The 72,089-nt window shown below is 40.7% G+C and overlaps 2 protein-coding genes and 1 long non-coding RNA gene across 3 annotated transcripts; all 3 read left to right on the top strand.

The window, feature by feature from the left end:
- The first annotated feature begins 27,946 nt into the window (after positions 1-27,946).
- Positions 27,947-29,264, top strand: LOC140556796 (uncharacterized). Its single transcript, XR_011979762.1, has 3 exons — positions 27,947-28,332; positions 28,598-28,724; positions 29,107-29,264. It is a non-coding gene; the product is annotated as an uncharacterized lncRNA (long non-coding RNA).
- A 2,637-nt stretch (positions 29,265-31,901) lies between these two features.
- scrt2 (scratch family zinc finger 2) lies at positions 31,902-40,109 on the top strand. Its single transcript, XM_072680865.1, has 2 exons — positions 31,902-32,845; positions 37,885-40,109. The coding sequence occupies exons 1-2, from the start codon at positions 32,650-32,652 to the stop codon at positions 38,670-38,672; spliced, it is 984 nt and encodes a 327-aa protein (XP_072536966.1). The 5' UTR covers positions 31,902-32,649; the 3' UTR covers positions 38,673-40,109.
- A 22,223-nt stretch (positions 40,110-62,332) lies between these two features.
- On the top strand, positions 62,333-63,753 carry srxn1 (sulfiredoxin 1 homolog (S. cerevisiae)). Its single transcript, XM_072680864.1, has 2 exons — positions 62,333-62,578; positions 62,905-63,753. Exons 1-2 carry the CDS (start codon positions 62,342-62,344, stop codon positions 63,112-63,114), a joined length of 447 nt encoding a protein of 148 aa, XP_072536965.1. The 5' UTR covers positions 62,333-62,341; the 3' UTR covers positions 63,115-63,753.
- Positions 63,754-72,089: the final 8,336 nt, after the last annotated feature.

Genomic DNA, 72,089 nt, shown 5'->3' with positions numbered 1-72,089 from the left:
AGAAATGGCATCTTGCATTCTGCCTAATCCATAAAAAGCATACGCTATGAAAAACCTCATCTAGCTATGCATTTGTGCCTTGACATTGGAGTCAGACCACCAGAAAGCATCCTGTGACACTGAATTAGCATAGAATTGAATCCTTGATTGCAGAATTCTTGATTGCAGTCTAAATGGGTGCTGAATGTTATGCCCTTAAAAGAGCAGCTTTTAACCAAGTGGCCCATCAACTGGTCCATCAACTGCCCCTCCAGTCAAACACAAAGACACCTGTGTTCAGTACCCCCCCCCCCCCCCCCCCTTCATTGCTCCTCCAATACCCTTTTAAAATATTGAGCAGGTACTTAAGTGCTATTTGGCTGAGAGCGGGTCACACTGAAGGGTTCTTCAAGCTCTAAAGACGCCTTCAAGAGACTGAATCAGGAAGCCACTGAGCTGACTGGGACCAAAACTGCTGCTATGAATTATTAACATGATAATAAAACTTTGATGTCATTTTCTCGCAATCGCAGACATAAATATACTCACAAAAGAGGAAGAGAGGAAAGGATTGTCACTTTTGTTGGAAAACTAAGGAAATCAAAACCTTTTTGATATAGTTATGATTTCACTTCACATATTTGATTACCTGAAGAATTCTACAATCAAAGGTGTCATGGGAATAATGTGTTGTCGTCAAAATTACAATCTGATGAAATACTTAATCTTTATTTATGAATTTTTTATGCTGAAAGAAAAGGCTGTAGTTATGGTTTGTGGGCCATTGTTTCTGCCGTTTATTCGGTTCACTGAGGAAAGTGAAAACTGAATAAATAGATGATGGATGATGGTTTTAACTGCAGTTAAAATAAGAAATCCTGTTGTTCTCTAAACAAGTTAGATTTTTTGGGCAAAAAATATATTACAATATTTTAAGACATTAGAATGATATTTTTTTTACATTTACATATATTTTGTAACATTACTTTAATCAGTAACATTTTACATCAGTAAAATTCCTAAAAACTGCTATCATGATATGATTAAATATGGTCATATTGCCCACCTTTAGTGGTAACATTAGATCTGATCTTAATATCTTTAGCTGCCACCTTCTCAATGCCACTATTGGTCTACATGTACCCGCATCTACATCAACCATTGGTCAAAATGCTTCCCACCACAGCTAAATGAACAAAAAATGTCTAATTGCAAATGTAAATAAACCAAAATCAGTTTGACTTTTTAATTTTATTGATGCATTTGTTATAGTTATAGAAAAGGGTGTTTGTTTGTGTTATGAGTAAAGGTTTATGTATTATTGTTCATTAACATTGTTGCCTGATTTTAGAGATATTAAACTCACGCCTACCCTCATACCTACACACTTCCACAGTCCTACAACTTAGGCCGACTTGAAGCCCCCCTATCAAAACAACCTCCCACCCAAAATGGACGATCGTGTGTCCCCAGTGTCCTCTTTTTTAAAAAAACAAAATATGGTCACCCTACCTACTAGAACCCTTTTTGCTGAGTGTGGATGTTAAAAAGATACACTTACACACTGTTGGACTGTTTTGCTATAGTATGCTTACTTAAATGATCTTTAGTTCAGTGTTAGTGGATGTGATTTTAGCTGCAAAACTGCCTGACAAACAAAACAACTATATGTAAGCAAGTTCTTCACATATTACACGCTTTTTTTGTTTTTAGGTAATCGGCCAGAGCCCCTATCTAAAAGGTGAAACAAATGTGCCAATGTTTTGTGTGCCCGACAGACACTTCAGCATGTTGAACTTCATAGACAGGGGCCACTATGATCCATGTACTGTTTAGCAATTCCATTTTAATTAGAAAAACTGAAATTAAAAAACCCAAAACAAATGTTTCTTTGATTAGCATTTCAAAAGCAAGGCATGAGGAACAGAAAAGCAAGTAATTTTTAGAAATACCAAAAAGAGCACAGACCCAGCTGCCCTTCACACTGTGTGAAACCTTCAGAACGAGTGGAACAAAAGAAACTAACTTCATTGTTTTATGTCACATTAAGATATTAAAAACACTGTCTTTCTGCACTGAAGTTGCCTTTCTTTGGACATACAACATTTTTTCTCACAACAGCAGTGGATTTGAGCTTTGTTCATATATGCTTGTTATCTCTATCTGCAGATCTATGTGTATCTGAGGGGGTTTGTAAATGGTTGGTTGGAATGAATGAATTTGGGAAATACTTTTAATTGGTAAAGAAAGTTTTACCATTTAAAAGGCTCTTCACACTTGCCCATCTTATTTACAAAAAGGGTTCTTTAGACAACTATTAAATAAAAGCTTTTTTGCATGTGTTCCTCCAAACATCACTCCAAAGAATCTTGTCTTTTTATCACACACATTTTATTAATTTGTCAAATTTGTCGACCCCTTTTGTCTGTCAATTACACATCCATTTGTAACTCCCATTAGCACCAGCAATGCTCCCGACACTAGGAAGGCAAGGACTTAACACGTCTCCTCTGCTACATGTGAAGCCTGCCACCGACTCTTTTTTGATGAGGCATTGCTGGGCAGCCGACGTGGCGGGTCCCCAGCTCCACCACACTAGCTAACAGATGCTTGTGCCAGCCCAAATCGCTTTAGAGTGATGAGGGAAGAGAGCAGCATCCATTTACTCAGAAAGAGCTTGGCCAATTGTGCTCTCCCAGACTCTGGCCACTGACTGCAAAGCAGTGACCCCCAGGCCATAGTGGTTGTGCAATAGACCGCTGAGGCACTCAGAGCCCACAGCACACATATTTTTAAGAGGGTAGGCTAAAGACTGGTGCAGTGGTACCGCAATAGTCATCTATAACATGTGTACATGTATGATTTGACGAGTTTGGACCATGCCATCAGAATATGATAATATGGAAGGACACTGTAAGAGAGGGGAAAATTCAGGCTGTAGTTTCGGTGGCTTCTGGGCAGACCCCCGCTTGGATAAGTGGAGCTAGAACTAAGAGATTTAAGTTAAAAGGAGGTGACGGGGTGGTGATGGGTTGCGAAAACTTTGGTGTGAACATGTGAACAAGATACAGATGGAATTTATAGGATGTTAGATTAGCACGTTCCTCCTCTTAAAATTCTGTATTTTCATAACTCCACTTTTTATGACTTATGTTAATTTCTATTATTTTATTTTTAGTCATGATGGTTTTGAGCGATAGGCTTTATCTTTAGCACAAAAAAATTCAGACAATATGAACACAGTAGTATGGCTGATGACATAGCATTTAAATGCAGTGTGCATTGACTTGGGCTGGTGTGCATTATTTACATCATAGATCATGAGAGATTGGACAAAATTAAGTAAATTGCAATGAGAAGTGAATATCAGTCGATTAGGATCCTGTCTGATTCCACTCGTGCTCCTCATACCCTGCATTTTCCTAATTATGTTACTAATGAAAAGTCCATGTCCTAGAATACGGTCTTAAATCCACTTCTATTAAACAGCTTTTTAACACCAGTGTAGTGAGATTTACAGTATATGAATTGTAATAAAAATCTTGAGTAAAGGCCTGTGGATTACAGAGAATACCAGAGCTGAGTCAAAAGGATGAAGTAACACACACCCACCCACACACATACACAAAGAGAGAGAGATTTATTTGGTGTGAAGGAGAGAATACATGGGTTTGCCTACCATTAGTGCCTTCGTATCTATCGTCTCTCCAAACAACAGCGGAGCTCAGACAGCTTTCACAGCAACAAGCACCGGGCCATTATCTTCTCCCAGTGAAGTGGTCTCGTTATAGCAGGTGTGTGAGTGTGAGAGAGAGGGAGAGGCACAGCGAGGGTGAGCATACATATTCTTAAGTGCTACTTCTATTTTTTTGACCTGAAATCATTGGCTGGGTTTTCTTGGCGTGACGTTTGGCTTGTGGTTACACTTATGCAAACATTGGAAAGCTCATTTGTGTTTCAGGTGTAGTTCCCTTTCCCATGGAGAAGAGATTTTTTTTGATTGACAGTGAAGAAAGCCAAGTTCCACTGCCAAGTAATCTGCCCATGCAATGTCCTTAAATCTGTGTTTTTGTGGCAATTATTTTAGGATTGGACAAATGCCATTCAACTAATGAGCAATGCGCTTTAGTCAAAATACAGGAATTTGGATCATGATATTCATAATAAAGTATATTTATTTTTATATGATAGAACCATTTGTTATGCTGTATTTCAGACCATGCAGAAACCGTCTCACAGTCTCTTAAGAGTTTCCGAAGAGCTCAGACTTCTCTCAGATGGTTTACAATGTCATTTTAACATACACTATCAAAAATAAATGTATGCTAACTCTTGACTCTTTGAGTGAGACCATAGAAGAATCACTTAAGAAACCATGTGTATAGTAGAGATGTGAAGATGAGAAGTTTTGAAGGTCTGTACCAGTGTACCATTTACAAACATGGTTCTCCTATGGCATTGTTTAAAAAATCATTTGAAGCACCGATATAAGCAAGCTGATCTCCGAATGAAATAGTCCGCAGTGTCTCGAACAAAAGACTACAGATGACCCCCTCTTCAGTTTAGATGTAGATTAAAGGCAATCACATTATATTTTTGTAGTTTTTCCTTGGTTACAGGAACATTGGGTTTAACAAGTCGACTCCCTGTTGTGAGTCAACCCACAACAGAGACAGCATGATCATGTGATAATGCAAGAGTGACCAATGCAATACCCAGCCAGCATAGAGTCACGCTCAGCATCTTAGAAAATGGTAACTTGCTCTTACAGCCTTCAACACTGAGCCCAGCCAGTCAACCATTTTTACAAACTATAACACCCATTATGTAAACCCAATCAAAGGTAGCCTGTGGGTAACGACTACATGCTGACAGTGAATAAAAAGGGGTAGGTATACATCCAGTATGCAAACAGATGATGCCAAAAGTTAACAGGAAGGGAATTTTTACTTCTACACACTCAAACCCACTGTATATTATCGAAATAGTACAGCCAAAAAATGTTGGCTATTCTATAAATCTTATGAAATACTTTTGTTATACAATAGAAAAGCTATGAAAAATTAATGTTTTGGCTGGTATCTGTATGCTATGTTTGCTGTCATAATTTGACAGTTGTTCACTGTGAAATTGAAGGACATTTGTCACAGTGTAACAGTTGGATTTAGACCCTGGAGCTGAAAAGTTTAGAGTAAATTTTGTCATTGAAACGCATTGGGATGGACAGAGCTACACATCATACTGCAACCAGCCAGCAGAGGTGCTAGACCTGTGGTTGCTTCGCTATTGAGAAACATAGCACTGTTCATGCTTTCTACAGGAAATGGTCTCACCGGACCCCCTAGAATGGATTTAAACATTAGCACTAGTAGAGGATTACATGTAAAACTAGTAGAGAAATTGTATATATATACATTTAGTGGGTACTAGATAGCAAATAAAAAGGATATAACTTTCACAACAAGCCACCCTGACACTCAGTAAAGCTGGAGCAACCTTCCTTTAAGGAGCAGTTCCTTTAAAAGAATGCATTTGATTAGATTAGACTCATCTATCAGAACAAGTGAGATGTGTTTTTATTTTTGTATTTTTGTTAAATGCTTTTACCTTTGGCTATGCTATACCCAAAACAGTATATAAGTGTGTGTGAGTGTGTAAACGAAAGAGAGAGAAATGAGAGAGCATGACTGTGATTGATTGAGGATGCTGCTTTTCATTTCTGTTTGATGGTGGCTGATGAACTGTGATACCCTCCGCTCCCTTCAAATTTAGATTTGTCCCAGCATCTGTGACATGGGACCTCATGTACCCCTGAGATACTCTCCCAGAACACGTACCCACACACCCACCCACACGCCCAAACAAAGACGGAGCAAGCGCAGGGACTGCTCTGATTGATGAGGGGGTGAATGAGACAGAGGGAGAGATAGAGAGAATCCCTTTATCAGGGTGGAAAATGAGTGGATTAAAATGTAGTTGTATGGCCCCCTCTGGCTAATGCATAATGCAGCAGGCAGGAGCACTATCTGCAGCCACCAGAAAACCCAGGGTGTCACCCCAACACACACAAACACACACAGATGCACCAAGCTGTTGAATGGGGAGACAACTGATGCACTGATACGATGTCTGAAAAATGATGTTGAACACAATTCTCACACTATCCTTTATTTATTATGCACAGTTCACCCAGTTCCTAATTTGAAAAGACACTTTTAAGGGGATACACTCTGGAAGATGTCAAATAAAAATTACACACTGAAATATGTTTCAGAAAGGAAAATGAGAGTTTCACGCAGACCCACAGTGGGGTACCATTTCTAAATAGCTGAGAGTGCCTTAACTTTGACTTCCTTGCAACAGTTTTGTTCACTGTGAGGAGAAAATGTGAGTAGGCAGAACTTGTATGTGAATTAGCTAGCTAGTGTAATAAATAATTGACCCTATACATGTATAAATCGTTGCTTAAATATATAACATAAGCTGTCTAACTTTAGCTGATTAACTTAGTAGCACTACCTCGATAGCCATTAGTTGGTGGCCAATATCGGCCACTTCCGCTCTCTCTTTTTTGCTGAAATTCGTTTGACTGAGATTCAAAGAACGTATAGTTCCGCCTTAGAGAGACATTTAAACTTTATTCTTCAAAAAATCACATCTGAAAACAATATCTAAGCATCGCTAACGACGTTACAATCTTGCACATCTAGGGTGGAAAGGCGCACTACATGGAAGTGTCTTATATTGGGGTCGGCCACTGTTTGGGGACTAACCGCTACCTCTGGTACCCCCCATGGTCACTTAGCCTTTTATATGGCACTATGCTAAAACTAATTTGACTTCCAGCGTTTCCACTTTTAGTAAACATACAAAGTGCTTGATATTTACTATCTCAAGATAACTGCTTAGGTTTCTCTGTGCAAAATGTCGTTAAATGAACCTAAAGCTTTCACATGCATGCTATTTGGCTAACAAGATAACATTAGTTTGCTGCTAGCTGGTAAAACATAGGGTAAGACATGTTTAGACCAGTAGCCATGTAAATCTGAATTAATGGTATAACAACCGTGTTCACAGTTAAGCACACTACTGACAGCTCTACTTCTTCAGAGATTTCAGCTGATGTGGAGGTAAGCAGTAAGGGAAAGTGAAGTAGTAAAGATGAAAATATAGGACGTACATTGATGTATATATATATATATATATATATATATATATATATATATATATATATATATATATATATATATATGATGCCTATTGTATGCTTCTTTTAACAATTGGCAGTTTTTGAGGTTCACCTACCTTGTACTGGTATTCTGCATATAGCAGATACACCTGCCATATATGCACACTTTGTAGGTACTGACTGTAGTGCAACTATTATTGTACTGTTTATCAGCCCTGTTACGTTGTCCACCAGTGGAAAATGACCATGAAAGACCATCACTTAGTAGATATCATCTGGGTGGGCCTTTCTCAGTGATCATCCACATAAATTCAGTGCATCAGTGTATTGAAGCAGCGTTCAGTCTGAAATTTGGCTATTTGGATAGATGTGAGATGAGAGCAATACAAGTAGAAGTAAGACTAGGGGAAGGGTAGAGAGGAGTGAGGAGAAATGTGGAGAAAAGGGCGAGAAGGACTGTAGAGGAGGGTAATTATGTGGAAATGAGTGATCTCCCAGCATGCCTTTCTCCCTCAGCGAGGCAGACAGGAGCCATTTGTCATCCGGACCAAAATGGCGTCTCTGGAGCCTACTTTAGAGAGCGAGAGATTGGGGAGGAGTGACACTCATTCATTCTCTCATTCCTTCTCTTTATCTAACTCGCATTCTTTCACATGCGGTTATTATCTCTCTCCGTCTTGCTTTCGAACTGTACTCTGTGTTTCCGCTGCTACCTCTTCAAAACTAACACAGTCAGGCTCACGCAGAGAAGCTGCTTTGGTTTATTAGGTGTAAATTTGTGTGCATGCACAAATGCACAGGTCATTGGTGGGGTGTGTGCTGTGGAGCATGGTTGTGGCAGCTGAGTGCTGGCAGGTGTTTCAGCTACTGCGTGTGTGTGGGGATGTGTATGTGTTTGAGCATGTATTTTGATCCTTTTGGGGACTAAATAGTGTCATGATGGTAGGAAACCATGAACATTTCTAAGATATTCAGAAACATATTTAAACATATTTGGAACCAAAAAGGTACCGAAACGCCTGGTTACTAAGGTTATGGTGAATACAGCGTTATTCAACTGTAGTGGTGGCTGTTGTTGTGGCTTTACTGCTGTTGGTGTCAAACAACAATATATTAAATGGTGAATGAATGATATGTATTGGTAAAGGTCAATAGATCCAAGATAATATTTTATTAAACTAGCAGCATCTCTGTTGCCACACCAACATATGTTATGTAACATTATGTAAGGTTTCCTTTGGTGTAATTTTACAAAAATAAGATTTTAAAAATTAGGTTATTTATATAGGCTGAGCAATGCCACAGAAGAACCATTTATGTTCCTTTAAGAACCATTTCTGTAAAAAAGATTTGAGTGAAGAATCTTTAAATTGGTAAAGAACATTTACATAAACTTACTTACACCTTTGGACCCCTTAACACTCCAAGGTAATTTGGTAATAGAGGTTTGTAATAACACTTTGCTACAAGTCTGTCTTGTAAAATGGTTGATTGCTTGGCCTTAGTGTTGCAGGTTATAAGAATACGTTGCTATATCTTTATGTTGGTTGTCCGCTACCACATGATTATTCTGCTCATGTTTAACAGACTTATATTACTCTGAAAGAATAAAGCTAGGTCTAAAAATACAACATTATAGTAGAGTCAACTGCAAACATTCAATTAAAATGTTGGGTAAGTTGATCTAACCCACAATGTTTGGACTAGATTTTATAGTACAATATAGAGTTTAAGTAAAAATAACTTGGATTTGAATTTATAGGTACATTTAAGTATTTTAAATGGCAAGTACCCATGGTTTGTCTGTTAAACCTACACATGTGGGAATTACCTCTAATGATTATAACATATATACTTTAACTAAAAATGCTTTCATTTTGCTTTTAAATGTGTAGTACTATGGTTTTTATTTAAAATTTGTTTTTAACTACATTTAAACAAGTATAATTACTATTTTTTATATTTATAGTAATATTAATAATATTAATAGTCTTTGTAATGAAACAGGCATGATTCAGAGTCCTTTAAGTCCTCACAGTGTTAACATTGACATTTCAGGCATTTGGCTGATGCTCTTATCCAGAGTAACTTACATTTGCAGCATGTTACACAGGCAGGCCAACACAGCTTTTGGAGTCTGATAGCTCATAGACTCTTAATGGTTAGTCCAGCACAGTGATGGCGGTGTTGTTATCCACTAGTCTATGTCACAACAACAAAATCCATCACAACAAAAATGAAATACCATCATATCATCCAGCTCTAAAGGCAAACTGTTTTGATATTGAAATCTAATACTGCCCAGTGCTATCTGCAGAACTACAGGAATCAGTGGACATACCCTACAAAGATAGTTTTACAAGCCTTTATGTGTGTGTATGTGTAAGTGTGTGGGTGAGATACTGACTGCACTTAAGCTCCACTGGCAGCTTGCATCGCTCGCTTCACGCATGTTAACAGTAGCGTTTTTACCCAAACAAGCTGAGACCCGCAAAAGCAGGTCAGACAGTAGGGTCACAGAGGGTCTCACTCTCTCTTTTATTCTCTCTCCCTCTCTCTCTTTCTCTCTCTCTCTCTTTCACACACACACACACACACACACACGTGTGCAGTTGTTATGTGTGCAGTGTAGTGTAAACAGGCGCTGCGGACGCTCTCCCGGCCTCCTAATGGGTATTAGATTGAAGCTGATCTGAGATCTATTGGCTGGATTTATGGTGAAAAGGTTAGCGCTCTCTCTGCCCGCAGGATTCTGGTCTCTTCTCTTTCCTTTACTGTCTCTGCAGCCCCTTAAGCACGCGCTGAACTTTCAGATAAAAATGTCTGTTTAATGTGTCCTCAGAAGCAGAGCGGGGGATGGAAGGAGGACAGAGTCGACTGCACTCGTCTTTCTGCATCCCTCTCTCTCCCCGAGGCGACAGACATGGATAACTCTCAGGGGCCAATAGAAGTCACCGGTAGAGAGAGACAGAGCGAGTGAGAGTGTGTGCGAGAGAGAGGACGAGCGTAGTAGAGACTAAGAAGTGTTTTGACAAGTGTCATTTCTGCTTCATTAATGAATGAATAACACTAAGCCAGTGATTCTCCTGTCTGCTTCTACTCTGCCAATGCGAGCTCGTAATGAGTAAAGCATTATTCTCTTTAGTCACTGCTGCCAGCGGTCCTTTGTTGTGTATGAGAGTGCATTTGTTAGGGTGTTGTTTTTTTAAAGGAATACACCAGTTGTTCTTTTTTTAACATAGTCTCTGTTTGATGCATTTGTATTGTTCCCTTAATTACCACAGACAGTTACACATTGTCATGTCACTCATCTGGGCTTAGAAAACAACAGAAAACCTGTTGACATGAACACGTATAATACTAATCATTGGGCTGTTGCTGAATTTTTATAGAAAATAAATGTCAAACTACAGGTAGCACGCTGTAATTAACGTAAGGTGGTGGAAGCCAGGTTGGGATCTGAGGGCCAAAGTCTGGCACAGTTTGCCGATTTCTCTGCTCTAACCCCCCTGGGTGCGTCCTAATTGCATACTACACACCAATACTATAGAGTACACTATATGCCAGAATGTTTGTGGACACCCATTCTAACGAATGCATTCAACTACCTGCACCCAGTGCCATGCGTGGGTTAGAGGGGTATAAAGCCCCCTAGCATTGAGCTATGGAGCAGTGAAACTGTGTTCTCTGGAATGATGGTTGGTACTCCCGTCAACACGTTTGGGATGATTTGAAGAGTTGGGGATGAGATGGAGTGGTGGTCATCTGACCTCACTAATGTTCTTGTTCTCTGAATGCCGTCCAATCCACACAGCAATGCTTCTAAATTCAGTACAAAGCTCTCTTCCCTGAAGAGTAGATACAGTTAATCCAACAATTACAGGATACACTCTTAGAAGAAATGAATGAGCAGGTGCCTCAAACTTTTTGTCCATGTTATGTACATCACTGTCAGGCAGTTTTTCACATTTGACCAGGCATGATGACCAGGCAGGTATGTTAGGATAACTCAAAGTTTTAATATTTCAAATAAATATTTTGAGTTAATCCCAAAGGTTTTAACTGAAGGTAAATTACCTTGCACTCCTCAACCATCTTTTATTAATCAGTCAGCAACACTGACAGTATAAAATCTGTGGTAATGCAAGAGAAAGCATCATACACTCATGGCACTGAGTAAATAACTAGCTCTCATAACCTACAATACTAAGGCCAAACAATCAAGCATTCAAAAAACTAACAAGTATACCTAAGAGAAGGTAGCCTGTGGAGAATGACTACACACTGATGGTGAGTAATGGGGGAAAGACACAGCCTGTATGCAAATAGTTGGTGCCAGGAGCCAATTGGACAGATGTGAGTTTTACTCATCAAGGTTGCACTGCCCACAAGGCAGACCCTAAAGGCCACCATATTTCATTGAAACAGCTCTGTCAATATAACTCAGCTGAATAAATTCACCGTAACCTCAAAATATGCCAAAAAAGCCTTAACATGTGTATTTCAACTATTCATTTGTGAGCTTTAATATTTACATTAGGTTAGCTTAATTGTTTCATAAAAAAGCCTCGGTGAGAGCATAGCCATGCTATAGCACCTCTGGAGCAGAGAGCAGGTTGGTAGTCTTGCTCAAGGGCCCAACACTGACAGCATTGCAGACTTGGGTATGGAACTCACAACACTAAGATCAATAACCCAGCACTCTGATGACTAAGACACCACTTACCCATGTGTGGTTATGAGGCATGGTTAGAAAATAAATTAACAAATGCCTTGGTATGCTATTCAGCTCAATTGTGAACTCTTCTATACTGTTCTATATATGTGTATCTATATATATGGGATATTTTTTCACATTAGTTATTATATTAGTATATTAGTTATATTAGCTGTTGCTAGTTTAGGCAGTACTTACCATTTGTTGGTGCAATTACTGAGTTTAGTAATCAAATATTTTGAATGTAGCAAAGCCGGTGCATCCCAGTCCTGCTCTGTTAGTTTGTAAGCAAATGACGAAGAGAGGGAGAGAGAGAGAGAGAGAGAGAGAGAGAGAGAGAGAGATTCAGTGTGAGCGGAGGCTTTTATGTCTGTTATGGAGTATGACTCAGAGCCAGATCTTGCTGATGGTGTGCCAACTGTACCTCAACACTGAGCCAACATTTGTCACACGTTTAGCATTCATGCCAGCTGCATCATCTGCACACACACACACACTAACACTCACACACACATACACATTCATACAAGTGCATAAGGCTGCACAAGCGCAAAGAGCACAGAAAAATATATGAACAGTTCTTGTCCTTTAAATGCCAACTTCAAGCTGTCCCTAACACCATAACTGTACAGTGTGTTGTACTATTGTATTGATAGCAGCATGTTAGCCTGTGGTTGGGACATTGTAAAGCACAGCTTTTGTTTGGAATATTGTATTTTTAATATGTATTAAATTATATGGACAAAAGTATTGGGACACCTGCTCATTCATTATTTCTACTGAATTCAAAGGTTTTAGAAGATAGTTCATACTGCTTTTGTTGTAATAACTGTCTCTACTGTCCAGGAAATGCTTTGGATCACTGCTGTGAGGATTTGATTGCATTCAGCGACAAGAGCGTTAGTGAGGTCAGGATATTAGATGATCACCACTGCACCTCATTGCTAACCACCTAGCTTATCCCAAAGGTATGTAATGAAGTACCATCATTCCAGAGAACACAGTTCCACTGCTCCACAGCGCAATGCTGGGGGGTTTTATGCTCCTCTAGCCCACACCTGGCATTAGGCAGGCATGGTTTAAGTAGGTTTAGGCAAGCACACAGTAAACACACAGGACTGGCAAGGACCAGTAGATGAAATATAAGCTTTGATTGTATGTGATTGTCTTTGATTGTAGCTATATTGTGGCTGGCCTTGTGGCTCCAGTGCAGAACTAAAGAGGCAAAGTTCGGCTGATGGGCTACATTTGGGATAAGTGGGGAATTCTGTGCGTTAGATTTTTGACAGAACTATCACTTTAAAGGTCACGCTGCATTTCACCAGCACGTGTTTGAAATGGCACGTTACTGATACGCGAACAGCGTTATAAATGCGCCATTCCCGAAAACACATGAGGCCCGGCAAAGTGCAGAGGCTGCAGGACTGTGGAATGGAAATCATCTATTCCAGTAAATAAACAACGTGGCGCTACAGAGAGTCACACACTGGAAGAAACACGCGGGTTGATTCTCAGAGGAGCTCAGAGCCACACACTTATTCAGGCCAGTGCACACACACTTTAGCCTGCCTCTCTCCTCTCCCTCGCTCTCCTTCTCTCTCTCTCTCTCTCTCTCTCTCTCTCAGACACAGGTCATGTGACGTTCCACTCCACTGTTCCCTTTGTTTGACACGACCAGGGTCACTCCTTTATTTATCTACACACACAGACACACACGTTTACTCCTGTCCTCCACTTGTTTGTCTGCCGTGGATTGAATGTGTATTCATTCTGACTGAGAACCTGTTCCCTCCTTCTCTGTCAGTCCACACCTGTTCGTATCATGAGCTGTGCAGAAAGCAGCTAGCTAAGCAGAGTTGCTGCACGTGTGACTATTTTGGGTTCATCCTCAGCTTCCATTAAGTGCTGAGGTAGCCTGTTTTTGGCAGCAGGCTACCACAGTGGACCGGGGTGGGGTCAAATACAGAGTTTTGCCTGTCTGAACAGGTATTAGACATTTTAGACATTATGTATTTTACACTATGTGGACAAATGTATTGGGACACCTGTTCATTTATTGTTTCCTCTGGAATCAATTGTCTTAAAAAAAGATTTATGCTGCTTTTGTTGGAGTAACTCTGTCTCTGGTGACGGTAAGCTGTCCAGGGACAGATGCTATACTGTACTACACTATACTATACTGTCCTAGATACTATTTTAGAGCATTGCTGTGAGGATTTGATTGCATTTAGCAACAAGAGCAGCTTGTGAGACCAGGATGTTGGGTGTTCACCACTCCACCTCGTCCCGAACTCATCCCAAAATGATTAGATGGAGCACCATCATTCCAGAGGTGGCCAATGCATTTACATATGTCTCAGCTTTCACTACAGCTAGCAGGGCTAGTTTTAGGCTTTTGGACTTGGCCCGTTGTACAGCTCTGTTTTGGTGATGCAAGATTCGCTTTTAAAAGGTTTAAAAAGGTTCACAATATGTCAGTTCCATGTACCAATCTATCATTATTCATTATTCTACAGAAAGCTAAAGTTCTTCACAAGTTTTACACAGTACTGAAGAAGAGTGTCTTCTTTGGCACTAAACAATAAAGTAGGCACATTATATGTGGTGCTATGTACACATATTTTTAAAAAGAGACATATAGAACCATCTGCTGATCTGATTTGAAGTGTGAAAGTAGACAGTTGTGGAACAGCTGTGCTCTCACTTTTACTTGAGCCTACAAGCCTGCAGGTTTCATGTTTCACTGTAAAGTCATTCCAAACTGCAGACACCTAGACTGCTCTGTTACCTCTTAAAAATGTTCTTCAGTGCTCCAGGCTGTGCATAAGTGTCTATTAGACAGTGGCGCAGTAGTACAAATATAGGAGTCATATGGCTTAGCATAGGCTTAAAGTAGCCAACACCTGATCCATTAAAATAAATCTGGAATGTCTCTGATCCACTGAATTGCATTGGGACATCCCTAATTGGAGGGTGTGTCTTTAGTTTACTTTATTATCCCACATTTACCCCCCCCCCCCTCCCCTAAAATGACCCGTCTGCTCTAAACAAGGGTTTATTCTGTTTTCTTCTCTGGGGCCTTTTTGAAAATCCCATAGAAAAAAGGCAAATACTTAAACTCAAATTGATATTCGCATTTTTGTCACAAACAAAAATAAAGTGTTTAAATCTTAATATTTCTACAGTATATGCAATTTAATACTGATATTGTGTATAATTAGACTGGAAACCTCACCAAAATACCATGTGAAAATCAGCAAGCTTTTGTATATGTTTTGGGTACATAGATTTATCAGTAGTAGCCTATAGCTTGAGCAGATGATGGTGTTATATGTAGTGTATAGTGGTAATAATATAATATTTCTAACCTAATAGATATTTGCAGTATATTATTCTTTATTTAATATTGTTCCCTTTGTTAGAATATTGAATAAAACAATACTTTCAGAGTCTTAAACCTAATATGAATCCTTTCCCTGACCTAGACTCTGTCTGGCCCAAGAAAGACACCTAGAATAGGAACAAAAAGCCACTCTGGCTCATTAGTATGGAAGTCCTGCTTCTGTAATTATCTCTGACTGAAATTAGCTGATACTCAGACACATCAACACACACACACACACACACACACATACACACATTAAGGGATGGAGGGTCTTCCAGGTTCCACCCTTTCATCAGTATCACACCCCCGACCTCGGCTTCCCCCCAAGCCCCCCAAAGCTCTGCACCACACCACCACCAGCGACACCCCAACCACACACACACACACACACACACACACACACACACACACACACACTACCAGCAGTGTGAGCAGCTACTGTTATAATAAGCCAAAAACGTATGCTCTCAATATAAATGCAAATGGTGACAGGTCCCAAGGTGAAGCCACCCAGGCGGGGCCCTCTGTCTCGAGTATGTGTGTGTGCGCGGATGTTTGTGTGTGTGTCTGTCTGCGTGCATGCATGCACATACTCATGTTTTGTTTTGCTTATTTGCATGAAATGGAAGAACATTATGATGAAAATGCAGGAAAGTGTTTGTGAGAATTAAAATTTCATTGTGACACAAGCTGATATGCAGATACACAGGTTTCATAACAACATTTCTTCACCTCTGAGAAGAATTTTAGGCCCAAAGAGAGAACACACACATTCTCACTGCACTATTCAACCCACATGACCTGGGACCGGATTCTCAAAAGTAAAATTCTTTTTTTCCTTAACTTTATACTTATATAATATTAAGATAATGTGTTAAAAATGTGTAAAAATATATATATTTCTAATTGTTTGTTAACTTTTCTCTTAAAATAATTCTAAAAACATTTCGTATACTTACAATTTTGTATGCTTAAAGAGTAAAAATGTACTTTTAATGTAACTTTACGATCACATCCCACTTAGTCTTAGGCTGTACGAGTTCAGGGACTGAATTCACAAATGCAAAATTCAGAAAAACTTCAGAAGAATCTAGAAGAATTAAGAAGAAAGAATAAAAACAAAAATATATATCTCTTAAAACTTTCTAAAAGACTATATTCTGAAGATTTTTTTGGTGTAGCCCATTTGTAACATAGCTTTCTATACTGCATTTATGACTTAAACGATGCAGGATAACATTTGTAAATTTCCCTTATTCAGTCTGTTTCATGCAATGGAGAGAAAAATAGAGCAAACACTGAATCAGACTAAGCGTTCAATCAAAATCAAAATCAAAAATAGAGATGATGGCTGAGGACATGGCCAACAGGAAAAAATATTCCTTGGAGAATAAGAGAATAGGAATCATTTTTTGCTCTGATTTAACAAGATGAAAAGTGGGCCACAGCCCTCATTCATTAATATCGGTTTCCTTACATTAGTTTCTCAGAAAGGTCCTCACAAAAAGTCTGCATCAGATTCATGATGTGTTTCTTAACCACAGAATTGTTTACAGCTCTGCTCTTATAACGATGAATACCATTGTCCTCATAAATTAAACATCTCCCAAATAAGAAAACACTAGTGAACGTCAGATTCTTTGAGAAAAAATGTTTTTGGGTAAAGTTTTGGGTAAGTAAGAACTTACGAAGAAATTTCGGTTGGTGCATAAGGCCCTTTTGAACTTCTTAGTGTTTATCTTAAGATTCTTCAGACGTTTTCTTGGAAAAGCTTTTGTGAAAATGTAATATAAGATTATATGATTTTTTTTATTTACAACGTATAGAGACGCATGGTTTTAATATGACAGTGGTGATTTCTTAGTAGGATTTTCTAAAGTAACAACTATAAAGCATGAGTGTGTCCTTGTGTGACCTTTAGTTATTTTGCATGTGTGTTGAAAATGAAGGCTGAGCATGGAGCTGAGAATTAGAACGGCATTTTTGCTCACTATTTTTTCTCTTCTGATGTAATCTTACACTCCCCTCTCAGTCTCCGTTTCAATGGTGAGCCGAGCACATTTTGTTCCAAACACTTTCCGTACCTGATACTAGCTGTGAGAGACTGCAAAACCTTGATTGTGTGTGTGTGTGTGTGTGTGTGTGTGTGTGTGTATCTGTATGTGGGTGTATATGTGAGCGGAGGTGTGTTGAACCCTGCTTGCCCTCAAGGCTGATCTTTTCTCTCTGTAGCTGGTGTTGCATGCATGGATATAACACAGAAATATACTGCCATTATTATCCCACATTTACCCCCCCCCCCCTCCCCTAAAATGACCCGTCTGCTCTCTTAGTAGAAACAAGGCTTGTTTGATGATTAATTAACCCAATTAATAAAGAAAAAGACCTGTGACAGCATCGTTTAGAGATAACTGGAGACAAGGTACAAAGATGACCAATGTAATTATCATTAAATTACCATTTTAAAGAGGACTAACTAATGGGATCTACTTTGGAGGATGGCCTCGTTGGGAAGAGGTCTGACCATATTAAAATGTTAATCTGGAGGGTTAGGCTTGTGTACCAGCAAATACATTCCTAAAAGTAAAAGTGCCAGAAATAGTTTTTTGGGGCAGAGCCATAGAAGAGACACCTTTTAATATTCAAATTCTTTAAAGAGCTATGTTGTTAATGATGCATATATGAATATGAAGAAGCCTTTTAAAATCTCAGGTTCACTAAAGCCACTATCCATATACAGAGTACTCAATCCTGCTAAAGTACCATTTAACCAACATATGCTATATGGACAAAAGTATCGGGACATCTGCTCCAGTTTTGGAGTAACAGTCTCTAATGTCATGGGAAGATTTCTGCTAGATTTTAAAATATTGCTGAGAGGATTTGGTTGCATTCAGTGTCAAGAGTATTGTCCCCAGTAAAGTATTGGATGGAGCACCGTCATTCAACAGTTCCACTACTTCATTACATTACATTAACATTTTATATTCAAGAACTGTTTTGTTTCCAATACATTACTGTGAGAAAACACCTTACCAAACTTAAAAAAATTAAAAAATCTTATTGACCAATTGCACTGAATATTTTCCAGGCTTATTGTTTCTTTCCTTAACCAATTAACATTCACTACATAAGACGTAGTAAAGCAAGTGAGACAGTTCTCAAAACTTGCTCTTACAACTTTTAACACTGAGGCAAAGCAGTCAACCAGTATATAAAATATAAGCATCTACCTGAGAGAAGGTCACCTGTTGGGAATGACTACACACTGGCGGTAAGTAAAGGGGGTGGGGAAATGCTCAATAAGCAAACACATAATGACAGGAGCCCATGAGAAAGTAAACCTACTGTATAACAGCTGATCCAGTTCCATGGACTGTGGACATCAGTGCAGTTTCCGTGCACAAAAATGCAAAAATTACAGTCATATAAGTATTTAACAATAGATTAATGTATTTTTCTAAAAAAGAGACATGAAAATAAGTCTTCTGGCTGATATATGTATTTACAGTATTTCACTGTTACAGAAACTGTATTCAACCTTTTTAGAGTTTACAGTCTTATTTACAGTATTTCACTGTTACAGAAACTGTATTCAACCTTTTTAGAGTTTACAGTCTATTACTGTCATGGTTGAACAGTTTTCCATCGTAAAATGTAAGGATTTTTTTTACAGTGCACAACTCAATGCTGGGGGTGGGGGCTTTATACCCCTCTAGCCCATACCTGGCATTAGCCATGGTGCCAATAGGTTCATGTTCATGTTTATCTGCTCCAGAGTTTTCTGTTATATTGGTGATACGTCTCTATAGAAACAAGACAAGCAGTGTGTGTGTGCGTTTGCACATCCGTGTCAGCAATAGGTGCAACGTAAAGTAGTTAAATGCATTCATTAGAAGGGGTGTCCACAAACATTTGGACATATTGACATATTTTAGAAGTCAAAAATCTTCCCCCGTTGTAAAGATTGTTTTTTCCCCTAGATCTGCAAGTACCAAGTCCTGTTTAAGAACCTTTCTTTTTAAGACTATAAGTTTTTTGCTCTGGGGAGAATATTAGGGTTAATTGGGTGTGCTGTAGTAAGCGCTTTGGAAGAGTACAAAACCCATCAGTGTTTGATGGGGTGCTAGTGTTTAGCTGAGGCAGAAAATCTGATAAATCTGTAGCCACTTTGAGCAATGCTGATGTATTCTCCTGATTTCAGCTTCTCACCAGTAATGTTCTGTAGAAATTCATGCAATTTCAACTTGCTCATTACTGCTGCCCTACACCGATATTGCTGGAATACACACATAAAAATTGTTCTATCTTTCTAATCTTTTAGAAAGATAGAGTCTATAAGGCTGTCAGTTGGTTAGATGTTTTGCACTGAAATAAATGTATGACTTTTTTAAAGTCAAATACTTGATTAGTGGATTTCCACTAAATATCTGATTAGCCATAACATTAAACTCCACAAGACATAGACAGCATTAACTTTTTCAGCCATTTGTTCTGCAGGAGCTCTTCTGTGGAATTGGATAAGAAGGGCTAGCCTTTGCTTCCCATATGCATCAAAGAGACTTGGGCACCCATGAGTCTGTTGCCGGTTCAGTGATTGTCCTTCCTTGGACCACTTCGGGTGGGTACTGACAACTGCATACCAGGTGGAAACACCCTACAAGTCATCATAATTTGGATATTATCAAAGTGGCTCAGATTCCTACGCTGGCCCATTTTTCCTGCTTCCAATACATCAGCTTCAAGAACTGACTGTTCACTTACTGCCTACTCTGTATATCCCTCTCCGTGATTAATGTTATTCACTTCACGTCACAGCACAGCAGTGGTTTTAATGTTACAGCTGATAATTTGATATAATAGATTTTAGTCACATTAAAATGATACATTCGAGTAAGTTCAGTGCGTAACTTTTTCAGTGTGGTTCAGTGTAGCTGTAGACCCCTGCTTGGATGATGACAGTGGTGGTTCATGCTTTATTACTTTTAAACACAGGCCTCTAGTCATTGTTATCTATGAACAATGCCATGGATTCTCCTCTGCGGGCTCACTGTGTAATCTAAGAATTTATCCAACTGCTGCTGCCAGCTTCGACTTAAAGTGTACTGCGAAGCATTGTACCTGACACATGCATCACGCTAACTTTTTCCTATCAGAAAAAGAGAATGTCAGAAAGAAAAAAAAGAGAAGAAAACAGATGGAAATAATTAAGGTATTTAAGGAGTCTTCCTGCCTAGAAGGTGCTGCACTGAGGGGGTTTGAAGGAAGGATGGTGTTATTTGAGGGGTGAGAGGAGTTTTTAGCGAGAGTGTTATTGGAAAGTGGGCGAGAGAGCTATAGTGGAGACCTTATTAGCATAAATTATCAGTCCTCCACCATCAGCTCCTTGCAGCCTTTCACACTTAATTGGGCCTCTCAGTGCTGGGCTGCCTGAGTGGGTAACAAAAGCCCCGCTCTCGCTCACCAAGCGGCAAGCTGTGCTCAGACAAATAGGGCATGAGTGATCTGACGCACGCTAACATGCTCACGTGCTGATCTGGCAACCACAGCAGCGCATAACGCATCCTTTCTCTCATCCAGCAGCTCTGCAATGAAAGAGCGAGAGATCGAATGAGGAGAAGAGAAATTTACGGATGGCATGAGGCCTTTGTCAGCATTTCATTTGAGGTTGTTCAGAGCAATTTAGGTGAAGCAGCACCGTAAATGTTGTTTTAAGGAGAATAATAGAATACCAGCCCAAGGGTTGTGGGTAATCTGTGTTAGAAAATGTTTAGAATAACATTAGGTCTAACACACAAGCTTGTTTAAGACAAAAGCATCTCTTGACTGTTGTCAGTGTCTTGTGACACAGGTTATTGTGAGCAGGGCAAGTGGCAAAGTCAGAGGGTGGCCAAGGTAGCCTGGTTGCCCCCTTCACTTTTTTTTTTTTTTTACAGTTTAGGCAATTAAGACACTGCATGTAAATCTTTATCTTTTTTAACAGCTTTAAATATATGAACATTTGATCTTCATATGAACAATATTGATAGATGGAGGTAATATAACTGTTAATATTACTGAGGAAATGTCTAAATAACTCTAAATAATAAGAAATGTGTGATTTTCTTATTAGGAAAAGTTAGTACACCCTCGTTTTTATTACTACACTGTAAGAACATTCTGTCAAATTGACAGTAAAATACCAGCAGTTGTGGTTTCCAGAATTTCACTGTAAAATAAACATCACAGTGTATAATACATTACCATAAGCTTTTTTGGTAACCTTACAAATGTATATTCAATAACTATTTTGCTTACAGTGCCTCATTGTTAAAACAAATCCATAAAAAACTATAAACAAAGTCTCACTAACCTAAACCTTACTACCTGCCACAAATTGACAATTTTATTTTGCCTGTTTTCCCCAGCACAGAAAATGGTAACTTGTTCTGACAGCTTGCAAAACTGAGGTCAAGCAATTAGCCATTATGTACAACATAACTGTACACCCAAGAGAATATAGCCTAGGAGGAACAACTACACACTGATGGTGAGTAAAGAGAGTGGGGACACACCCAATGCAAATAGATGATGCCAGGAGCCAATGGGAAAGAAGTTACAATGTTTAAAATGTTACTCAAACCCACTGTATATTATTCAACCAGCACAGCTGACTTAATTCCATGCACCAACTTTTGAGAAATTATTAAATCCAATATCAACATCATTTAAGTGTAATGTACTTTTCACACACATAAAAAAAAATACAAAACACAGTGTTTAAAATGCCTAAAATTAGAATCAGGCACATCAAATCAGCTGCTGATGGTTAGAACAGCATTAAATGGGATATTGGAGGAGCCTGTTTAAACCTCAGACCTTTAGTTTGGCTTGAACTTAATTGTTAAAGTAAGCCACTTCACCATGGAGAGAACTTTCTGAGGCCTTTACAAGTGAAATAACTGCCAGTGTGGCCAGGCCAGGCCATCCTAGAAAGATTAGCTCAAGAGCAGAATGCAGGATGCATATGTCTCCAACAATCCTAATATGTCATCATGGGATCCACGAGTGACTCTCGCCATGTCAAAGTGCATCATCTACCATCAGGAAGAGACTTATAAGACAATGGAATGTGCACAAGGAGGGAATGCTTACAGTAAAATAAAATCAGGACAAAAATAAAGGCATTTCTTCAGTTGTATGTGTTTGGTTATAGTACGCCCCTTTCTCAGTATTGTTTAAATAAAGATTAAATGTCCTTGTGTTTAAATATATTAAACAAGACAAGGGTTTTTAAGGGGCATCCTACATTTGTTAACAACTGTATGTAACTGGCTGACTAGAATGCTTCCACTTGCTCATCTGGGTGAAAGGAGCTATGCAGGCGATATAATGTATAACTGTAACTTGTCATGATATTTTCTGTTCTGAACTGTTCTCCTCTATTCACGTTGCTGTAGAATACAGGGAGAATCCTTGGGTATTCCCAGCCAGCAAAAGCGCTGTGAATTATACATTCTCTTAATGGCATCTCCGGCATCATTTCGAAAGCCATGTGTGTAATATGTGTGTGTGCAGACCTGTGTGCTTTGACCTATGCATCCTTATGACTGATTAATCATACTACCTCTTTCTGAGACAGGGGGAGATCCAGGATTGCTAAAATATGTATTTTACCACCAGTGAAACTGCTTGTGCTTAAGGTTCAAAATATAAAGGGTTCTTGTGTTCACCTTCTGTTTGGAGGCCAAATGTTGGATCGTTTTTTCTTTTCTTTTGAAAAGGCCAGAACCCTTTCACATGATCAATATTATGTGAAATATTACAAGTATACGCACAGAGGAAGTTTTACTCTTCAAAGCCCTGCTGCCCAGACATAAGACAAGCCCCAAATCATCAGGGAACAATGAAATTAGTTGAGGGCATGCCCATGCCAGAACACACCTTGTGTTGAATAAACCATTGTTATTCATGACTTGTCAGTCAGTATTACATTATTGCAGGATCCTATAGATAAAATCCTAAACAGATAAGTAGACAGCGTCTTCAACAGATGTTACGTTGAGAACAGATGCTGCATATTTTCCCTTTTCCCATAAAGGCGCTGTTCGGGGGATACAAGTTTTTCTTATTGTGACAGTGATGGAATGCTTATTGGACAAATTCTGAGTTTCTCTCCAACACTGGCTGCTGCTTTTTCTGAGGCTGTCTGAAATGTTATGACCCTGCTATCCAGTTGATATGAACAACAAAAAAAAGATTATTAAACCATTTCCCTTTGCCGTCTTGCAGAAGCAAAGCCCTTTCTTTGCAGAAAGGGGAAGTGGCACGAGCCGCGTCCTCACCTGCCCCCCATGGCCCTCAGCAGCATCAGCACACGCAGCTGAAGCTGCCGCAGAGTCGGCGCACTGGAAACTAGGCCAGCTGCAGCTCTGTGGCCTGGCTTCATCAATATGGATGAAGAGAAGAAGCAACAAGCTAAGCCTACCTTTATCTGCCCAACTCAAGGAGAGAGAGTGTGCACGCACGAGAGTGAGAGAGATAGAAAGCGTCCACATTAATATTCTTGGATGGCGTGCTTTCTGCGGCTAGACTTTTTTGGAAATTCAATGTTCAGCATTAATCCCATGATCCTGTGTAACATTATGCAGACAGCTAATGCTGAATTGACATATGTAATCAGCTTTCTCCCAGACGTCTGGTCCTAAGTGCTTCAGGGAGACGCCGGTACCTGAAGTTCCTTAGCACAAAAAAGAAGAGAGTGAGAGAACGGGGGCTGGGATTGAGCGCTCGCAATAATTTGTTTGCTCTCTGCTTCAATCGACTGAAACCCTGTGACCTGTGCTAAGGATGGATCTGGTTTCTTATGCAAATGGAAATCAATTATGTCTCTGTAAACGGGGAGAGGCAAGAAGTACCTCTTAATGTGTGTGTGTGTATGTGTGCGAGACAGGAGACAGAGGTAGAGGGAGACCGAGAGGGGGTTACGAGAGGAGCTAAGAAAATATGCCGGCTATGCTTTTAACAAGCCTCGGAATGTCTGTGGGAAATAAACGATAAAGTGAATGTTTACACTTTAAGAGGAGATTATTAAATATAAGTAGGGAAGTTCCGGTGGACTTCAGAGACCTCCAAGCACTCGCTAACAAGGCCGATAATTAAAGGATGCAGCATTACCGACACAATACAAGATACCTTTCATCTTTTTTTCTGCAGAGCCTCAGACGTGCTACAGAAATACATAAATGCAGCGGCACTCTGCGAAGCATTAAATTTCTCGGGGCTTCGTGCATTTCTGCCACATTGGAGTAAATTTAGGCCTTTGCATCTTTATGCATGAGGGTGCAGAAAAATAACACCCAGGCTTTTCCTTATGACAAACACATTTTAAAGAGGAATTATGGAGGATATGGAGTAGGACAGTGAGATAGAAGGGGAGAGAGAATGAGAGAGAGAGAGAGAGAGGAAAAGCCATATCCCCCGGTGGGTTTTGAGTTTCCCCTCCGAGCCGGATGAAGAGAATCTTCCGGAAGAGTGAAACCACAGTAGCGGCAGAGGGGTAAAGTGAACCAGGCACCTGGAGAGATAGATAGAGGGGAAAAAGAGACGGAGAGGGGAAGAACAGGAGAAGAAGCACAACCCCCTCCTTCTCCCCCTCTCACCACATATAAGCTCCATTCGGGCAGTTAAAGTGATCCATAAGCCCATCTGTGGATGAGTGAGATCCAGAGATAGACCTGATCACTGATCACACTGCCTCTACAAACACCCCCCCCCAACACACACACACACAAACCTCCACCATCAATCTGTGGATGCAACCCAAGCTCCTAAAGACAAAACAGCAGGCCGATCCATTGCCTGAGGAGCAGTGAGGGGAGGGTAACCATGGTAACTCCTGTCCCGGGGCAGTGACCAGATGCTTGAGTGAAAGACAAGGATTTTTATCCCTTTTATTTGTGAAAGGGTCCTGAGGGGGGGGGGGGGGGGGGGGGGACTTAGCAAGCGCAACCTGTAACATTTCACTTGTTGATAACTGACCACGGGAATAAACTCTGTGGTCTTTAAGCTTTATCAATACTATAATTATTCACTACACTAGCCTCACTTTAATATATGCCTGGCAAGTGGTGGGGCCTGCTGTAATAGTGAACATTAGGACTTTTTAGTGGACACTGACAGTGATATATATATATATAGATATATAATAATAAATAATTTAGAGACACAATATGAAGGGTTGGAAGAAATAACCTCTTAGCAACCTTATAATCTCTTAGCAACCTATCTAATCTTCTTTCTGCTCCTCTGTCCTGTGTGTTTGGTTTTGTAATCTCTATGTAAAGCGACCTTGGGTATTAGAAATGCACTATGTAATTGCAACTTATTATTATTATCATTATCATTATTGTTATTGAATAAAATGAACCTTCTGTAAATGGGCTGTGATTAGCTGGCAATTTACATGAGAATGATAATGCAACAACTGGGCCTGATTGATTTTAGTGCACATTATACGAACTAGACAATATATATATATATATACATATATATATATATATATACACTTTTTTTTGGGAGGGGCTTCCACATCTATCTTTCTCTAGGATAGTTGCATAGTGTTGCATTGCATAGCAGATCAAATTTAGTCTTGTTATCTAGCAGGATTGTCTTATTCTATTGGTTGCTAATGTCCTGAAACAAGCGTTATGTAAAGTTATTTACATTATATAACCACAATTATCTGTCAGTACCATAAAAATGATTTAAAACCAGTAAAACATTTTGAATTAGGTTACAATGTTTCATAATATACTTACAGCAGTTATAGCTTATAATCAGAAATATTAGGTATATTAACTAGGTGCTTACCAAGATATTTAACTTTGTTTGGTATTAGAAAATGAATAATAATTATTATTGTTTGAGCATCAAAATAATTGATGAATGACAGTTTCTTTAACAACAAAATCAATTTATCTGTAACATTCATTCATTCATTTATTAATCATCCTATCTCTGTCCTGGTCAGAGTTCTGTTGGAGTCAGAATCACTGGATGCAAGGCAGAACTATCCTCTCTACAGGGCGCCAGTTCATCGCAAGGTACTACACACACTCATGCGCTTACACACCTGCACCTAAAGGGCATTTTAGCATAGCCAGTTCACCAAGCATGTGTTTTTTTTAGGAGAGTACCTGGAGGAAACCTACACAGACACGTGGAGAACACACACTAAAGCACATAAACAGTTTGAGCCAATGAATGTGCTGCCTAATGCATTGTAGTCAAAACCCTTGAACAGATGCTTGAGCTTCAAGAGGCCCTACAGTAGAGTCCCAATGTGTTTTCCCTTCTTTTCCTTTTTTCCTTTGGCTATTTATTCTTCATGCTTGCATATAATTGAAATGAAAGAAAGAATGTGTCTGTGTGTGTGTGTGCTTGTGTGAATGCTCTGTTGCGCCCTATTCACAGCTAGATCATCAAAAGAGTTGGTTCACAGCGGGGTGAAATTCAGGTCAGAACACACCACCTGAGTTCAGTGCAGCAGCAGATCATGGTGTCCCTGTGTCACACCACTGAAAAGGACGCTTCCACCTCTTTGCTTTTAATATCGCTACTGCAGGTGCATTTTACAGCGTGCAGCTTCTAGTGCATGAGTCACCCTGGAATTGAACACAGTGACCTTTCTAACCGAAATGACACATACACACAAAAGATGAAAAGCGATTCTATAGGACGCTGGCACTCCATTACGTTCTTCCCGATTGGTTTTCAAATGTAGGTGCAGGGTTGCCATGTGTTTTTGCCACTTTAAATATTACTCTTTCAGGTTGGAGCAAAATCTGCCCAAACCTTTCATTTTAAGACAAGTGGTAATGCAGAGTGGGCTTGGATATGTCCAAAACTACATACTGCCATACAAAATAGTTTATCTTAGTAGTACATCACCATTAGTTATTATTGTGCCATGGAAGCCCTTTCCTGTCAAAGTTGGATGTTCTTGGCCATGCTGACTTACAAAAGCCACCATACAGGCCACAGTCAGACTTATGAGACTAGTGTACACCTAACTGCCATTTGTGCGGAAGTCAGAGGGCAGTATTGAATCAAAGCAAATCCAGAATCAATTCTAACTGTGTTCAAGTGGGATTCTCCACTTCATCTAAAATCTTCAATAATCAATGTGATCTCATCAGCAACACATTACAGACTTCCAGATAGTAAAATGAGCTGTTTTGGACACATTTAGACAATACTGAGAGGGAAGGAAAGACATGGAAAAAGACATAAGAAGACGTAAGATGTAAGAAGGAATTTTAGACCAGTTGTAGCGCATTTCTATTTATTATGAAATGTTGACACATCATAAAGAGCGGTTTGCAATTTATGTATTTCATATTTTAAGTTGTATCAGTGTTGTAAATTGTAAGTATGTGACTTTGGGAAGGGTGAAAATGCCCAGATGTGGTTTTACAAGCTTTTTTACAACCCTGTTATTTTACACACTGATTTTCCGTTTATGGTGAAAAAAAAAGTAAAGCTCTGCTTTTATTGGCTGGGTTACGGCACCATGACAGATCACAGTAGCCGTGTAGCATAGTCTATAACAAAATGATTTTTTTGTAACTATTCCCATGTTTTACAACATAGTTTACTATCTGATGTGCAGTTAACTAGCTGATGAGAGTGTAGGCATGTATTTATATAGAAATATATACATTACATATGCTGTGTATATTTGAAATCTATATACCCACCATAAATGTACATCAGTATGCATATGAGAGAGAGAGAGAGAGAGAGAGATGAAGAGAGAGGGAGAAGCAATAGAAAAGGAGAAAAGGGTGCTCCAATCACTTAATTAAGTGCAGAATCTCCCAACAAGAGCCGACTGAATTTAGGGCTGTCTCTTCTTTGCTTTGCGTGTGAGCACAAAGGGCCAGCGGCCATTCAGGCACAAAAGAGGCAATGATGGAGCAGATGCCGACATCATCCCATTAAATGAAGCCAACCATTCAGAGAGAAAGAATGAGGATCACAGTCACTCTACACCCTACACCAGCAACCTGCTAAAAAGAGGTTTTTACTCACACTTACACCTACACACACACACACACACACACACACACACACACACACACAAGAGCAAGACCCTCCTCATTAGCCCTCATGCTGCTCATGAAGATTTAGCTCATTAAATAAGCCCTCTGTTAATTACTGTTTACAAGTTTGGGAGCTCTGGCCTTTTACTTCATTGAGGTTTGAGAAGGTTAAGGCCGTAAAGGCCGTTCAGACTAGTCTACCATGCAGATGCGAAACTCAATAAATCATCTGTTGCTGCTAGGTTGTGTTCCAGATCCACCAGTGGAGCTCAGCTCGGCACAGCAGGAGGTATGTGGGCTTGTCGGCTGGGAATGAGCCTACAGCGAAGCTGACTGCTCCGGCAACACTGCAGACTTGTCAAATGGACGGTAACTAATGGAAGAACAGAGAGAGAGCTGAAGCTTTGCTGTTAGTTATTGTCGTTCTGTCTCCGTTCAAGCAAAGACAAATTCAGTGCATCATCACATTACCCTGTCAAAGCCTTTAAAGCAGGGGAAGATTTGAAGAAGAGTAAGGTACGCGTAAAAAGAATGACATAGTCTCGTGCCCCGAATGTGAAGATATTGTTGTTCATGGTGGTGACAGCTTTATTGAGACTCTATGCTATGAGACTGTGAGTTTTATAGAGACTATATGCTCGTAACTGCTGGTCCGTGGCCAAACAGAGCTAAAATCACAGCATCTACCCCACTGAATCAGCTCTGCTCGAGTTCAGTATTAAGTCTCAATCTTCTATCCCTTCGCTTTCAGAATCTGAAGTGGCACCTCTTCTCCGCTCCCCCTCTCTGCACACCGCATTCGCAGTATCTTCATCATATCCGTCACTCTTGATTTGCCTAGCTTCTTCGCTCTTCTTTCCATGCGCCTCTGTTTTCCTTTATGCGTGAGCGCTGGCTGATTTCGCAGATTGATGAGCCCCCCGTGTCGGAGCGGGCCACTTTGGCAGATTGACGTCAGCGGTGTCTTGCTCTTCTAAGAAGCCAATCAGGGCTTGTTAGAGGCCATTAGGTGGAGACGGGCGGGCCTGACACCCACTTTCACATACAGTGTAGGTCAAGACAGTCTTGCCATAACAGTCATTAGTTATGGCTATGCACGTGTGCCACATAATACACCACAGTGGTCTGGAAGGTTGGGACACCTGTTGGGTTCCAAACCATGTCCGTGCCTTCAGCATGCTCTTTAAATCTGAGCTGAGGAGAAAAGCTCAGGTGTGTATGTCTGATGTGATCATTAAGCGCTCCGCAGTGGCATATCCAGGTCGGCCCTTGTTCTGCTGAGTCTTAGATGCATGTGGTTTCTCAATGATGGCAGTGTTCTTCTTCCTCATAGGAAGGGAACACTGTGTGCTTGGTGTGATGCACATACTATAACTGTAACTGTGACACCAGTAGAGTGAACTTTGCCTGAAGAGTGACCTTGACTTATAAGAGTATATGTGTAGTGCACGTTTGAGGATTTTACCAGTTTTTAAGAAAATTAAAACATTTAAAAAGTCCAACCGGCACGACTCACATTGCTGTGAGCTACCATACAAATAATATCAGGTCAGTGGTGGTGCTATGGTGGTTTCTTCCGTTGAGGGATGAGCTAGAGGGGGTTGATACATTGTGCAGCAGCAGATGGGCTACAGTCAGTAATTGTAAACCTTCACCTGTAAAAGTGCACCTATATGGTAGGTGTAACCAGCAAAGTGGCCAGTGAGTGTAAATTGCACAGATGAAATGCTGATCCTATAATTTAGACCTATAGCTGTTTGAAAATAAACTGCAAATTAAGCACTTTATATCTGTTTATCAATTTAAAGCAAAAGTTTAGTTTAAATAGACAAAATCAATATTTTAAAGCTTCAAATCAAAAGCATATCAAATTAACCCCAAAAAATTACAAATCAGGCCAACTTCAAATGATAGAGTAATGGATTAACTCCACAATCTGTAACTCTAACAAAAAATGTGCAGCCAAAATTGAAATATAGATATGAAACAGATGTTTAGTCCGTGTCTCCTCCTTTTTTTTATTGACATCTATATGTTAGGACTCCCCCATCACTGGGCCTTCTTATTCTCGTACTGCTGACCATGGAGGACTGTGGTTTTGACGTGACTTGAATTTCCTGTCTTTTGACAAGCAGGTAGTTAGACAGTTGCACCACCATAGAGCTGTCTGTGTTTGAGAAAAAATGGAAAGATAAATTTGCTCAGAAATGTTTTTTTTTATGTAGCGTAATTTCACAGCTAGTCTAGCTGTCTGCTCCTCAAGTGTGAGGAGATCAGAAGTTTAAATCCCAGCATGGGTTTCAGCACTCCATTGTCAAAAAAACCCTGTCATGTGATAGGGGACGTTCTAGACTATACTGTAAAAAGTGGTTCAGCCTTTCAATCTAAACAATTGCTTAATAATAACTAGGAACTGCATTTATTCAACTCAAATAAGTACTTACAATCAGAGGCTCCACTTAAACTGTATTGTTGACTGAGATGCAAAACTGAATATTGTGAGTTAAAGAAAATTTATGACTAACTAAACTGAATTAACTCCAAAAAACAGTGTTTACAGTGTTAAATTTCATTTGTCAGACTGTTCCTTTAAATATCTCAACAGTACAAGGTGTACTAATTATGTCTTATAAATATTGCCTGTAAAAAGAAAACTGCACAGCTTCTTACCAGTTTAGGGATTTCCTTTGCGCCCTTTATGAGAAGGCCGAACCAATGTGCGCTCATAAAACATGTGCAACATTTCCATGTGAATGTAATCGGAGCTCACATCCTTCAACTCCTATGGCAAATTCCTCTTCAATTAGCATATGTAGGGTCTAATTTTACATGCTGTCAGGACGATAAAGATTAAAATTAATTAATTCTGTAATTAATTGGCTACGCATAGTAGGGCAGACATCTTGAGGGCACGGTAGGGTAGAGAGGGGAAGGTACTCTGGTTTAGAGGGTTAGTAGCAGCGGCGTGTTTCAGCGATGGAGCCAGTGTATATGTACATGTGAGTGTGTGTGTGTGTGTGCAGTCTGAGGAATGGGGAGTGTTTAAATGTTGAAATCGTTATCTCTCCCTCTCTCTCTCTCTCTCTCTCTCTCTCTTTCTGTGTCTGGCTGTGTGTGTGTACAAATCGCGTGGGCAGCCTCGGCTGCTCGGTGGGAGAGATGTCAGGGTATTCTGAGGATACGGCGATGAGGAGGAGGAGGCTGGAAGGCAGTGAGAGGATGCACAGCTTGTAAGAAGTGGCCGACATAAACTGTGTCACTTCATTGGAAAACAATAGAGGACAGGACACGGACCACCCCCCCCCCTCCACCCCTCCACCCCTCCACCCCTCAAGCCACATGGCTTTATTGTCTGTCTCTCTCTCTCTCTTACTCTCCTCCCAGCCAAGTGAATGAGTTGGGGGGTGGGTGGGTGGGGGGGTTGGGGTGAAAGGAGGAGGTGGGATGAGTGTCAGAGGGGGGTCTGCCCTCAACCCCCCCCCCAACACCACCCCAGTCTGCATGTGTATGTGTGTATGTGTGTGTGAATGCACAGACGGTTCGGTAGTAATTTGATGTGTGTCCCAGGGGACGTTTGATGGATTAAAGCTAAGCAGCTCCATTGCTGTGTACCACCTGATCTCTCTCCCACTGCCGCCCCATATAAGCCTGCCTGACTGCTGATCTCAGCTAGTCTCTCAGTCTCCCTCTCTCTTCCTCTCTCTCTCTCTCTCTCTCTCTCTCTCTCTCTCCCACTCTCTCACCTCTCTCTGTCTCTCCACTCTCTCTCTCTCTCTCTTTCTTTCTGTCTCTCTGCCTCTCTTTTTCTTTCTCCTAGCGGCCCCCACTGCAGCCCGGGAGCTATCCAGTGCTGAACGCGTGTATTTTTCTTTTTTTTTCATTTTTTTGTTCTCCACGACCAAGGAGAGAGAGAGAGAGAGAGAGTGAGCGTGTACATGTGTGTGTGTGTGCATCGTACAGTAGCGGCGCACACACACACAGCATCGCATCGCATCATCCTCCGTCGCCTCTCCTCCTCTTCTCTCGCCTTGCTCTCCATCTCCTTTATCTCCATCCCCAGCTTCTGTTCGTCCCTCCTGCTTTCTCTTCTTTTTTTCTTTTCTTCTTTGCTGGGAGGTCAGGCCCTTTATTAAGTTGACCGTACGGATTTACGCTCCAGCTGCTGCTGCTGCTGCTTGTTTTCTCTTCTACTCCAGGAATCTGATTTTTTTTCTTTTTGGTCACATTTTCTTGCTTTCCGCTCGACGCCCATGCGTAGTGCTTCTCGCGTGTGTGTGCTGACCGTGCGTGAATCATGCCCCGCTCCTTTTTGGTGAAGAAGATCAAGCTGGATGATTTCTCCTCGTCTCCCGTGGTGGCATCTAACCATCATCATCATCATCACCACCACCACAGCCATCATCACCATCATCACCTGGACGACTCCTTCACTTTCACCCGCTCCATCACAGACTCCGTAACCAGCTTGGGCGTCCGGCTCAGCGAGAATGGTAAGTGTGTGTTTTGTATGCGTGTGTGTGTGTGTGTGTGTGTGTGTGTGTGTGTGTGTGTGTATTCATGCATGCGTGCGTTAGCCTCCATGGCCGTCTGAGAGAGCGCTTTATACAACTACACGCTCAATACCTTCACACTCCCAGCTACAAGTCTCTGGTCAGCCAGCCCTGTTGGAGCAGGAGATATCTGGACATCTGCAGCATAGCGGTCCAGTCCCAGGGTTTGTGAGGAATGGCAGCGCGGTGGTTTCTGGAGACTAAACCAGGCTTTCTTTTTTTTTCGCACGACGGCTGAGAATTATCACCAGATGTTCCGAAAAGCCTGGTGTTTTGTTGTTGTTTTAGGATCCTAAATAATCCTTAAACCCCCTTCCCCTCACCCCCCCCCCCTTTTTTTCTCCCCCCTTTCTCCTCCTCCTGCCCTCCCTGTTTGCCCCCCTGGCCTCAGACTTTTGTGTGTTTTTGACTCGGGTGATGTAGGCACACAATCCAGGTCACAGAGAAGCGATCGGCTTATGTAAATAAGGCCATGCGACAGGGGCTGATAGTGGGCTTGTTTCGCATCGGCGGCTAATGCTAGGCTTAGGCTGAAGCCCGTCTCCCTTTGTGGACGGACTCCTTTGGCTGAGAGATCCCAGCGGCCACTGTTTGGAATGAAAGATTCCTGAGGCATGATTGGATGATGCGTTTGTCCTTAGCTCGTAATGCCCTTGAGTTTTTGCCACCGTCCAGTCCAACCCCCCACCCCCTTCTCCAGTGTGCACATTATCTCTCTCTCTCTCTCTCTCTCTCTCTCTCTCTGTCTCTCTCTCTCCTCTCTTTCTCTTTCTCTCCTCCCCCATCCTTCTTTCCTCCACATCTCTCTGTCTGTCGCTCTCTATCTCCTACGTTGCAACATATGAAACCAAGTAGGGGGGCAGGATTTCAGTCAGCGACGCCACAGGACACATTCAAGTACAGTACAGAACAGCCGAAGGGGATGAGAGGGTGGTGGGGGGAAGGGGAAAGGGGGCGGTGGGGTTACAGGGATGAGGGGTGAAAGATATAAAAGGGAAGGAGAAATAGGAGAGTGCTTGGCGCGAGCAGTATTGACTGGACCATCGTGTACAGGGTACAGTGTAAACATGCAGCGCGCTGTCTCACACAAAAGGACAAATACTGTGGCACGCAAGGACAAATAGCATCACAGATGAGTAGGCTGGGCCCGTCCAGCCAGAGCCAGACATGCTAAGCAGGAGGCGTCCGATGGCCCCTGAGCACCCAAACACACGCGCATACATACAGTACACACGCACTCACACTCTCTCTCTGTCCCTCTGTGGGCAGATTTGGGCAGCAGATGTCCACTCCCCTTCTGTTGTGTTATGATGTTTTTCGGAGATAAGCTGATAGGGAGATTTAGGGAGAGCATGAGAGCGGGAGAGAGAAAAGGAGAGGAGACAGAGGACAGCTTAGAAGAAAGTGATGCTTGCCCACCTGTTGCAAAACAGCAGACATTTATGTGACTCATTGTGTTTGGATTTATGGTGGGTTACAGAAGGAAGTGGCTTGGCAGGTTGGAGAATCCATCATCGCTCTCGTTTGGGTGTAGGGAGATAGACTGCTCTGTTAAATAGGCTGAAGAACAATGGCAAATGACATAAAGGCTGTTTAGAAAGAAGAAAGCTGGTATTGTTAACTTTATTTTGAAAATACACGACATTAACAACAGCTTTTATTTTCAGTTATTTATTTATTTATTTATTTTTAACATGAGACTGGACCCAGCTTTGTCCCAATATACACCACCTATTTTGCTCTCAGTCTCAGTAATGACTGCTGCGTCAGCACTATCATGCAGCTCTGCGAGCTCAGCGGAAACAAAGGAGGCAGCGCAAGCAGCTCCATCAGAAAGCTGCTTCCGTCTCCACGAAAAAGGGGGAAGCAGAGGTTATGCTGTGGAAGAAAGACAGGAGGGCATGGAGGGCATTTCTGGGGATTAGGGGAGTTGAGGAGTCAAATGGTGAAGCCTTAGTCTCACACAGTGATACAGTGACTGACACACACACACACACACTCGTGCATATGTACATGCATTAATCAGCATTTTTTTATTTTAGAAAAACAAGCAAATCACATGTTTTAAAAAACATTTCTTTAGATTTCATTTCCTAAAAATTTCCAAACCCAAATGAAAGTCTACAGATTCAGAGATGTGAACGTGTTCCGGGCTGGTTTAATGAAAATGACACAATGATATTTTGATGTAAAAATGTTAAAAAGGTAAAAAGGTCAAATATATGATGTAGTTGTTTAGTGGTGTGCCCATGGTGATGATACAGCCTTCACTGGAGTAGATAACAGCATCTCAGTGTAGTCTATTGGCTTTGTTGACGCTGTATGCAGAATAGGTTTTTTGTGTATTAAGTTGTCATTAGGTTGACCATTAATCTCACACAGTAGAGTTGTTATTGCAAAACATTAAAATAAATCTTAAAATGGGAAAAATATGCGAAATATTTAAGTGCAGGAGGACAATTGTGGCGAGACGAGTGTGGCTGCTTAGCAGGGTCTGATGCCCCACCCTCTGCATGTGGCAGATCGAGGCAGAAAGTGTTGCATACTCCGGAGCGCAACAGGAACTTGTGGAATGCTCTACTGAAATGCCGTAGCAGACAGACTTAGAGCTTGTCTAGTGTTTTTTATCTATTTATTTTCATGTTTTCCGTTACATAGAACATATAACACAGAACTGCCTCTGCAGGCTTAAAATTATAGTGAGCAAATATGAAAACCCCCCACACACATACACACACACACACACACATTGCATTTTTTTACTTTTTGACATAAATTCAATCTGGCATTTGTTCTTCACACTGCATTGACTTCATTTACATTGACTTCCATTGAAAGAAAAGAAGGTTTTTGCCTTATTCTGTAAAGTTGCCATTTTGAACATACAAGGTTTTTGTGTGAGAACATTTTCACCTAGATGTTCATATATATGACTCTCCGGTTTCAAGCTTTATCAGGTTGTTCTGTAAAGATGGAAATAACAGCATGACTGTTGTAGATCATTGAAATTCTGCATTAGAGGCGTAACAGGGTGGTGTGTCAATCCTGTTGTCCTTCTCTATCTGCAATGGAAAGCTGAGGAGGTTTGTGTTTACAAGCACACGTCACATAAACATACCGCTGCGTTATGTTGAGGGAGAGAACTGTCATTTTATATCTGGCCCGAGTGCTTAGCAGAACTGAACAACTGGTTGTGTAAGGAGTAAATATTCTGGACGCTCTGATGAGAAGCAGCAGCCCTCAAGCTGCCTGTCGTAGTGGCCATCCTTCACGATTCCTCTGCGGACAGCGCTTTGAAAATTGCTCTTCATGTGAGGACCTGCTGAAGTGGTGAGCATTAAGAGTGCTTTAACTGCTTGGCTAATGACCCAGGACCCTCCAAGGCCCTTCAGCAAGCTTACCGCAGCAAATGAGTTTTTTCCCCCACCCGTATTCAGACAAGCCCTGCTTATCAGCAGCCTGGTTATCAGTATGAACTATCTGTGAGCCATTTGTGAGTCTTGGTCATTACCCAATGCTAGTGCTGAAAGTGGGCCACTAAACCAATCCCAGTGCAGGGGGTGGGGCTTAACGGAAGCTTTCTCTCTTGTTTACTGGTGGACTGTTTTACAGCAGATAGGCTATTGATCAGTGCCCCCAAAAACTTTGAATCTCATTAAAAAGGCAGTCGATACTTAATTTGCAGCGCTTGCTGCATTCAGGGCTATGGGATGATTTTCCCTCTGCGAACGTCTACCGATCACATTCAGTCTTATAGCGGATTTCTCACTTTTCTAGGTTTTATCGTGATGAATAGTTCTACAGCTGTTATGTTAAAAAGCTTCAGATGGACAACTGCTTCTCTCTCTCTCTTTCTCTCTCTCTCCTTCTCTCCTGTGTGCCTGGCGGTACTTCAGAGAGGGCTGTTATAAAGATAAGAGAGTGGAAAAGAGTGATAAAAACTGTTTAAGCTATAAACTACACCACCACATGAGCTACATCCCTGGATGTCAGTATAATGGAGAGACCAATTAAGCATATAACTACACATATTTGCACATATATTCATGTAGCACACAGATGTACAAAGACACACACACTTATCTATCTGCAGACATCTTGCAGTAATCTTGTCAAAGCAAAGTACCTAATCGATCAGATTACTTCATCTGAGAGCGAAAGAGAAAGAGAGGAAAAGAAAGCAGCAGGGGGTCTCTGTTCTCCCAATACGGTTAGTCTACTTAATTAGCCATTATCTCTGTGTTAAAACCCTCTGGGTCACACACCCACTCACTTTCTCTGTCTCTCTCACTCTGTCTCTCATACACACATGCTGTACTGTAATTTTTATATTACAGTGCTGTTAAAGCACCTTGACTTAAGCAGATGTCTGTAAGAAGGGTTTCATGTCCTTATGAAGAAAAACATCAGTGGCGGTTCTTGTAGTTCAGGATGGAGTTAGCTAAATGAATGATATGTAGGCCTACATTTGCTGTTAACTCAGGTCCATGCTAGTATTTTGGGCATTCTACGCCGTGTCCATATGGCAGTGGTTGTGTCTCACTTGGGCTACTGGATACCCCACCTCCACGATTTCCAGGGGTACTGCTCCGTGTCTGTTCTGTCCATATCCATAAGCTCTCACAGGACATGTACAAATACAGACGGAATGAACACAGAGTACGGACAGAAGGCTCCGTCCATATCCATATTTAACGTTGAGCAAAAATTCCAAGTTCCAAATTGAGATTCTGAAAATGTTCCTGATGACTGCATGTTGTGGTGTGAGGTCTGTTCATGTTGCATGCATGACAGTAATGTAAATATAGGCAAAATGAGGTAAAATAGCCTTAACAAAGGATCATAGTTAGCTTAACTTATTCTAAGTGATTATTCTATGGCATCACTCAAAGAACCATCTCTGAGATCAGACTGGGACATTCCTAGTATAAAAGGTCTGGGTACGTCTTTGTTAAACCTGACCCTGTCTCTGTGTCTAGGCTACATCCAGGACTACATCAGTCCCTCGGCATATCAGGGCGAGAAGAAGCTGGAGCTTAAACTGGCCTCGGCCGTGTCCGACCCTCTATATGCTCCGGTCAGCAGTGGAGGAGAGGAGTACTGCGAGCCGGACCTGGAGCAGCCCGATAGCCCTCAGTCGGGCCTGACCGCACGCGGCTACTACAGCGGGGAGGCAGAGAGCCTGAGTGACGGATACACCACCGCAGACGCCTTCTTCATCTCGGACGGGCGTTCGCGGAGGAAAGCTGAGGCAAAGGAGGCGAAGAAGGGCGCGGCAGAGGCTAAGGAGGCCAGCAACGGAGGCCCCAGGCACACGTGCAACGAGTGCGGCAAGACGTATGCCACGTCGTCCAACCTGAGCCGCCACAAGCAGACGCACCGCAGCCTGGACAGCAAGATGGCACGCAAGTGCCCCACCTGTGGCAAGGTGTATGTGTCCATGCCGGCGCTGGCCATGCACATCCTGACGCACGACCTCAAGCACAAGTGCAACGTGTGCAGTAAGGCCTTCAGCCGGCCGTGGCTGCTGCAGGGACACATGCGCTCACACACCGGAGAGAAGCCCTTCGCTTGCGCTCACTGCGGCAAAGCCTTTGCTGACCGCTCCAACCTGAGGGCCCACATGCAGACGCACTCAGCCTTCAAGCACTACCGCTGCAAGCGCTGCGACAAGACCTTCGCGCTCAAGTCCTACCTGAACAAGCACTATGAGTCGGCCTGCTTCAAGGGCTCTGGGGACGAGGACGAGTCCGGCTCCGAAAACTGATGGAGGGAACTGACGAGGACGAGAAGTCGCAACCTTCGTCCTGTTTGAAATTCGGCAGGAAGAGTCAGGAGACTGAATCTTGTTTATTCGCGCACGTCTTCTCCAATCGACTCCAGAAGCCCTTCACTGACCCTTCGCTTCCTTCAAAACACACACTCACATTTGCTCACTTTGGAGAAAGTAATGCATTGAATCGACTTGATTCCACATCAATACATTTGACCAGTAGTGATGCACGATTTGACATTGTCTCGATGACAGTGCAAGAGATGGCCTGGAATTGGCCACAAGATCTTAATTAACAGATATTATTATTATTATTATTATTATTATTATCTTATAATCAGCTCCATCCCTGTATATTACATCTGAACAATTAGTGCTAATGTAAGCAGTACAGTATGCAGATGTAATATACTGTATTGATGTGGAAACAACGTACATATTGAAATCATTAAAATTCAATGTGTTTCATTTTCCGGGACACGACAGAACAGACAAAGATGAAGCCTTTGTCTTCTCCGTTCCGTCCCAAAATAATCCCATCCTTCGTGCACACACACCCGCGCACACACACACACACATGAAAAAGCACGAGGAAGCAAAAGAAATCCAAACATTCGTCTTCTCTATTTAACTCCAACACCCTTCACTAACCCCTTCCCTCTTTTTTGCACACACACACACACACACACACACACACACACAAACATACAAAAACACACGCAAATAAATGCGCCTTTCCCCTCCCCCCCCCTTTTTTTAGAAAGCAATATTTTCACTGAGATTAACTTTGGGAAAAACAAGGAAAACAATAATGACCAGACAATAATGAATAGATGCTGGATTTTTTTCTTCACTATGGTTGCTAATTGTCTACAGATACATGGCAACGTACTTTAAGACTCTCTCTCTTTCTCTCTCTCTCTCTCTCTCGCGCTCTCTTACACACACACACACTCTTATTATGAGGCCTGGCATGTGAATTTTTATCAATGACTATAATAATATTAATAATGATAGTAATAATATTTAGATTCCTGATATTTTATAGCAAATCATACGAAAACAAACAAAAAAAAGCAAAACAAAAAAGGACAACAGTGTTCCTTGTTTTTTCTTTTTTCTTTTTTTAGAGACAAACGAGCGAAAAAATGACCTCATGTATTTTTATGCTGCTTTTTTTTTCGTTGTGCTAAGAGTTGAATTCTTTTGCAACTGCCAATTTCAACTTTTATGACAATGTCTACAATGACAGTATTTGCAAAAAATTAGAAAGGCCACTGAAAAGGTGAAAACGATTTTTCGTCACTCTTTTAATATGTTAATTCTACAAGTCTTATTTTTATATCGCCTATATAAGTCCAAATTCTAGCTGTTTATTTATTGTCTTTTATTTTTGTGCCAATCACCCCCCACACCCCCCCCCCCAACCCCGATAACTTATCAAAAAGCAATCTTTTGGGAATGCGGCTGTGGTGGAGAATGCGGTCTTTGCTTCGGTATCGGCCTCATCGGGAGCTACACCAAAACAAACCTGAAGGACAAATGATTAAAAGTGACTAAGGCAAACTTAGCTCAAAGACACTTGTGGTTTAAAACCTGTTGCTCTCATCTCGGTCCTGTTTGACAGGATGCAATATCTCAGTATACGCAACGTTCTCGTGGCAGCGCTTCACTTCACAAGGACTCTAATGAGGACATTTAGCAGAATTCAAGTCAGAAGAGTGATGCAACAAAAGCAATCTCAACCCATGATACAGGTCTTCCTCCGCCAGTTTGGCTGAAAAAAAAAGCAGACTCTTCAAGTGTTCCGTCCATCCGGAGATATACCCCCTTCTCCCCACTTCCTGTCCAACGATTACCTCACCCAGAGGCAGGTATGACCTCTGACCCCCTACGACTCCCCTAAGTCACCTCTTCCATCCTTCACCTCCACCAGAACAACAACCTCATCTCTTACCATCTCAGTATTGTTTTATTTATGTATTTATTCATGTACTATTTATTCTTTTATTTAAGTATTTATTTTATTTTGTTGGTCTTATCTATTTATTTATTTATGTATTTATTTAATTTATTGATTGAACTTATTCATCTGTGTATTCTGAATACTGAATACCACCACTGACCTTGTAAGATGCTGCTCTTGAAAGAACAAATGTTTATATGCATGATAAAAAAAAACAACTGTAGAACAAGTCCGTAGGACTTCTAGCGTTTTTGAAGAGGAACAATGTACAGCGTTTGAGACGCCTGAATGCCGGTGAACACTTTTTGTTTTTCTCACAGGCAATAATAACTCTCCCTTGGCATGGCAACGGACTTGTATAATCATAGCTGTCCTGTCTGCAGAACACTTAGGGCAATAAATGAAACCGCCTGAACACAAAACACAAAAGTCATTCTCCATCTCGTTGTTGTCGTTTTAATTTGGGATAAATGAGCTTTGGGGCTGGGGAAAATGATCCTTTAATGATGCCAGAGCCCATAATGAAGTGATTATAGAAGTTGCTTTATATCCATAAAACATTATTCATTTCATCTCCATTGTTCGGATGGTTCGTCACCTTATCACTTACGAAGCAATGGCTAACTCAACACTGATAGTGACTCTAGCATTAAAACATCTGATTCTGAAAACGCCACACAGTCATTTACCCAGTTCAGAACCAGGCTATCGACTTATGTGGGATAATGTGGGAGACGACTTTAAAAGGGGGGGAAGGGGGGGGGGCACTGAAACCTTAAGAACTTTGGCTGGTTTCTGCTTTTACTAGAAGGCCAGACCATCCTCTAATAAGTGGAGCTAGGAATGAGAGGTATGGTTCAGGTAAATGGAGGATACAGGTGGTGGTGATTGGAAAACCTCGTCATGAACATGGATAGGTGGATATGGTATTTTCTAAGATGTTAGATTGGTCATGAACACAGAAAATAGAGTGGGAATTTATAGTATGTTGGGATTGGGAGGAGGAGGGGTTTTAGCATGTTGCTCCTTTGAGAATTCATTTATGCCGTATACTCATCTATCATGGGTACAGTTTTGACTCACAATAGAAGCCAATGGAAAGCTGCATTAGCATCTGCCCGATGGGTTTTCAGTTCTTTTCTCAGCACAGGAAAATGCATCAGAATTATTTTCTGTGATAATTGACTGTATGGGACAGATGCAGGAAGCTTCACTTTCACTCTGAGTAAGACTTACTCCAGCTAATTTATTTAACAGACATGTTTGGGGAGAGCAGAACGAACCTATCCAGACACAAACATCGAAAGAAAGTCATCCTAATGCGAACGCTGAGAGTAAAGCCGGCTGCCCCGAAATGCATTTAATGCCTTTAATAATGCGGGATGGCCCCCAAGCACTGTGTACGAGATTAAAGGATAAATAGACTTGGCTATAGGCAGATGATGATGATGATCATCATCATCATTTTCGGGTTGTGTGTGTATATCATCATTTACCCCCGTTGCGCGTCCTCTCCCTTTGAAGTCAGGGTGCTGAAAATGAGCAACAAAACAACAAGGATTATCAGGATTACCATCATCCACGGCAAATTTAGGCCCAACATTCAGGCACTTTTATCTGAGCCGCAGACGGAACGGAGGGGGGGGGGGGGGGGGGGGGGGGATCAGGAGCGTTCTGTTCAAATGAAGCGGACCGGGGGGCTGGAGATTAGTCAGCTGGGGCTGCTGATGCTATCTTTAATGGCCGCTCTTGAGGAGAGAGAAAAACACTGCGAGGGGCAGAGAACAAAACAAACCTGCAGGCTAATAAACCACCATTACGGTGCAGTCTATATGTGCGCCTGGCTTATGGCACTTTCCAAGGTGCTAAAAATAAAGCCGCCCTGCCACTGTACAAAGCAGGAACTAAGTGATCAGTGGTGTGTATGTACACACACACCCTCACACACACAGACACACACACACTCATTATGTCCTCCTCATCAACATCAGCGTCTCTGTGCTGGGATCTGAAGCGTAGCTCGCAGACAGGCCCGCTTTGACGTGAACTTGGTCAGAAATGAGTTTCAAAGCAAATATTTGTCATGGCTGACAGTCGGGGTGAAGTAAACACAGCTCTAATGACGGCACAGACAGAGCAGAGCGCCGCCGCAGCAGTGAAGCAAAATAACGTTCAAACGCTGCCGTACACACACGCAGAGGGCACCTGCTTTGTGTGTGTGTGTGTGTGTGTTTGTCATGTTCTAGAAGTTTCTGTTTTTGCTGTTCGACAGCACAACAAACGAGCCAGTCTCGAGCACCAGTCAGCTCTGCCTCCTCCTCCTTTCCTTTCTTTTTCTCCTTTCTGCCATACGTGGCTCTCTCCACTCTGACCTTCACTTCACTTCACTTCTCTCCCTCTCTCTCTCTCTCTCTCTCTCTCTCTCTCTCTCTCTCTCTCTCTGTCTCTATCTATTGTTTCATACTTCTTGGTCTGTCAGTCTCTCTCTTTAGTTTTTACTCTCTCTGCCCTTGTTTTCTCTATCTCTGGATTTCGCTTCTTTTCCTAGGCTGTTTCTTCTTCCCTCTTTTCTGTCATTCACTCTCTTCCTTTAAAGCAACACTATGTAGATTGTTTATCTTAAAACAACAGCTTCAAAAGCACTGTGATGCTCCATAGACCTGCACTAGGGAGAGCAGAATCTCTATCATTGCCCCTCCTGGCCTGACATGCTGCTAACTGCACTAAAGAACTTTAATGAAGCAAACCGAACGTGTGTCATTTAGTGGCGGCTCAAAGCATGAATTACACCTACTGACTGTAGAGGGAGCTCAGGAGCAAGAAATAACTTTTTTCCCCTCTCTTTGCTATTTTTGTTCTTTTAACTCTCTCTCTCTCTCTCTCTCTCTCTCTCTCTCTCTCTCTCTCCTTCCCTCTCTCTGTCTCTCTCTTTTTGCTCTTCTTACTGTCAATCTCTCTCGCAATCTCTCTTTAACTGCATCCCACTCTTGCTCTTTCACTGTGTTCATCTTTGATCTTCTAGATGTCAGTCTGTCTCTCTCTCTCTCTCTCTCTCTCTCTCTCTCTCTCTCTCGCTCTCTCTCTCTATCTATCTATCTTTCTTTCTCTCTCTCTCTCTCTCTCTCTCTCTCTCTCTCTCTATCTATCTATCTTGCATTTTCTCTTCCTCTGTTCCTCTTTTTAACTTCTCGCTGTCTCTCTCTCTCTGGTCCTCTCTCCATCTCTCTCACTCTCCTCATCTTGCTCTCTTTGTTTCTCTCCTCTCTCTGCAAGCACCCCCACTCCCCCACCTCTTGCTGCTGGGTGAACAGGTGTTATTGGTCAGGCAGCAGACAGACAGAGAGAGTAATTGAGGCTGAGTTTGACCTTGTGGATGAAGGTCGCGGCAGCAGCAGTGGCAGCGGAAGCAGCAGGCGAATGCACTGTCAGCGCTTTGCATATTTCTGAAACGGGGCGACACAATCTCAGTAATGGTGCAAAACCCACAGGGAATCGGTGATGAGCTTCTCTTCCCACCCCCTCGCCTAGCCTCCCCTCCTCCATTCTCTCTCTCCATCCATCCGTCCGTCCATCCATCCATTCATCCAGCCACACATCCATGACCTTTCCCACTTAACCGCTGACTTTTCATTGTCCTGAAGTCAGTCCGGTTCACGTCTACAAGCGCAGAAGCAGAAACAGCACCCCTGTCCTGCTTCAACCCAGTTCATTACCCCAGAATTCATCACGTCTGAGCAGAAGTCATTATTTTCCATTCCTTGGACATCCGTCTTACCTTCCCCCATTCCTTTCTCCTTGCGTAAGAGCCTTCAAACCTAAAGCCTAAGATTAGAAGCAATGATAAACCCACTGAATAATGAATAGTTTTATTATGCAAAGCCCCTGATAACGTGGATAACAGCCTTTACAAGGACACCGGAAGATTTACGACTAGCTTTACCTCTCTATTTTTCTTTGCAATTAAAGTATCTTAAGCAATGTCAGTCCTAAAGAAGCCAAGTCCGCTCCGAACAGCATCTAAAGCTTCACAGGAATTGCGGACGACTGCACGGACTACCAACCTGGAGCTGCGATTTGTTGGGAAAGCATTGTTCCTCTTTGATAAACCTGTAAATATGTTTGTAAATATGTCACAGCAATAATATGACACTGCATGTGGAGAAATTTTGATCCTTTTTGCTTTTTATTTGATCCTCTTTTCTCATGTACTTTCTTTCTTTGTTTCTTTCTTTTCCTTTTTTAAATACTGGTACCAGTAAAAGTCTGGACAGAATACGCCAAATCAGGGACATGACTTAATTAGCTAATTATCTGCTGTAGGCTGCGTTGACCGGTTGTTGTCAACAAGAGATCATTCTCTGTGTATTCTAGGAGATCTGTCGACGTTCTCTCTCTTTTCTTTTCTTTTCTTTACTATTTTTTTCCTGTCTTTTGTCTAAGTGCCCAGCCTGGCTGCGCAGTTACGAAAAGTGCCAAAAAAATAAAGTGTAATTTCCATAACAAAAGCCTTCAACATATGGCGGCACACTCAAGAGCCTCCATATGGTCCTCAAGCGACAGAATTTAGATTTTTCACTTTCTTTCTTACCCTCCCCACCCTCTCTCTCTCTCTCGCTCTCTCTAGCTCTCCTTCTCTCTCTCTCCCTTTCCCAAAATGTGTGAAAAATGTTAAGCCATGACTGAGAACGAGTGGTTTCGATTTTTTCCCCCTGCTACTGTTAATAAAAGCGGGGATAATACTGTTGATGATGATGACGATGATGATGATGATGACGATGATGATGACAGTAATAAAACCAATAGCACAAGCATTCTAAAGTGTCGTTCTTGTGATTCAATCCGTTCCTTCTCATTTGGTATTTGTTTCTCAACCTGTATTTGCATACCAGAGAAAGAAAATGTCCACCTACGGAACATTCTACATAAAAAGACTCATTTCACAAGAAATTCAACCATAACTTTATAACCACTTGTCTAATATTGTCTAATATTTTTTGGCACCAAGATGTTTAAGCAAATACTTAAAGCAAGTCCAGTAAGTTCTGAGGTGTGATCTCCATGAATCGAACAGCTTTGTTCACTTGCATTGGTAAAAGCAAGACAAATGGGCAAGTTTAAGAATCTAAGCAACTTTGACAAGAGCCAAATTGTGATGGCTAGACGACTGGGTCAGAACCCATCTCCAAAGGTCTTGTTTTTTTCTGATATGCAGTAGTCATTACATGAAAAGGCGACAGGGTCATGGGCACCTAAGGCTCACTGATGCGGTTCATGTAGACCCCTCCTCACAACTCTTGGTGTCAGATTCCACATATATATATATAACCCATTCATAAGTCTCAAATAATGCCACACTTACATTTAGAATTTTATGTGACTAAATATATTTAAATTAATCTGCATACATGGTTGGAAGGTCTCACCACCTGGTCACACCTTTTAACTTCAAGAGGTATAAATACTTAAAATTTATTTTATTTTTACAAAAATTAATTAAGCCAAGGTCAGAGTAGAATAATTAATATTCCAAAATGCTGCAAATATTGATGATGTGTCCACAAGGTAGATCTATTTGATGTAGCACCTACTGTTCTGGAACAGACATTCAGTTTTCTTGACTGTTATAATTTGCATTGGGAAAACTCTGTCGGGTCTAAGGTAGTTTGCCAAAACAACATAGTACAAGAATAATTTTAGGCCTAGCAGGTCTAGAAAGGCCAAATGCCTTCCGTTGTAAAACTTACTTACAGGAGTGCCTAGGCATAATCCATAATTCAATTCTCCATAATGCGCATGCATTCACAAGTTCTCGTTTATTCACAATATAAAGCACCTCCCATAACCATTTACATTCAATGGCTTCCAGCCCTCTTTACCATAAATACGGCTCTCTCCTTGTTAGGAGCAATTTAATGTCTATGACTCGCAGGTCAGGGCTGCTAAAAGGCCATTAAAGCTGCATTCTCCATACCTTAATAAGGTGCTGCTACAGAATCCTTCCTGCTCTGACAGACAGCGATCACTGAGCAGGCATTGCCTCTGACAGAACTAATACATCTGCCATCCGAGAAAGCAGTAGCAGCTGAACGCTGTTCTAGGACCTGCCATTGCTGCGTTAATTCTACTGTGATCCATTATACAGAGCTGATCTCAGGTAAGTGCCAGAGAATACAGTGAGAAGGGAATGAATCTGAAGTCATAAGCATCTGTCCTGAAGCCGTTATGCCATTCTTAATGATTAAAATTTAATGGAACATTGATTTTATGCTGGACCAGAACGTTTTTCAGCGGCAGGACTTACAGAACGGTGAGAAAAATAGAGAATGGAGTAAAACTGAATTATGGGAGCACTCTCGTAGTAAGGTTAAAGCAGAGTGCTATAGTTCAGGTGGACTGCTACAACAAGAGAGAGACCCAGAAAGGCAAAGAGAAAAGAGAAGAGAAGAGAAGCCACATATATACTATATAGATAAAAGTATTGGGACACCTGCTTATTTATTGTTTCTTCTGAAATCAAGGCTATTAAAAAGTGGTTATCGTGCCTTTGTTGGAGTAACTGTCTCTACTGTCCAGGGATGGCTTTTTACTAGATTTTGGAGTCTCCTGGAAAAAGAAATCTGTGACTTTAAATATGTCGTAACTGAGCAGAATAGGTACAATTTATGTAGTTAGTCTAAATGTTAAAAATTATGACCAAACAACTACAGTGTGTCATTTCATTCATTTTTGACACAGAACGTCTGCAATATTCATGTATACATATACATTCATCAGTATCTTCCATGATCTAAGATATGTAGCAAGGTTAGGTAACTAAACTGACTAAACTGACTGGATTTGGGAGATTAAACTATGGAGTGAGCTCAAAACCTTGGGGAAGCTTACAAAAGAAATGGAAAGTGGCAGCACAGCACTGGCTGCTAGTTTGTCTCCTATGTCAACTTGTGCTATTGTGCTGTGGATCACTGTTTCCTGGGATTTCTCATATTTGACCGAGATGTTTATCTATTGCTGAGAGTCAACATCGCTCGAACAGCAGAATATACAGCATCACAGAAAGTTCATCCATTCAGTAAGTAAAAGCAGAGCACAGAAATCTACAGAGAAGAATGCAGTAAAAATTACTCACAGACTAAACTAAACTCACTGACTCCTGGAGAAAGCAGATGCTAGGCTTTAGCCTCCCATCGCTGGTAGCATCATATTATAGCAGATAAAATTGGACACAGCTAAACATAATAATTACATTAAGTGTAAAGAAGTGTTTAAAGTTTACTTCTTTAGTTTTGCACTGAAGCTACAAGGCTAATGTAGCTAATTTGTAATAGTCTATGTCACTATGTCTTCTTTTTAACTGTATTAACTGTATTAATGTTGAGATGTTCATTGAAAAGCAGTCCAAGCAGACTCCAGACACCATGTCTTGGCTGATCAAATCTGGTCGGGATTTAGGGAAAATTGTGTAAATAGTTTTTTTAAGTGAACATTTCATCAACACACACATTCATGTCATATGGTTAAGTGTTTTTAACGCAGGATGTGTTATCCTGTTAAATGTGTTAACACTGACACAGAGGGTGTAGGGATGAGGATGTAATGTGTTGTTTTTACCATATCTGTCTTCAGAGAGGCCTGTTTTCAGTGAACTGCACAAACATTCATAAATAAATGATGTGCACTGAGGTCAATGCATGAAACATTATTTCTGTTGTTTTATAACTGCTGCAACAAAAAGTGATTATGAGTTATGTCTCAGTTATGAGTCAGATTTGCGTCAGATAGATGTTTTGCTTTTAAAAGGGAGTTTCCAGTTGATCATGCAATGTACAGTACTTTGTAATATTGCTGGCAGTAACCCAGATCTGAATATTGAAATCCATTGCATGACATCTGTAAATGAAATGAAATAAGAAGCAGCTGGGGGTCATTTTTATAATCCGGATAATACAGTAATTGATTAATGAAGTACTCAGACACAGATTTATAGCCAGATGTTGCAGTCTCACTTTAATGCCTCACTCATTTAAAGCTACACACATGCACATTTGAAGACATTAAAGATAAATAAAATATAAAATATGAAATTGTTAATATGCATGATGGGAGAACAAAAAGCTCATTGCTATCCTTGAGCTTTGAACGTTTGGAGAATGTGGTCTGTTTCCAGCTGTTTTCATTGAAATTTACATGTTGGAAAAATTCCAGTCTAGTTTCAGGGAGAGCTACAGCACACAGTCAGCTCTAAATTGACTAATGACCGACTGCTTTCACTTGATTCTAGTAACTGGGTCATTTACATCTTGGCTGATCGCTCCACTGTTTTTGCACGATTGCCATTCTCTTAGATAATCTTAATTGTGGTGGTTGGTTTTATCCTGGATGGTGGGCATCCAGTGTAATTGTGGTGGCAGGCTAGATTCTGGATGGTGGATGTTTAGTATAATTGTGGTGGTTGTGGTGGGCTTTATACTGACATCCAGTATAAAACAGTAGACTATTTTTTCTTTTTCCTAAAAGAACAAACATTTGCTGTTTAGATGAAAAATAGTTTTTAATCTTTAGCTCCCATTGCATATGGTTCACCCTAAGGCTCTATTCTGGGGCCTATTTTCTTGTGAAATACAAAATTCCCTATATGCAGAAGATACTGAGCTGTAATTACCTCTGATACGTGGAGGTGACCAGTTCTTAAAAAGTTTTATTGATTGCATTTAAGATGTTAAATTTTGACTAACATCTGAGAGCTTTCACACTTAATGTGACAACTTCGGGGCCTTTGCCTACGAATCAGTCTAGCTATACAAAAATCTTGGGGTGCTTTTGATTATTCCCTCGTTTGTTAAACAAATAAATTCAGTCATTAGGAGTAGTTTTATTAGCTAAGACACATTGCCAAATTAAAGTCAATTCTCTCATTTAAGGAGTTCGAGAAAGTCTTACATGCTTTCATTACATTTGCCTTGATTTTCTTGCCCTGGCATCTTTACATTGGCTTCCTGTCAAGTATAGAATTGAGTTATAAGACAGAATTTTGCTGTTTGTTTTTATGGCACTACATGGTTTGGCTTCTTAGTACATCAGTTATTTGATTATTCTTTATTCCTCTGGCAGGCCACTTTGATCCACTAGCAAATTACTGCTCTGTGTCCCACGTTCTCAATAATAAATTAAGAGCGACTGAGATCTTTCAGTAGCTGGACTGGCGGAATATCTCACTGTTTAATGTGAGATCTGCACTGACTGTTGAGGAATTTAAGACTTGTTTTCTTGGCCTACAACTGCAAACTAACATTTCATGTCCTGTATTTATTTTAATGCATTATATTATTTTATATTATATATCTGTTCTATTATATGTGCTGTGATTCCCATACTTGCTGTTGACACTGTAGATCACTTGCTGTTCTGTCTGAACAAACCATTTCATCAGCAACAAGCTAGCAGTACAGCTTTAGAGAGGAAATGCAGATATATTACTGTCATTACTGTCATTACTTTTAGAGTAGGAAAAGGAACATAAATATTAATAATGCAGTGTATTTTAGAGATACCTACTACAGCAGTTTTTCAAATGCACTTCAATTGCTTTCATTTCTGCTTTTCAGAATTTTACTGAATGTAACTGAAAGTAACTATAAACTATTTTGTACACAGCGGTTTAAATGTAGCTAAGAGAGATCCAGTGGTGAGTGCTTGGTGAGTAGAAAATATCCATTGGTGGCTTTGTTTGACCGATCAGCCATAACATTAATACCACCTGCCTAATATTGAGTAGGTCCCGCTTGTGCCGCCACTACAATGTGAACATTCAATGAATGGACTCTACGAGACCTCTGAAGGTGTCCAGTGGTATCTGGCATTAAAACTTTGTGAGGGGAGGCTTCCATGGATCGCATAAATGATCCTTGGGTGACCATAACCCTGTCCCTGGTTTACTGATTGTTCTTCCTTGGAGCATCTAATAGTAATATAATGCCTAATATATGCCACTGTTTTTCACTTCACCTGTCAGTGGTGTTAATATAATTGCTGATCTGTGTATACACTATATAGAAATATTAGAGCCCATATTTGACCATTTTTAGCTTTCCTGCTGTGCTTCCAGGTTCATATATGCAAATATGTCCAGGTCTAATTGGCTGTCCTGTAAAGGGCTAAAGTACCGTGGGCTGAATAGGCAGATAGGGGATTGTACAGTACATTTTGGTATTCGAACAGTGTTTCATTAAAAAAAGAAAAACTATTACTAAAGAAACAGGTTGGTTAACAGTTTGGTAAATAGGTTGGTCAACAGGTTGGTTAACAGGTTGGTAAACAGGTTGGCAGACAGGTGGGAGCAAAAGGTTAGCTTCACCCAGTATCAGTATGCCAGGAGAAATGCTGGATGTGAAGGCCTTGAACCACTGGATGATGAAATATTGAGGTTAATAAGAAGGCTTGTTTCTGACAGTGTGGGGTGACAGAGAAATACAGAAACAGACACTCCAATACAGTCCAATAACGCAATGCCTTTGATCTAATGAAAGTAAATAGCAACTATCACCCCCAGAGCAGTTATATTCCTTGGTGCAGAACGTGGAATTCAACACTGATTATTATAGCTTCATCTTTAAGGCTCTGCTTCTCCTCCACAATACAACCTGTAGAGTTCTGTCCCTTTATTATGGCAATGCCAAGGTTTTAAGTTACATATTTAGAATACTGGGCTATGAAGCTAGTAGAGCTAAAACGTTCAGATGAAAAATGGCCAGACTGTACTTTTGGTTTGCTTGATTTGTGTTCAGGGCTTGAGTTTGACACTAAACACAATGCACACTGCCGTCCAAATGAATAAATGTATTATTATGAAGGAACAGCTTGGTGTGTGTAAAAGGGCTTTTCACTGTTCGGTTCATCTACTTGGAACGGCAAACTATGGGGTGGAGTTCTTACAAAAAAAAACATTTGTGAGGGAGCCATTAGGTTGCATAAAGGATAAATAATTAATAACCATCTGCAATATTGAATATACAACCGTTAAAAGCTCAGTTGTCTGAGAAGAGGCTGACCCAGCATAACCCTGTTCAGCCTGGTATAACTTTGAGAACAAAACAAGATGAGTTGTTTAATTTGAAGTCTGGGCTTACAAGTGTCTCTCATTGCAAAAGAAGTAACAAGAAGACAGAAACACCTGAAAGATTAAATCTGTTGTGGAGCATCAATCTTTGATTGGATTCTCCATGTGTTGTAAATTCATCACTGGTTCAAGTTCTACTATGAAAAGTCACCATCTGAAGCACTCAGCAATAATCCACAGCATCCTCTAAAGCAAAGAGCTTAAAATCTGGATCTTGAATCCAGTTCCTAGTCCTGGACTTTGTAATATTTTGTAGGTGTGGCAATATGTGACCAATCAATTACATTAACTATTCCCTTAAATTTCAGTGAGAAAAAAACCCAGGACTGGAAAGTGGATTCAAGGTCCAAATGTGAAGATCTGGACTCTAAAGACTGTTGTTCTCAGCCCTTTTAAACAGTCCTTTCTGTGCTTCAATAGAGCGCTCTCTGCTGGCCAAAGCTGAACTCATTCAAGCTTTGGATGCATGCTTGTTTCAATAAGACTCAGCCTCGGTCTACATTTACATTTAGGCATTTAGCAGACGCTCTTATCCAGAGTGCTTAGCTGTTTACTCAGAAAATACTCTTAGCTAGTGTGTGTAAACTAGGATGCAAAGATACCTCTTAAGCCTACATACTACTAAACACAAAGGTCAACACCACACTTCACCCAAGTACTACCCAGGGGAAGTTCATTCCACCACTTTGATGCCAGGACAGAACCCCCCCCCCCCCACACACACACACACACACACACAAACACACACAAACAAACACACACAAACAAACACACACACAGTCACAGACTGAGTTTAAGTCTTTAAAACTGACAAAGTGAACAGACCTACACGGACCACTTTCAGAGCTCCTGTTTACACAGAATAATAGTGAACACTTCACTTCAAAGGGCTGGAAAGACCTTCCGAGTCATTATTAATTGTATTGTTCAATAAAAGGACTACACTTTTAAAAGGGTTTTCATGTGTTCTTTAGTAAAGGCAATAGTTCTACATAAAACCATTACAACATAAAGAACTATTTGTATGCTTCAGTGGTTCTTAGTATTGGTGGAACCCCTTTTATAGATGATTTAAGACATTTTATAGATCATTTTATAGATCGTACAGCACCACAAAGGGTCCCACTACTGTATGAGTTATTTATTTATTGAATAGTGCAGTTTTGAGAACATCACAGGGTTATCCAATGATAAAAATACAGTGTGATGCAGTTACCAACTTTACCAACAAATTTCTTCTTCAGTCTTTTTAATTAGTTTTAATCAGTAAATCAAAAACAACTAGAATCATCTAGAATTCTTCATTTCTAAATTGTAAAGCTTATTTGAAGTCTATGAGGTTATGTAGTGCTAAAATCACATTACATTATTTTACATTATTAACAGTGGCTTTTAAATTGTACCCGCTACAAGTACTGGGAAGTATTTAGAATACTGTACTTATGTAAAATGTTACATTTTAAAAGGCAGTATTCAAAATGCAGTTTAAGAAAATACCATTGTAAAACAGGCCAATTACATCAAACAGCATCTGATCTGTGAAAGAAACACCATCACTGCATATTTTTAATATCACAAAATCTCAGAGTAGAGAGGACAGATGAAAGGAGAGAGGACAGATTGTAAGGTGGTAAGTACATTTGAAAATAGAGAGCAGATCAGAGTCAGGGAGGCAGCCTCAGTGGTGGTTCCTTGGAGAGCTGGGGATGTGCTGAAGTCCATCCTTCAAAGGCACTCATTTTTAAAAATAGAAGTCCAGTTCATGACTGTTAGTCGTGCAGCTAAATATGATTTTGTAATGCCCTACAATAATAGATGTAGTACTGGTTGGCTGCTGCAAACGCATTTCCTGTAAGCTTAAAGCACTATCCCACTTTGCCTGAAAAATGTAGGAGGCTTGTGGCTACTCACAAAACTCAAAAGGCATGAATATATTGCTGTTATCTTGTTTATTGTTGCATAGTACCTGGCACATTTAGAACACTTTGGTCTTTCATGAGACATATCAGTAAACAGGTATCAGAAGGCCTGGAAGCAACTGGAAGCCTATATTCCAGGTAAAATGTACATTCAGATGTCAGATATCAAATCCTGATCTTGAGGTTTTAGACCTGGACTTTGTAATTACTGGGCAGTAGGCAGTCAGTTAGTTAAGTTAATTACCAGTGATTACAAAATCCAGGACCAGAAATGGATTTAAGTGGATTTAAGATTTAACTTGAGCATCATTGGCTCATCCAAGTAAGAGCCAAACAAACTGGGAACCAGTGGAATGTGTTTGTGGAATTTTAATGACCATGACAATGTTGGCCCACCAGTGTGACCAGTTTGATGAAGCAGTGTAGCCTAGTTTTACTTTAAGCATCAAACATTAGCTATACATTTCAGAGCCCATGATTCCCACATTGTTGCTTTTCAAAAACAGGCACAAGGCGCTATTGGGACTGCCAAGCCTGGCTTAGCCATCTTGTACTGATAGCAAGCTATCATCTGGTCAGCTGTCACGGCAGACCAGGAGAATGCCAGATGTCTTTCAAAACTCATTTGCTGGTATAATTCGTCCCCTTATTTCATAGAGATTCCTATTTGTAGATACCCTGTTTTTTCCTCTATGAGTATTGGACATTTTAGCTGCCACTGGAATGTAAGAAATCCGCTGACAAATCCAGCCTGGCCAGCTCAAGCTTTGATTGATCAGCTGAGCTCTTGACCAGCATAGGTTTTCATTTAAGTTTGATGGTTTGGCTAATCTATCAGCATGAACGACTTGGCCTGTCTATTCAACCACTTTAACCAAGCAGGCTGACCATCATGACCAGTATGACCATGCTGGTCAACCAGCATGATCGAAGTAGACAACCAGCATGACCAACATTACAAAACTGCACAACTTCATGATCAGTCCGCCCATACTGGTCCACCAGCTTGATGAAGCCTGTATAATCAAATAAACATACACTAAGATGGTCAAACAGATTAACCAGCTTAAGGAATGTTTTCCTCCAAATGACCAGCAAATGACCATCAAAGCCCACCTGAGACCATCTAAAATCATCTACCAGCAAAATGTGGTCTTGAGCTGGATTTTTCAGCAGGAAATGAATGTTAAGTCTGCAATTCGTTGGCTGAACTTTGTCATTTGCACTCATGTACTTGCATTGAGTATGAGTTTCTGGCATAAGCTTTACTGAAGAAATGCATGAAGAAAACTGCCAACAGTGAGTTTTTTCCCACCCATTCTTGTTGATAAACTGTCAACAGGGTCAGGTTCACAATCTCACAGCCATTAAACCACAACATTAATGAATAGAAATGCTGGGTGAGGTTAAAGTGGAGCAGGATATCCTTGCCATTGTAGAACACCACAGTGAGTCATGTTAGACTTCTGCACGCTTGGCAGGTGAACAGAGGACAAATTCAAATGCTGCTTCATAAATAAAGAGTGGGACTTGTGCACACTGTCATAGTTGGCATTTATTACAACATTGTGGTCACGACTTTTATCAGGCGAATGCAGATGTGTGTGGAACTCTTATTTATTAAGCCATGCAGAGCCAGTAGAGCTGTAAGAATAGGAATTTTTATGTTGTGTTTTTTAAAAAAGGCCTGGAATGGAGATAAAAAGAGAACATACGAGTCAGAATCTCTAAAAACTTTGCTCAGGCCTCTGCTGTGGAACAAATCTTAAGACTGTCTATTCCTTCAGTTTTTCTCTTCTCTCCAGCAGTTTCTAGACACAGCAGCACTGCAATTATATAAGCACTTCTTTTAAGACTCGACAATTTGTCTTGGTTGGGTACGGCGCGTCCCAGCCGACCGAAGCCTCATTAAAAGCCTTCTCTTCCGCACCGCGTTTCATCGCCTGTGACGGCCAGGCTCTTTAGCTGGCCGCGCTTGATGTTTTGAGTTGTTTGTGCGAAAGCCCATCTGCTTGGTCCTCCCTCCGCTGGCAGGAGGTCCACGTTCCCCTTCTGCTGCTCCTCTGAAGCGCTGTCAGGAGAAGAAACTCAGGCCGCTTAGAAATCTGTGCGACACGCTCTTCATCAGCCATCGACTGAGCAAAACTCAAAGACAGCGGCTGGAAATAGAATGAACAAACTCGCAAAACTGTCTTCAAGAAGGTGTGAGGCAGTGATATTTGAGAATAGAAATCATTACAGGAAGGTGAAGCAGGACTGAATGTGTTTTTGTGATTTATTAGACATAATCATTACGCTGGTGGCTGAGGAAATATGTGTTTCTCACAGCATGTCTTTTAGAAAGTTGGTGAGAATTCCACTGTGACTCTAATCAAGAGGTTCAACATGTACACAAAAAGCAGACGTCTGCAGCTATGACTGACCAAATCTTTAAACTACCAAACACCAACCAAGATCAATGCTCTTATGTTCACAGTTTCTAAAATGTCCTGAAAAGAACTGATAATACAAGTTATTGAGACAGAATGGAAGAGAACATCTTAGAATGGTGTGAATATGGGTAGAGGAACATCCTACACTGATGTGAATATGGGTAGAAGAACATCCTACAATGGTGCGAATATGGGTAGAAGAACATCCTACAGTGATGTGGATATGGGTAGAAGATCATCCTACAGTGATGTGAATATGAGTAGAAGAACATCCTACAGTGATGTGGATATGGGTAGAAGAACATCCTACACTGATGTGAATATGGGTAGAAGAACATCCTACAATGGTGTGAATATGGGTAGAAGAACATCCTACAGTGATGTGGATACGGGTAGAAGATCATCCTACAGTGATGTGAATATGGGTAGAAGAACATCCTACAGTGATGTGAATATGGATAGAGGAACATCCTACAGTGATGTGAATATGAGTAGAGGAACATCCTACAGTGAAGTGAATATGGGTAGAAGAACATCCTACAGTGATGTGAATATGGATAGAAGAACATCCTACACTGATGTGAATATGGGTAGAAGAACATCCTACAGTGATGTGAATATGGATAGAAGATCATCCTACAGTGATGTGAATATGAGTAGAGGAACATCCTACAGTGATGTGAATATGAGTAGAAGAACATCCTACAGTGATGTGAATATGAGTAGAAGAACATCCTACAGTGATGTGAATATGAGTAGAAGAACATCCTACAATGGTGTGACTATGGGTAGAAGAACATCCTACACTGATGTGAATATGGGTAGAAGAACATCCTACAATGGTGTGAATATGGGTAGAAGAACATCCTACAGTGATGTGGATACGGGTAGAAGATCATCCTACAGTGATGTGAATATGAGTTGAGGAACATCCTACAGTGATGTGAATATGAGTAGAAGAACATCCTACAGTGATGTGAATATGAGTAGAAGAACATCCTACAATGGTGTGAATATGGGTAGAAGAACATCCTACTGTGATGTGGATACAGGTAGAAGATCATCCTACAGTGATGTGAATATGAGTAGAGGAACATCCTACAGTGATGTGAATATGGATAGAAGAACATCCTACAGTGATGTGAATATGGATAGAAGAACATCCTACAGTGATGTGAATATGGATAGAAGAACATCCTACAATGGTGTGAATATGAGTAGAGGAACATCCTACAGTGATGTGAATATGAGTAGAGGAACATTTTAGAACAATGTCTACAGAGCAATCACAAAGTTGAATCTTTTTATCTAGAACAGGGTTAAAAAGTCAAGAACATTCTGTTAACAGATGAGGAACACCCTAGAACAGTTGAACAGTAGAATAAGTAGAACAAATGAACAGTTGAGAACTCTTTAGAACAGTGTGAATGGGGTAAACCCATTTGGTTTAAATGGGGGGAAGAATCTAGAACCAAATAAATGTGAATGCTTTCCCTATAGTACCAAAAGAGGTTATTTAACGCTTTCTACTGCTTTTAGTGAAGAACCAACAAAGAACCCCTAACAAACTTTTGGTGTGTTTGGTGTGTTTTTGCATATCACTGATTAGACCACTGATTAAGACACTGTAATCATCATCTGACAGTTCCCCCAGAGCTTCACACACAGCTGCATGACACAGCTCCATTCACACAACACCTGCCTCACTACAGAACACGGGACACACACACACACACCAGCCTGACTCATGATGTCGCGAAGTCGTCAAGCTGAAAACCTGCTGTTAGAGCAGACCTGTCCTGTTCACTGTGATAACAGATCATTTCAGAGACAGAGAACGTTCTTACTTTTCGCCTTGAACAAAATGCTGAATCTCGTTTCATCGTCCGTCTTTTTAAAATGTGTTTAAAAGTAATTTTCCTTTCTAGTTGACATTAATCCATGATTTTCTCTTCAAGGCAGCTTTGAATATTTAATTAAACCAATTATCCAATAGACCTTGATCAGTCGCCTACTTGCCTACTCAAACACACTTGACCCATCTCATAAAGGGCTTCACAATCAGCTGATGAGCTGAATCTGATCTGCTGGATTAGGGAGAACATTCAAATCCTCCAAGACTGGGATTCTGAACCACTGCAGTAGACCAAGTTCAGGTGAAATCATACATAGTTAGGTCAAAAACGCAGATTTCCTGACTGTTACGACAAATGAACCACACCTTACCTAATGTGAGACTGGTAAAGAGAAGTCAAAAAGTGAATAAGGGTGAAAGAATGGGAAAGTAAGTAAAAGTGAAAGGATGTGAAATTAAGTAAAAGTGAAAGGATGTGAAATTAAGTAAAAGTGAAAGAATGGGAAAGTAAGTAAAAGTGAAAGGATGTGAAAGTAAATAAAAGTGAAAGGATGTGAAAGTAAGAAACAGTGAATGTAAAAAAAAGTAAAAGGATGTGAAAGAAAGTAAAAGTGAAAAGATATGAAAGTAAATAAAGGTGAAATAATATGAAAGTAAGTAAAAATTAAATAATATGAAAGTAAGTAAAAGTGAAAGAATGTGAAAGTAAGTAAAAGTGAAAGGATGTGAAAGTAAGTAAAAGTGAAAGGATGTGAAGTTAAGTAAAAGTGAAATAATATGAAAGTAAGTAAAAGTGAAAGGATGTGAAAGTAAGAAAAAGTGAAAGGATGTGAAAGAAAGTAAAAGTGAAAGAATATGAAAGTAAATAAAGGTGAAATAATATGAAAGTAAGTAAAAGTGAAATAATATGAAAGTAAGTAAAAGTAAAAGGATGTCAAATTTAGTAAAAGTGAAATGATTTGAAAGTAAATAAAAGTGAAAGGATGTGAAAGTAAGAAAAAGTGAAAGAATGGGAAAGTAAGTAAAAGTGAAAGGATGTCAAATTTAGTAAAAGTGAAATGATTTGAAAGTAAGTAAAAGTGAAGGGATGTGAAAGTAAGTAAAAGTGAAAGGATGTCAAATTTAGTAAAAGTGAAATGATTTGAAAGTAAGTAAAAGTGAAAGGATGTGAAAGTAAAATATATGGATGTGAAAGTAAGAAAAAGTGAAAGGATGGGAAAGTAAAATATATGGATGTGAAAGTAAGAAAAAGTGAAAGGATGGGAAAGTAAGCAAAAGTGAAAGGATGGGAAAGTAAGCAAAAGTGAAAGGATGGGAAAGTAAGCAAAAGTGAAAGGATGTCAAATTTAGTAAAAGTGAAATGATTTGAAAGTAAGTAAAAGTGAAAGGATGTGAAAGTAAAATGTATGGATGTGAAAGTAAGAAAAAGTGAAGGGATGTGAAAGTAAAATGTATGGATGTGAAAGTAAGTAAAAGTGAAGGGATATGAAAGTAAAATGTAAGGGTCTGTATGTAAAAGTGAAAAGATGTGAAAGTTAGTAAAAGTGAAATTATGTGAAAGCAAGTTATTAAATGTGAAAAGATTTAAAAGTAAGTAAAAGTAAAAGCATGAGAGCAAGTATGTAAATAAAAGTGAAAATGTGATGTTTTATGAGAGATGCCTTTAGTGATAGAATTCACATCAATCTGAAAATGGCTATTATTGATTTGTCTCATCAGATTTATGTTTAAGAGGGATGGAAGTTTTCATTCATGTGTTTCCTGTTCAGAATGGGATCTGATTTTTCTAGGCACTGGTGTGTTCTTTACATATTAAAATACATGTGATGAAAGCAAATGAAAACTAGAAAGAGATCAGATTAAAATCTTAAAAGCTGGTGTCTGACTACATTATATTGTGAATAGGAATTCCCCACTAAAAGTCCATTTTGGTCTTGGAATCTGTGTCCAGGGATCAGAGCCAAGCTGGAGTATAATATAAAATGAGCAGTAGGCCCAACTGCAGTGCAAATCAGCTCTAACAACCTGTCACCACAGCGCCTATATAAATCCATTTCAATTACTTCATCCCCGAATGGCAGCGCATAATCCAACAGCAAAAGCTCCCAGCCATCATTATCACTTTAAATGCACAGAACGGCATTTGGCTGCATGGAGGACAGGAGGCAGAGAGCGAGAGAGAGAGAGAGGGAGTGAGAGAGAGAGAATGAGCGAGAAAAAACGGATATAAATAAAAATAGCTGGTGTGTCTGTCGACAGGCACTTGGCAGGTAATTTTCTACAGCAGCTCCAGTGATTGGAGTCTCATGGGAGTCAAATCTAATATTAACAGCTAATTATCATGTGTGAGATGTCCCTTCCATGACCTAGTGTAAAATACGCACACACACACACATACACCCACACTGCCAAAATACACATTTGATGTTTCCTAGATTGATTAGAAAGACAGTGATCATCAGATTCGTTAGCACTGGCAGACCTGGATGATGATGGACATTCTCCTTTAAGGCTGTCTGAGGGACTATGTGAGCGACTGACAGGCAGGATTTCAAAAGGCTGCCATCATTTCGTACTCCCAGCAGCCAAATAATGTGGTTGTAGGGGTAAAGGGTCTTTTGCTGACCATTATTTTAATGAGGTGCTCATTACCATGTAAGTTCAAACACATAGCTGTACATAATGACTCTCAGGCACGCTGTGTTACATTTCATTAGCTGAATCCGCAATTATCTGGATAGCATGTTTGATATGTAAATGCATCAGCTGCATATATTTTACTAGAGCAGGATGAAGACATTTCCAAACAATTTTGTTTCACAGTGAAAATGTCATTAGAGGTCCAAGCAGGGAATCTGTTGGAGTACTATAGTTTTGGTATGTTGTCTTTTTTGCTGTCACTTTTTCAAGTTCACAAAGTTCTACTTTTAAACTTTTAAGTGTTGGGCATATAAATAGAAGGATACATGTTTTTCATTGGACAGTGATGATATCTTGTATCTTGTACATTTTGAAGCACTTCTGCATTCATTATCAAATGTAAAGAAATATTCTAATTATGTCAAAAGGTGAAAAGCAGCAAAATTAGAGACACAGCAACTATACACATTCATATCCTCTAAACAACGCAATCTTCACCATGTTATTTAATTCTGTACAAAATACAGATTTCTATTTCCTCCACTCTGTGTTCATGTACTCTCCCCTTAAAACATACCACCACGTGTGTGACTCCACCCTATTCAGCCTGCAACATGAAAGCAACATGGAGGTGAACTCAAACACCAAGCAAATATAATCGTTCGTTAATCATAATCGAGGTAAAATGATAAATTAATCATGCTATTGATTTTTGTGATGTTATCACCCAACAACAAAATCCATATGCTCACTTCTAAGAGGCCCTGCTTGTCCATGAGTTCCATTACTCAACGTTTTACACAGAAATGCTTGATTTGCTATATGATTAGTTTATTGAGTGAGTAGAACAACACTGACACTCCATCTCAAATATTACTAAAAAAAAGCTATATAAACATCTACTATTTGCTATGCTGAAATGTGTGTTACTGCAGAAGAGAGAGAAAGGCATCTCAAACTCAAAAGGACCACTACAATAGGGCAGCGGTGGCTCAGTGGTTGGAGCTCTGGACTACTGATGACAGGGTTGCAGGTTCGATACCTGGGCTCGGCAAACTGCCAGTGTTGGTCCTAAGAGCACGGCCCCTAACCCTCTCTGCTCCCTGGGCTGCCCACTGCTCTGGACTCATGTGCTCACAGTCATTGTGCGTGTTTCACTAGTGTGTGCACGGGTCACTGCATGGATGGGTTAAAGGCAGAAGCCAAATTCCATCTGTGTCCAACTCTAATGTCCATAGTCTAATGACTATGGAGTGCCTTGTCATTATTTTCACCTTACCATGATTACAAAGAAGGAGCTCAGTGGCTCCCCCTGGTGGCCAGAGTCAGCCTGGTCTGCGTATTTGAATAAGCCTTTGACTCGACTTTAGGACCACTAGCTGATCTGTATCTGTTGGAGGTTGATGAAGAGCATTAGCTTGCTGTGTCCTGTCTCTGACTCTCTCTCTATAAGGAGACAGATCTACTCTATGCCAGGTTTCACCGTAGCCATATGTTTGCTCGGTTTTACGGCTGTTGCTGCACGACATATCACAATGAACAGCTGATTTGGGGGATTTTTATTTGTTATTTGTCCTACAGGAAGCCTGTCCCTCGTGAAGACACAACGCAGACATTATACGAACCTACAACCAACGTCAGACACCGATAAACCAACCTGCCTGTTGTGGTGCGTGAACGCACCCACAGCGTGACGCATGCGCAGAGGCGCGTCTTTCCGGGATTAGTCAGCGTGATGTTGCGAGTTTTGGGCAAAGTCTTTGACAGGACCTACAGCAGGGTTTCTATCTGCTCTCTACAACAGGCCAGTCTTAGTAATCAGAGCACTATGGGCAGTTTAAACCACGAAAACCGGTCGATTCATTCAGACAATGTTGCTGAAGTTCACAACGTCCCAATGGATGTGATCATTCGACCCATTCCTTCAGTTTTAGACGAGCAGAAAGTTCAGAGTCTCATGGATACAATAAAGGTAAGGCTTAAAATCTAACTATAACATCTAATCTTATAGCTGGGACTGAAACACGTTGCCTGATGCCCTATTAAACGAATAGAAAGCAGGTCTAGTAGAAGCCCTGTGCCTCTCAAAGGAGTGTTCCTCAAGACAGTCCATGCGTTTGCTCTGTTACTGCTCTTAGCACACCTGTCCCAGGTGTTCAGTGTTCTTAATGGCTTTATTTCAGATGTGTTGGCAGCTGGAATAGAGCAAGAGAACCATTATGAATTACTCTAAAAAGGAAACTAATATTCTTTACTTTACCAGAACACACATTTACATCCACATTTGCATTTCCACAGGAGACATCTGATATCCGAATCGTTCCTCCCATAGACGTGTTATGGATCACAGGAGAAAAGGGAGGTAACTACTACTACTCATTTGGAGGCTGTCATAGATTTGCTGCTTACCAGAGGCTGCAGATGAAATCTATTCCAGCCAAGATCATCAAATCAAGCATTTCAGACCTGCGCACCTATTTGGGAGCTTCAACACCTAATCTCCAGTGACCTGAGACAGAAGAAGGATGTAGGGGACTTGACCATGACCTCATGGTTCAAGTGGACTGCTGGTATGCAGTGGTAGTATCTACCATAATCTTCCAGAATGTGATGAAGCAATGGAGAACACCCTTAAGTTGCTTAACATAGGGGGTTATATAGGTTGCATCCTTATGCATGCCAACCTGTCTCTAATAGTGCACTCTGTCTTTATTTAAATGTATCATATTAATATTGTGTATGTCATGAGAAATATCTGGGGTAGTTTGAGATATACAGTTTGATTGATTGATTAAGTTCAATCAAAATCTTTTAGACCACAAATAGGCCAATTACCATTCTGGGCCAAAAATGAAATGTTGGCCAAAGAATGTGATCATTGACAACTTCATGATTTTTCTAATGTATTTTATGTTTAATACAAGAATTTTTTTGTATGTTTGAGAATACATGAGAAGGACTGAATAAAGTCTAGTATCAACATATAAGCCTTTCTGCTTGTGAGCATACTGCTGGTATTTACCACAAGGTGGCGCCATTGGTCTATCAAGGCTGCATTTCGGTTGTTGACCACAATGACCGTGTTTGTTTACATGACATATCTTTCTAAATACTTATGTATTTAAAAATTAAACTGTCCTTTTAATATTGCCCTACAGAAGTATTGAATTCCTCATTTTCAGTGTACCTCCTGGTCGCCATCTCCTCAGTGGAATCTCAGTAGACTCTGTACTTTCTGCAGCTCTGGGTACCAGATGTCCCAGACTATGGCTTCAGCTGGTTCTAAATGCCAAACAACAAATGGATCAAATATCTGACCAATGGCTGATGTCACATTGGTCATTCAGACCACAGTTTGTCCAATAGCACGTGTTGACCTGGCCGCAGTCCAGCTCCTCGATGTTCCTCAGACTCAATGTTTCACAGCCTGCTGAGACCATGAAGTTCAGGGGTCAAATCAGACTTCTCGGAGAAGGAATGCTGATGTGGGGGCTGTAGTCACTATAGTCAACAGGACTCACTTATTTGTTGCCACCTGGTTTCACCTGGTCAGACTAGCACGGTTGTGACTGAACTGTTCTATATACAAATCGAACTGTATTTAGCTGTGATGCAAATGTGGCCTGCTGTGCATGGCATACCCATTTGAATCCAGTTTGATGGGTAGATGAAGCTGCTAATGGCGCAAAGGAGGTGGAGATGTCATTTAGACAAGTATAAAACCATTGACATCTGAGACAAATAAAATAAATTGTATTGAAATGAAAGTTCAGACTGGTAAAGAAGCGGTGCATACTTGAGAAACTACAATGTTCTCCAATATAATTCCACCAAGCTTGTTAATCAGAGCAGGATATGTTTGGGGTCATGTGTCATGAGAACCAGACCATATTGTGGACTGGACAGCAAAAAAAAAAATGGTCACAGCCACTCTGATGATATTACTAGACTATATATAGGCAGGTTTGTAAGCTGGGCCTCAAATTCCCAGACTGCTGTTGGATTGCAGATGACATGGACTATAGAGGGATTTTGTTAGCTGATGGTGTTGAGGCCTTTTTCATGCCAACCTTATTTGTAAACAAAACGGTTTGGTGTAGTATGCAAACACTGGTAAAGTTTCAGATATACTGTTTACTCTTCAGTCAATGGTCCGTAAATAGAATTGACACTATATGGATACTATATAAGTATTGGGACACCTGCTTATTCATTGTTTCTTCTGAAATCAAGGGTGTTAAAAAAGAGTTTTTGTGGTTTTGTTGGAGTAACTGTCTCTACTGTCTATGGACGACTTTCTAGTATATTTTGGAGCACTGCTGTGAGACTGTGATGATCACCACCCTATCTCATTCCCAATTCCCCAGCTCATTACAAAAGTATTGAATAGAGCACCATCATTCCAGAGAACACAGTTGCACTGCTCCACAGCTCAATGCTGGGGGGGCTTTACATCCCTCTAGCCCACACGTGGCACTAGGCATGGTTTCAATAGCTATTATTTGCATACACCCACTAATTCTTCTTCATGTGATTTTTTTACCTTGTATACATTAAAAGCTCATTTCAGCCTGGACTGCTTTTTAAATAAAGGCAGCCAATCAGAACAGATATATGTACATATGTAAGTCTTAAAGGCTATGCAATACAGTTTGTTTATTTATGGTAATTAATCATGCTATATTTATTTTAATATGTGGAATGTAATCTATCATAACCTTTTTTTTAATGTTGTATGCCCTTGACTGAATCTGATTGCGTTATTACCACTATTGCTGAGTGATATGGTAAAAACACATTTTCAATATACACAATATTAATTTCAATATTTTGGCCAAATAGACAAAATAAAAAATAAAAAATACTATTTAAATACTCTCCCATATTTACTTTTTTGCTAATTTCTTTTCTGTTCTATCCAGTTAAACAGGGCTAATTACTCTCTGTAATGAAACCTGTTGGTCAGTGTTCAAAAAGTACTGACGATATCCACCATTTACTCATAAAGGCATATTGTGTATCGCAATATCAAATTTCATCATGATTACAAACATGTTGCCCACCTCCATGCTAAACAGGTGGTACAGTGTTTTTGGGCTTAAATACCTTAAATACCTTCAAACGTCTATGTTTTATCTCACTGGTAAACTTTCCTTCTAAAGCCATTTTTCTCTGTCCATGTGGGCAGCTGCAAAATGTAGTCAAGCTTGAAGCTTTTTTGTTGGACAGCAGCCTCTCAGTCCATATGCTTGACTACAGACAGTGACACTGGTGTTCCAGCACCAGTTCATGGCAGACCTGTACCTTGGTGGTTCTTGTTTTTTTTTTCTTTCCTGACCATCTAAACCAATTTCCTTATAGCTGAGGGTACCAGTTTGGGTCAGATTCTTCCAGATTCAGATTTAGGAAAGTGGCTACAAGTGGCTTGTACAAGTGTTGTCAATGTTAACACATTAACGCACACAATTTACCTGCCAACTCTAACTTCCTCCATAGGTCCCTCTATGTACAGTGCCTATAGTGACGCATTAGCTGGGTTATTTAGTGATGTAAACAGAGCAATGCTACTGTTAAGCTCAGAGGGTAGATTACACTTTAATTATTCTGAAATATGGATTAAATCATCTCATCTCATCAGCTAACTCATAATCTCTTACCCCTCCCTCATTTCTCTCTCTTTCTCTCTCTCTCTCTCTCTCTCTCACACACACACACACACACACACACACACACACACACTTCTCCTTTCTTAGGTCTTAGCTTAATCCAGCCCAATGACTGATCCTCCATTTATCTCTTAAGAAGTTGTTGAAGCATTTTCTCTATTAAAGCTTCTGTGTTCGAGGCTAAAGTTTTAAAAACTACTCCAAGATATTATAAGAAAAAAAGCCGGATTCCTCTAGACAGTTTGTTAATTTGTTTTCCTGCCCAAAAATTTAAGGACATGATAGCTAGCTTTTAACTTGAGATTATTCATGATTGATCACAGAATATTGATAACACAGATAGACAGATAACATACACACACGTAGAGATGTGTTAATTTAGTCTTACCCATTCATGTTGAAGTTTTAATGGGTTTTTCAGTCCACTCTGGTACTTAAATGATGTGCAGTTTGTTTAGTTCCAAGGGATTAAAGTGGACCTTAAACAGTGAAATATAACTGTTTGGTATAAAGCTAAAACATTAGGACGGCTTTAGTTGGAAAAACTAAAGAACAAGAAACATGATGGATAGCCTGTTTAATTTATTTCATTTTAATACTAGATAAAAATCTGTCCTTTGTTTGTAATGCAGTTTAACTCCTGTAAAGTAATTTAACTCCCAGTAAATGTGCTGATAACAGCTGATGTGAGAAAACAGCTGGAATGTGAGCGGTCTAGCTGTTCTACCGAATGAGCCTGTATGGTCAACATGTGGCTGTAAAACCATTTTTAAAGCCAGCATGCACCAAACGCTTGCGCCCACGGTCGGAAGAAGGGCGGTGTTGACCTTTTCACCTGAGTGTTAAATGTGTTTCTAATGACACACACATTGACCGGGTGTATCCAATAAACTCTCAGGTGTGTATGTGTGTGTGTGTGTGTGTGTGTGTTTGATGTCGGGTGTAGACCTCAGTGGACTGAAGATGAGCACATGCAGAAGGAATCTTTTCCACAACTGAGGACTCTTCCTTTTGCCCTTTGACCTGAGAGTACTTCGGGTATGACCCGGCAAAAGAAAGAAAAAAGAGATGGCAGTTACAATTTCATATGCATTCATGACAGTACATGAACATGAGCGAGGCAAATAATGTGATTTACATTTATATTGTACTATATGTTTTTGATCAAATAATGCATTAAATACCGCCTGATTTTAGGGGCATCTAGCACAAAATGCAGATTTACAATCCTGATTGTACATGAAATATCTATGCATTTAACAAATGTCTCATGTATAACAATAAATAAATAAAGAAAAGATCAAGTTTTCTTGCTCTATTTTCCAGTAAAAACCGCTGATAGTTCCTCAGACAAAGGTATGAATAATTTAAGCAAGCTTCACAGCAGCAATAAATAACTGTGAGTGTTTTTACAGACAGATTTATGCTGGCCTTTTCACTCTGTTGTTTTTGGCAGAGTTATGGAATATTCAACTTCATGACATTTTTCAGAAAATGTCAACACACCACAACCCAGAGTCAGAGAAGTGGGAGTTTTTTTAAATTCTCCACTTCTCTCAAATCTCTGTATGTTATTTAAATATATAGATGCATGATATCCATTTCAACAGTATTGAGAGAGGTAGGTAAAATAAGTAAACACATAAAACGTTCTTGCGAGGAAACTGTTAAGACACCCCCCTCACTTTTACTTCTTAAAATCCCTAAAATTAAAACAGGTAGCTCTTGCCACAGTTGATGTGACATGGTTTTAGCTCTCCATTATACAATCCACTATGAATTCTTATTTGAAATAGAGGCCTTGAGACCACCCGTCCCAAAATTGTAGTTGAAACATCACACAGCTGAAAGCATTCTGCAGGGAGGAGTGGGAAAAGACTAGTAAATGGTTATATTTTTGCATCATGTACAATTTCTTTTCTTTTCTTTTCTTTTCTTTTCTTTTTTTTGCCTTCTACACTCAAGCTTGTGTGCTCTGCTACAAACCTTCTGGATGCACATTTGTTTGGTCTGTAACCATGACAGCAGAGCTCTGGCTGATTGTGTGAGCAGGCTCTTATTAAGAAAAATGTATGTCATGTTGCAGTCCATCGGTTTTAAACTCTGGGTGAAATGATTAATATACGTGTGGTTGCTTTTAAAACTTGACATGTTTTTTTCAGCCATGAAAATTGGACGAGTGAATAGGCTTTAAGCTATTAGGACATAGCTACTAACATTTCCCATACAAGAAAAATACATTTTCATGAATATTTTTTTTCTGTTAAAACATCTCTTCAGTTTGTTCAGTTATATTACTTCTATCCCTCAATTTTGTTCAAATGAAAATCCAATGTCCATATATGCTTGAATATTTAAAGACAACGATTATTATGGGTTGTCCTCATTATTTATTGATGGTCCTAATGATCGCTGGTTCGAATTCCGGTCATCCTGATTGTCATTTGCAGCTGGGGCCCCAAGAGAGCACAATTGGCCTTGCTCTTTTCAGAGTGGGTAGATAACACTTTTTCCCAACATCACTCCAGTGCAGCGCTGGCCGACACTGGCGTCTGCTGGCCGATTCTTCACTCCAGTGCAGTGCTGGCCGACACTGGCGTCTGCTGGCCGATTCTTCACTCCAGTGCAGTGCTGGACGAAACTGACGTCTGCTGGCCGATTCTTTACTCCAGTGCAGTGCTGGACGAAACTGACGTCTGCTGGCCGATTCTTTACTCCAGTGCAGTGCTGGCCGACTCTTCACTCCAGTGCAGTGCTGGCTGATGCTTCAGAGCCAGTGCATTCATGCACACGTAAAGATAAAAGGTGCACGTATTTGTCACTGTACAGTGTGCACTGCACAGCGAAATGTGTCCGCCGCATTTAACCCATCTGTGGTAGTGAGCTAGGGGAAGTGAGTACATAACAGCCAACTCCAGCACCCGGGGAGCAGAGAGGGTAAAGGGCCTTGCTTAAGGGCCCAACAGTGGCAGCTTGCCAAGCCCGGGAATTGAACCCACAACCCTGTTATTGATAACCCGGCGCTCTAACCGCTGAGCCACCACTGCCCACAATGTGTTGAAGGAGGTGTGTTTTGGTCTTCGCCCGTATCGGGAGCATTGTATCTAATGGGGGAGAATATTTATGGGATAGGTAATTGGCGATCCAAATTGGGGAGAAAATGATTTAAAGTCAGAAATAAAACTTTATAAAAAAGAAGAACACTGTCACACAATCGTTTTAGTAATTGCTGGGGTGTGCTTGTATAGGGCTTGAATCTACCCAAGCTTTTAGTGGATAAAACATTAGGCCATCAGTTTTAAGATGGTATCAAGACTGTTAAAGCTTGGTTACATGTTGCATTAACATGTGTTTCATGTCCAGATTGAATCTGGATGTACTTTGGCCACATTCCATTTACACTCTTCACTAAATGTGACCACTCTAAAAGCACACCTACACATGCACTGACAATTTCACTCATCATTTCAATTTCAGTAATCTGCTGTAAACTACTCTTACTCTTACTACTGTACCAGTGTATCATATGGGCTCCAACACTGGAATAAAATGCTAGATGATTACCCTCTCATCTGATAATCAGCACTTCTTTGCTTGCTGCAATTGTACTGTATACGGACATAGAAAACATACCAATTACACTTGTACTGATACACTTGTATTATATATGGGACCACTGTCTTTACTACTGAGCCCCTGAAGCACCCTCTTTTTAAGCATGCACAAAGTTGTGCAGTTCTCACACAAAGAACCCCTGAGTGCAACGGCTCAGCCTCTCCGTCTGTTGTCTTTGATCAGGGAGGAAGGTGCGGAAGGTGCAGACCTGCGACTGGTGATTGCTACCTCACAGGTCGGCTCAGGAAGATAACGAAGCATTTCCACAGCAATGGATGAGCCCCTAGGGTCCAGACCTGGCTGTCCGCCTCCCTGTGGGGGCCTTCAGGAAGTAGAGAGGGGGGCCCGGGCCCCCGGTGGGCCAGCCCTGCTCAACTGTAAAATTCTGGCGAAAGAATCGTCGCGTGTAAGAAGACTTCCTGTGGCTCGCTGACTGTCTGGAAGTAACAGTATCCTCAAAGGACTCTTGACACGCGAATCCCCTTCTCTATCTGGACAGAGAGAGAGGGAGACAGAGATGGGGGGCAGACATCCTACTGGGGGGCTTTGAGTTGCACCTGCTACTTTTGGGAGAAATGAAATGAACTTCAATGGTAGCGTCAGTTTTCTTTATCTATGGAGATTACTCTCCTGCCCAGGCTGAGTATACGGTGGACATGAGAGAGAGAAGGCGAGAGGAAAAGAGAGAAGTGGGTTGTTCCAGGTCATTTAGGGGAGGAACAGCTTTCTGTGCATGTGCTATGCATATTTTAGCTTCAATGGAAAGGGTCAGACTAAAAACCTAGCCTTTTTAAAAGCTGAGACTTGTAATAAGGAGAATAGTGTCTCTATCAGTGCTAATCCAGGCTTGACACAATGCTAACTGCACTATGTAACTCTGGTGAAGCAGGCAGGACAGCGCTCGCGAGAGCTGTGTAATGCTGCATAACCAAAGACATATTCTTGTAAAATTCTGTAATAACTCTACTGCCTCAGTCCGCACGCTCAGGTTCTCTCAGCTCATCAACGAATACTGTGTTGACATGTGTCCTTTAGGGGTGGCTTCAGGTATGAATTCCACTGTCCAACTCTATGGGGAGTAAGCAATAACTCTCACATAATACTCAAATAGGATGTGACATTTAGGCGATGATAGATTGGTATTAACCGAAGTGTGCCAAAAACAAAATCACCCACACCATTACACCACCTCCACCATCCTGGACTGCTGACACAAGGCAGGTTGAATCCATGGATTCATGCTGTAGTTGTTGTTGTTCTGTGTGCAGAAATCAAGTTTCATCACTTTTGGTGGATCTGTCCCTACTGCAGCCTCAGCTTTCTGTTTTTGGCTGACAGGCTTTGAACCTGACACGGCTTCTGCTGTTATACCCCATTCTCCTCAATGACTATATGTCTTTATTGTACCATTATGCTGAAAATCCCTGATATATCAGAAATGATCTGATACCAACAATCCTACAATACTCAAAATCACTGAGATCACATTCCTCCACATTGCACTGCTGCCACACAATTGGATGCTTGCATGAGTCAGTACTTGTACAGGTCCCAATAAATCGCTCCGTTAGTGTATATGTTCATATCAGTTTTCGTCTGTGCTGGTACCAGAAAAATCTGTGTATGCATGTTTGCCTCAGTGAGTGTGTCTTTGAGTGTCTGGGCCCCAAAAGCACCTGTCGTTGTCTGTGAACATGGCTGTCTATGGCGTAACTCTACCACTTTGATCTTTATAGAAGTCAGCCAGCGTCATGCTGCTATGCTTTCTGTTCACTCATGTGAGTCTCATGTGTATCTCTGTGTATGTCTGCATGTGTGTGTGGGAGAGATTCCATAGTTCCAACACTGTTTGTCTCTCTCCTTGTGGTCCTCAATCCCCAATGGCTGGTGAACATAAGTCTGTAACCTACTAGTCCTGTTATAGCCTAGACCAGGGTTCAGTGTGAGTCAAACACTGTAACGATGCATAAGAGGATAGAACGGATTTCACTACTCTACACAATTACACAGCAGAGTGACCAGGTCAAGCTTGTAAAGGCATTACTAATAACCATACAGCTCTCTCTCTCTCTCTCTCTCTCTCTCTCTCTCTCTCTCTCTCTCTCTCTCCCTCTCTCTCTCTCTCTCTCTCTCTGTGGTTTTACAGTACTTTGGTTTTCCTCTATAAAATCCCAACAGCATGGACAGTAAGACTGACCTCCT

The sequence above is a fragment of the Salminus brasiliensis genome, chromosome 6 (genome assembly GCF_030463535.1).
Source record: "Salminus brasiliensis chromosome 6, fSalBra1.hap2, whole genome shotgun sequence".
Classification (NCBI taxonomy): domain Eukaryota; kingdom Metazoa; phylum Chordata; class Actinopteri; order Characiformes; family Bryconidae; genus Salminus; species Salminus brasiliensis.
Note: the sequence above shows the minus strand (reverse complement) of the source record. Positions and strands in the feature narration are given on the sequence as shown.

What these genes read in the sequence shown, in the direction of transcription:
- scrt2 (XM_072680865.1), top strand. Translation starts at nt 32,650, where the DNA reads ATGCCCCGCTCCTTTTTGGTGAAGAAGATCAAGCTGGATGATTTCTCC. An exon ending in CGTCCGGCTCAGCGAGAATG is followed by an intron (nt 32,846 to 37,884) that starts GTAAGTGTGTGT and finishes CTCTGTGTCTAG; the next exon opens with GCTACATCCAGGACTACATC.
- srxn1 (XM_072680864.1), top strand. Translation starts at nt 62,342, where the DNA reads ATGTTGCGAGTTTTGGGCAAAGTCTTTGACAGGACCTACAGCAGGGTT. An exon ending in GTCTCATGGATACAATAAAG is followed by an intron (nt 62,579 to 62,904) that starts GTAAGGCTTAAA and finishes GCATTTCCACAG; the next exon opens with GAGACATCTGATATCCGAAT.